The sequence below is a fragment of the Amphiura filiformis genome, chromosome 9 (genome assembly GCF_039555335.1).
Source record: "Amphiura filiformis chromosome 9, Afil_fr2py, whole genome shotgun sequence".
NCBI lineage: Eukaryota > Metazoa > Echinodermata > Ophiuroidea > Amphilepidida > Amphiuridae > Amphiura > Amphiura filiformis.
The window spans coordinates 51,374,348-51,438,065 of record NC_092636.1 but is presented as its reverse complement, the minus strand read 5'-3'; the positions used below and the strand labels follow the sequence as shown (position 1 = coordinate 51,438,065).

Below are 63,718 nucleotides of genomic sequence, written 5' to 3'. Positions count from 1 at the left end.
AATCCTGCCTTCTTTCTGTGTGAAAACGTGGTAGGGTATTTCAATATGAGCCCTTACTTGTCACCAATGCACTATAATTTTTGAGAAAAATGCAAAAATAGGCACAGAATTGGGCAGGGGTGTAGTACCCCCTTAAAAGATCCTCTGCCCCAGTAATCCATAAGCTGTGGAAGGGGGCATGGGGGACACATCCCCTCTTTAATTTTTCAATGGGGGACATCCCCACTAAAAATCCTAAGTAAAGATCAAGCAATATTTGCCCTCCGCATCTTTCATTTTTTAGGGCCAAAATTGTAAGTTTTGGTGCTTCATGCGTAAAAAATCATGTAAAATCAGCCGGTTTTTGGCGATTTTAACCATTGAGCCCCCCGCATAAATCTGAAAGCGCCCCGCAGGAAAAGATCCTGGACACGCCAGCGATGTGCAATGGTCCATCAAATAACAAAATGCACCTTGGGCAAAAATAGTGTGAAATTGAACATTGTTGGCACATTTACACAAAAAATGACTGACTATCATTGAGGACAAAGTTCTGCATTCTAGTATTTAACATACAGTGGAAACTTATTATAACGAAGTTGTCAGGGACAGAAAAATTAGTTCTTTATATCCAAATTTTGTTATATCAGGGTTGTAAAAACAATAAATAACAAAAGAATTTTGTATCTTGGTTCTGGAAAAATACTTCTTTATAACAGGGTTTTTCTTGTATCAGATTTCTTTATAATGAGGTTTTACTGTATATCATAAATATTAAAGATATTGTTAACTTCTGTTTGTTGTATCTCAATTCCAATAGGCTACAGATATAAATATTAGACTCATTTTCTTGATTACATCACAAAGTTTTCCACATTACATGATACTATTACCATTTAATCTAGTTATAGATCACTTCATATAAATAAACTAAAATTTCTAATTATGAGGTATATTTTATCATATTCCTTTGGATTATCTTTAGTGCTTCTTACCCACCGGTAATTTAGCTCACTCCAGAAATATCCCCAGGAAATATCACATGTTTAACAAAATATTCTGGATCAATCTTACATTTGTTACATGCTAATCCTCTAAGGTGGATCTTATTAAGCTATAGCATATTTATAGTGGGAGCAGATGTATGTGCTACTTTGACTTTTAATTTATGTGAGGTCACAAATTATAAACAGCAGCTATGTCGGGAATGTACTATACATAAGTGTGGGTAGGCCTACATGTAAAACACAGTACGATATTGAAAGATTTGTAACAAATCCCTAAGTTAGGATAAATAACTGATACACAATTATGAAGAGTTGAGATGCAAATCTGATAAACACCACTTTCATAAATAAAAATTGATATTTCACCACCAACTGCCAGCTTTAACATTCAATTTTGAAAATATCAAATGTAGCACATATTTTCTAATTATTTTCATTATATTTGGCACTATTTCAAAGTCAGAAAATTAATGATATATCAGGTTTTGCATCTGAACTCTTTAGGGAACAAACCAAAAGATCGATGACGTCCTATAAACGTAACTGGTTTCGTTTAGGGGGGAGGGGGTAAAAATACTCGATTACGTTTGTACAAAAACATCGGTCTGAAAAAATGTGTCATTATTATTATTATGTCAAAATTTTCAACATTTTATTATTACGCTTCTGGCAGGGAGGGAGGGGTCGGCTGAGAAACGAAACCAGTTACGTTTAAAGGACGTCATCGATCTTTTGGTTTGTTCCCTTATATATCATGTATCTTCAAAATCCTTCATTTATAAGTACTACAATCATGTTGCATATTAGCACCAATTGATTGATTTAGTAACCATGAACTTGATGGATATGTGCACACATCAAGATTTCTGCATGTACTGTTGTGTTGTGCATACATTGTATACCTCCTCTCACCATTTAGTCATCCTAACCAGTTTGTTGTAAAAACTGAAAGATATTGATTTTTTCCGGTACATATTTTAAGTCTTGTTTGTCTACATAAAACCTTACATGACTTTGTTGTTATCATAATTAGAACATGATCAGGCTTTACAGTCTTAAAAGTCTACTCATAATTTATTCTTTCCTTCAAGTAGGTCAAGGAAGAAAAATTATCATCCTTGATCAGTGCTCTTACCAACTGAGCTATCAAGGAAGAATTACCAGCTAGCATACCAAGGCCCAGTTCGCAAAACTTGGTTGAAAACTTACGACAGTTGTCATGCATGAATATACTATCAGTCTTGATTTAATATGTACATCGTGTGATATGTCCATTGCGAAGGACACAAGACTGTAATAAGTTTATGACCGAGTTTCGCAAATCATATGGAAAAGTTTTCCTATGAAAGTCTCTTTAAATAAATTATACTTGACTCCAGTGTGTGCACGCTGTGTGTACAGAGGCGTTCGAGGTCAATACACAATGCATACATTACCACACAACACACTAAGCAGGGCTGTACTGAAGAGGGTATGTTTTTTCCTACGGTACGACGGCATTTTGTGACCAATCAGATTCCTTTTAAGAGAGTAGAATCTGGCAAAGTATTTCTAGTAAATACCGTTTGAGCCAAGTCAATCGGACTGACTATTATCAAGTGAGGGTCGTCTATAGCACGCTACTTTAATGACACGGGTGCATGTCAGTGTATTTCACCGTAAATCGAGTGAGATTTTGGGAATACCTTGCGGTGTTTAGTGCTCCTGTACGACGAGGTCTTTCATCAGATTTCCTTAAAAATCGGGGAAAGTAAAGTTTAATATATACATGAGACAATTAAGAGTGAGCCAAAAAATAAAATACTTTCCCTTTATAATAATTGAAGTTAAAAGTGAAAAAAGACAATTTTCGCCCATTGCTTAACTGTGCGACCCCTTTATTTGAGCAAAAGAGACTACTTTTCCATATGAGGCCCAGACTCTCAGGCATTCTTCAAGTCTGTCAGCACAATTTGTGTCAATAAAAATTGTTTGTGCACCTGTCATAAACGGTGTATTTTTTTCAAACACACAAAACAATAAAATAATTGGCTGGTACTATAAGTACTGTTACAGGTTTTATACTGTTTTAGAAATAATATGAATACAAGCCCTGTAAACAAGTGACAACACTAAGATATTGGAGTTGTACAACTATTTGACTATAGTCATAATCGCAACTAGCCGTAGTTGCTACTATAACCCTAATGCTCAAAAACAAAAAAAGGAATAAATTTCTCTTCAAATGTGGCTCAAACTTACACTACAAACTGTTTCACATCTGTGTGAATGTTGAAAAATTGGTCCACATCATATGAATTGATACATTTGTGAGCAGAATTAAATGTTTCACATTTCTGGCTTCTGTATAATATAATTGATTGCACATCCATTCCTTTACTGCACCTTGGTGTTTATTTATACATTTTGGGTTTTGTGAGGCATGAGAGCACATCCAACACATCAAATTGCATTCTGCATACAAACATTTTAGGTCATTTGGGGAAACCCAGCTACATACACTTTAAGTACATAATACTACATATCATTAGATTTATTAAGTTTACTTCGAGGACGTACTGTTACATGTCATAAAAAATATCGATTTTTAATAATTTGCCATAAAATTTGTACTTCAAAAAAAATCAAAATTATTTGGTAACAGAAGGAGATTCCTTGTATTCATAATGCAATTTGGTATGTCTGATGTGCTCTCAGGTCCCACAAAAAATACTGCACGAACGTTGCTATCCGATTCTTTTAGGTTACCTTAAGATTTTGTACAGATTTTAATTTCTAAATAGTCATCATAGTTGCGATTATTTAGTGCTAACTAGACAAACAAAATTGAAGTTGTGCATCCCATAGAAATTATATATGTACTCTTTAGGAGGCTGTCATTTTCTTCGGAAGGTGGATCCCAAATATTTTTATGACCCCCTCCTTTTGCAAACACAGATCCAAAACAAATTATTCAAAAATGTCAGGAAATGTTTTCTAAATGAGCTGCCAATAGTTGTATTTGAAAGGAATGCGCATAAACATTTTGATTGTAACAATAAATTTGGCCAATATTTGGTTTTATTCCTTCATGTAATTTGACATGAAATTGGGTTAGGGTTAGGATTAGGGTTATGAAATAGGGTTATGATTAGGATTAGGGTTAGGATTAGGGTTAGGATTAGCTTACACAAAATAATTACACGACGGTTCGACCCAATATTTTAATAATTTTAGTTTCAAACCATTGCTAAATGACCCCCTATTTTTGTGACAAAAAAATTATGACCGGTCACCCCCATATATTTGGATCCCTCTTCCCTAGTTCGCATCTGACACTGTCAATCACACTTGGTTAACTAGTATTAACTTAAGAATAGGCACCTCCCTAGTTTCGCACAGCTAACTAATCACACCAAGTTTTGATTGACAGGGATATCAGAGATGGACTATTCCTGTTTTATCTACTTTGATCAACACAAAGTACCCAACCTATATTATTTTTGCATGTTCTAATTAAGAAGTTAAATTAAGTAAACATATGGGTAGCATGATACACATGCACGCTAGTCATCAAAACCCTTGGTCAAGCAGCTCATTCGAGCACACACAGTTTTGAGTGGGTCATTATGATGCTCTCAGCTTAGAGCATGTTAGCATGTACCTCTGCCTCACTGCTCAGGCGTGTTTCAGGTGTAGGGGCTGGCAACCCTTACACTTGTTAAGTAACAGTGAACCATTTGAATGTACCATCAGAGCTTTTCTTTTTAATAAGTTATCAGTCTGATTCTATATGTCAATGTCTGTTGGGCTATAATCGTTCACAATTGCACTTTATAAAATAAATTGATTGGTATAATATTATTATATAGTCTCTGGAGCAAATCCACACCACGGATACCACTTTCAATAAATATCACATTTACATCACAGAAGTCAACTATTGCCATATTTGAAGCAATTTCACGTCAAGAAAATACAACATCAATATCTGGTCGAAGGCTCTTCAAAGTGGTTGCGCATTTTTGTAACCATGCACCTTTGATAAACTTAGAAAGCGTATGTTAGTTAAAGTACATACTGTTGTTAACACAGCTTTGCCTGTGATACCGTTGCAGGCTAAAGACAAATTCTGCAAACTGCTGTGATGGGCTAAGTACTTAAGCCCTATGTTAGTCACACTGTCGCACCATCTGAGCTGAAATGATTTCAATCTAGTTAAATTTGTGGCTATGCTATAGAGAATGTCATCATCAACATCATGACAGGAAGACAGCTCAAGAGTTTGTATTCCACTGTGCTGTTGTAAAAATAGAGTAAATCTTTCACTGGTCATACTGCTTATTCCTGACAGACTAACACTGAAAAGACGGTCCATTTGAACGCTACTCTGAAGGAAGTAATCAAAATTCAAACTGGCAATTTCATGGTCGGCAATATCCTGAGGATCGTCACCAGCTGGAACGTACGGAAACCGAAAATCAAAAGTTTCCAATTTACAGCAGTTGTCTGCAACATTGTGTAATATCTCTTCTAGCTGTTGAGTCGAGGCAAACCAACAGTAGGCCAGCACTAACTTATTAAGCTGTCTTAGTTGACTCACTAAAGCTGCAAACTTGCTCCCTGATTGAGACTTAAAAACACAGTGATATAACATCAAATAACGAAGACTTTCACTGTGCGATAAACTACTGCACAAGACATCCGTTATCTGGACGCCGTGAAGGTTCAAATGCAGCAAGTAGTTGAACTGTTTCTCACCAAACTTACCGACAGGTGTACCATTGCCTCCACTTATAGGAAGCCTCAAATCAACGGACGTCAAATTATCCGATAATAAATCTAGGTTCACGTCCGTGTGTCCAGCATGCAGAAACAATGCAATGCCTTCAAGTTGTGTACAATGGGAGTGTAAGAACTGCAAGATGTTATTGGATGCAAAATTTTGCAGTCTGACCTGCTTGGTAAAGAGCCCAGCATATTGTTGAAGGAAATGCAGCACTGCGGCCTGTTTGTCTGCATAGTACATAGGTTTGAGATAATGGCTGATTTGAGTGAAATCTATTGCTCTCCATACGCTGGGATGACGCAGAAGATCCTTCCATTTCTGACACACTCTGAAATGGTAAAAGGAAAAGTCAAAACATATGAAAATTTGCAAAGAAAAAAACCACACCTATCTATTCCTTTATTAAAGGTAGGTGATCTGATTGACAACCTCATCCCCCACTTTGTTATCAAATGAAAGATCCTATTTTTCTCATTAAAGTCTTTTAATCGTACATTAAAATGTACGATTTCCTTCCAATTTTAAATTTGTTATTATATACTTCAAATGATGAAATAATGCTAGTAATAATGATCGGGAAGGATTTCTGTCCATTTTGAGATCAAATAACAAAATAAAGTGAAAGAAACCCAGCTGGTTATTTCGGCTGTTTAACACACAGTTCTATAGGCGGACATCTTACTTCTTACTATAATTCACCAGAATCTGTAATCTGTCCATCTGTCCATCTGTCCATCTGTCTGTTTGTTTGTCTGTCCGCCTCTTTTCTCGGAGACTGGGGTCGTACGTTCCTCAAACTTGGTGGGTGGGTGTATCTTGACCCCAGGCAGAACGAGTTTATATTGGTTAGTGGGTCAAGGTGATCCAGGGGTCGAATTAGTAAAAACTGTTTTTCTCGGAGACTGATGGTCGCACGTTCCTCAAACTTGACGGGTGGGTGCGTCTTGACCCGGGACATAACAAGTTTGTATTGGTTAGTGGGTCAAGGTCACCAGAGGTCATCTAGGGGTCAAATTAGTAAAAACTGTCATATGGGCATGAAACTTGGTGGGTAGGTGCATCTTGACCTAGGACAGAACAAGTTTGTATTGATTAGCGGGTCAAGGTCACCCAGGGGTCATCTGAGGTCAAATTAGTAAAAACTGTTTTCCACCTATTTTCTCGGAGACTAGGGGTCGCACGTTCCTCAAACTTGGTGGATGGGTGCATCTGGACCTCAGACAGAATAAGTTTGTTTCAGTTAGTGCGCCAAGATCACCTGAGGTCATCCAGGGGTCATCTGAGGTCAAATTAGTAAAAACTATCGTATGGGAATGAAACTTGGTGGGTACAGTCAACTTTTATAGTCAAATTTTTGGAAGGTCATTTTGGGGTCATCCGGTCACTCAGGGTCATCTGAGGTCAAATTAGTAAAAAATGTTGTATGCGCATGAAACTTGGTGGGTACAGTCACCTTTTAGAGTCAAATTTTTGGAAGGTCATTTTGGGGTCATCCAAGGTCAAATTACTAAAAACTGTCATATGGGCATGAAACATGGTAGGTACAGTCAACATTTAGAGCCAAATTTTGGAAGGTCATTTCGAGGTCACAAGGGGTCATCTGAGGTCAAATTAGTAAAAACTGTCCTATGGGCATAAAACTTGGTGAGTACAGAGTCACCATCAGCCAGGGGTGTCAGGACGTTTCGCCCCACACCAGTACATACCACTACCAGTTCGCCCCAATACACGTACATACCACGACCAGTTCGCCCCAATACACGTACATACCACGACAAGTTCGCCCCAATTGACTCACTGTGTAAACTGTAAAGTGCCGTGAATGTAGTGCATGCGGCCAATCAATACAGCTTCCAATTGTTTGCATTTAGGGCATATATTCATGTATTATGGTATAATCAATACGACCTCCCATCGCTATTCAGCGTGTCACCTCTCGAGCAGAGGATGATTTAAGCACTTCCCAGCAAGTCTTGCGGTTAGCACAGCTGTGTGAGTGAACATGACACCACTGCCCGCCCACTGCATACACACGTGCATGGTTAAAATTGAATTTGGACTGATATATTTACAATAAATACACATTCAAAATGCCAGTCGATTTCACATTTTATGTTATCTACAGAAGGTGTGAATTATCCTTCATGCATACATCACTTTAGATCTGAAATCGACCAAGTAATAATGACACACGGGCAATTCTAAAACAACATCTTTTGCACAGAGTTCAATGGAATTTGAAAAGTAAAGTGGCAGTTGAAACTCTAGTGATAACACTTTTACAGTGCATGATGGGGATCATCCTCTGCCTCTCGAGTGCATGGATGTATTTTTAGTGTGCTTTTAGTGTAAATATTAGGCCCTAGGCCTATAGGCTCTAATAATAGAATCTTTAAAAATAATATACAATAATATAACAATATTATAATAAATATAATAATAATAATAATTATTGCAGTAAGAATAATTTATAGTACTATTATTATTATTTTCATATGAAAAAAAAAAAAATTACTATATACATTATGATTTACAAAATACAATATTTTAACTCTTGCCGACACCTACAAGCTTGAGTTGGGGGTATTTATGTACAAGTACAGTAATAATGAATTACCGGGTGTATTTGATGATTTCTTTGTACTACGTTCCTGTAGATTCAACTTAATGAAGAACAATAAAACATTTACTGACCATGCCATTCGTACTGCTGGTCCAATATTATGGAATTCATTGCTAAACTCTATAAAACAGCCAATTCAGTGAAACATTTCCGAAATATATATAAACGTGACTTTGATCTCAAAATATGATTAATTCTTGAGCATTGTGTTTCTCATTTGTTTGTTTTTATTTCTTTGATGGTAACATTTCTTTGTTAAAGTGGGTGACTCCCTCTGGCCTTACTGGCCTTCTGGTAATGTAGACCTATATCGTTTTATATTATAGGCCCTATCAGGCTTTGGTGGGGCGGCAGCCCGGGGGGAGGCACTCCAACTTTGGAGGTGACGCCTATGTAGGGCTGTTAATACCCCCTTTTTCAGCATCGCTCTCACCCAAAGACCCCATTACTGAACACATGCTCTGTCACCCAAGACCCCTATTTTTCCATTTGATCTGTCACCCAAAGACCCTTACAAGTTCAATTTGAACAGCAACTTTCATTTTTCACTGATTTTGTTACTTATTTTGAAAAAACAATGAAATTTGAAGCCATTTAGAACGAGAAATTCGATTTTCAAGGTTTTTGTGGTGCTGTTTCGGCTCTCACCCAAAGATTCCATTTAAAAAAAGGTCATGTTCTCACCCAATGACCCCATATTTTTTACTTTTTGCTCTCACCGAATGCCAAAAATCATGCTCTCACCCAATGACCCCATATTTTTTACATTTTGCTCTCACTGAATGCCCCTTAGTGCGAAAGTGCCAGCCCTACACCTATATCCATTTCATATTGAAGTGCCCCAGTGAGCGGCAGAGAGAGGCTTTGCCTAGGGCGGCAAAATCCTAGGAACGCCCTGGAATTTGGAAGTTTTACTGAAGTGGTCTTTTACTGTTACCAAAAATAGGTATGTGTTGTTTGAATTGGCTAAATTAAAAATACCATTGCTGCCCTTGTCATCATGTCAGTTATTATTTTAACAACTTTGGATGAAACTGAGTTTGTCTTATTTTTCAGAAAATTAATTTAGAGGATGTCGCTTTGCATGATCAGGCTGGCCATACACATCACTTGTCTAAATTAATAATTCTATTATTATTGTTATTGTTGTTGTTGTTGTTGTTGTTGTTGTTGTTGTTGTTATGTTTCTTTCTTTCATCTATCATGTGTATGAATATACCTTCCTGCACATTATATTTTCTTTACTGATTTCTAACAAACACCACCGTCAAATACCGAGACAGAAAACTCAAATTTGGATTTATGCGCGCAAAAGTAACATTTTCCATTTCCGATTCTTCGAGGGGGGGTGTTCGTGAAGGTGTGTGTTGTGTATAGAGTGTGAGGTGGGGTGTGTGTGCGGGAGTGGATGTAGAGAAAACAAATAAACAACCCAAGGTCAATGAGAACGATTATAGAATTTCAGGAGAAAGAAAAGCGAAACACGCCAGCAAAAAAGTATCATTTTCCATTTCCGCTTTAATTCTTCGAATATGCCCATGTGTGTTCAATACGGCTCATGAAAGTGTGCGTTAGGCCCATGAAAGTCAATTCCGAGTTTATCGTCCCTTTTTTTCCCAGGTTGGTGAGGTGACTTTTTCATTTTTCATTATTTCATCAGATTTCATTATTGACCTAAAATGCGTGTTGATTTAAAGCCACACTCATAGGCCTACATGTTATTTATAAACATGTTTTTATATGGGTAGGGACTAGAAAAGTTAGAAAAGAGCCTGGTTTTGCTTCCAAGTTATGAATTTATATGTTGTACAAACAAAAATATATGTTTCCAATTGCTAAAACTTTTGAAAACACTGATATTTTGAAAATAATGAATTATTTTGGCATTTTTGACAATTTGACGCGGGTGTTTTTGGTTTCCAAAAAGTGACACGGGCGGGGACGATAACTTCGGAATCGACTTTCACGCTACCTTATGTGCAGTGGCGTAGATTTCTTTTTGACATGGGGGAGGGGGTAGAGTTGGGAAAACAATTCTTGGAAGTCAAGTCAATTAATCCAGCACCTTTTTGGCGACAGAATAAACTTTTTTGGGATTTTGCTATTTTGAAGCTAAACTGATGAAATACCGTAGAAACCCGTCTACAAGGAATAGTAGCGACTGTGATGATAGAAAATTTCACGCTAGCGCCCTCCACAATATTATATCATTATGGAATTTGAGCAAATCATTTACCGACACAAGCAGGTATACAATGTATTATTTTATCTTTATTTCGCATCTCACGAGCATAGCTCACTTGGCAAGGCATAAGACTTTGGTTCTTTAGATTGGAAGATGGTGAGTTCGAGCCTCATCACGGTCACACAAACTTTTATAAACAAAATATTGTTCAAACTTTTCATTTATATTTTCTTGCATTTTCTAAAGACTCCTTTCGTGATAATTTTTTTTTTCATATTTAGTTTAATTTATGCTATTGTTTTTCTTTTATTGTTTCTTTTCTTTGTCTTTTTTTCTTGTTTAATTTTTTTTTTCTTTATTTTTCTTTGATTCATATAATATTGGCAGGATAAGGAGAGGAGGGAACTAAAGACCCATTCAGTGATTTGCTCATCCGGACGATCGTAAAAATCATCAAAATTCACCTTTGTCATTGTCATAGATGTGGTAACATAGCCTGCTAGTGGTTCAGCAGAAAACCGTGTGACACATAATATACATTTGGCTACATTTTATTATACGATAAATAATTTATTAAACATGGTAACAAATATTCTCTAGGTAGGCATAGGCCTATTATAAATTCGGGATATTAAATATCTTCCTGACGAGACAGATCTGCGCATGTGGTCAAAGACGATTCCTAACTAGCCACAGACCGTCCGCTGGAATTAGTTGAAAATGAACCATTCGCTATAATGGCTGTTGGTCGGACCTCTCATCTCTCCACATCGATTGTGACCTATAATCCCCGACATTGCCCTTATGAACTCACATCCTCCTGTTTTATTTCAATACGCTGGCGAAGTTACGTAATAATCGGATTAACTACCATAGCAATAGGTGAAAACAATTTTTGAATATACCGCGCTACACTGATACGTTCAGGCGGTACCTCTTCATTGAACCATATCATGCTGCACCTGTAAGATTAGTATCTTTGAAAAGACCAGTAATTGTATTCAATCTATGATTGCAGACATACACAGTACAGGTGATGAGTGTAACCTGCTTGTAGCGCAGCGCGATATGTTCAAAATTGTTTTCACCTATTGCTATGGTAATTAATCCGATTAATTACGTAACCGCTAGCGATAATGGCTTAATAAATTCTGACCATCACTTGGCTTGTTGGATTCGTCTATACTACAATTCGCTGTCGAAGTGACGTAATAATCGCAATAACTACCATCAAGCAGATTGCACTAATCACCCGCGTATGTCACCAAACATAGATTGAATACCCACTCTTTTCATAAATACTAATCTTACATGGCGAGTGATTAGCACTTCTTTGACAACTATGGTTCAATGCATAGGTGCCACGTGAACGATGAAGTGCAGGGCTACATATTCAAATTGTATTCATCAATTGCTATGGTAGTTAATCCGATTAATTACGTCACATCGACAGCGAATAGCCTATAGTATGGGTTCAAGTGGAACAAAAATAGTGTATGTCCATTGCTAGCTATGGTAATTAATCATGTTAGTGTTTACATCACTACTTCGGTGAAGACAAGAGAAGTGTGCCTTCTCTACCAACGCCTGTGATATAACAGGTGCAAGCGAAACAAAATTGAATGACCAGAATAGTTTCCTTTGTCAGATGAATTGATTGAAGTTTTTGAAGACACTCTATTCTTGATGGGACAATAGATTCAAATATGGAATAATTATTATTCCTCATCTATTTTTTTTTATTTAAAAACTGCAATTGTGGCAACAGAACAATATTTATTTTGATTTCTTCACAAGTCTTTCATTCTGGCGAGGGGTAGAAGATGCATATATTAAGTTCGTCAAAAAGGACCAAGAGTATTAACTAAATTGAACACCCCTGCAGTAAGTTGGAACAGGTTCTTGTATACAACATTAAAATGCTTAGATTAGATTTGCTTCATATATTTTCCAGCACGATGAAAGTGTTCTTGTGCGGGCTTCTTGCGGTCGGAATGCGTCAAAAAAACAACAACAAAAAACAAAAAAAAAACACCTAAAATTAAAAGTAGAAAGGTAGATTTGAAGAAAGATAAAAGAACATGTCAAAAGTTAAAATTAAACGAGAATGAAAAAACGGAACCGGTGCCCGGACCATGCTCTCTTCAGTTCCAAAGTCTGACGCTCTATCAATTGAGCTATACGATCCTGATATACTGAAACAGTCGTTATTATGTCAATACAATTGATTGGTGTTACAACATACTTAGATGGAATGCATAGCCTCCCAGTGCCAGTATATATTTGCTCAAACTCCAAATACAAAAAGCAACCAATTTTATTGAGGGCGTTTCTAAAAAGTTCGAACCATATGATTGCCGACCCAGTAGGCCTATACACTACCTTATTTCACTTCGGTCGTGATCGGACCGTTCATTGCGAAACAAAATATTGCGATGTAGCCTACTGAGAAAGCATCTCCGTTAGGTCATGCTCCACGGCCGTTTGGCCTTTTTTGCACTTACGGACGCGTCCATTCCATCGGCCGTTACGGGGTTTTGAGTAGGCTAACTTAGATACCTGCAGCTAATATGTATTAGCGTGAGGCTATGATATAAATCAATAAATATAGGCCGACATTTGTATTGACATCATCGAGTTAAAAATCCCGCCTTAAAATTGTTGGCATATTGAGAGGATTAGGACACAGCGTAAGATGTGCCTTGGTGTTTAAATCAATCATAATTGGTCCGTGATTGACAGGCAAGTCGCAGAAATTAAGAACAAAATGAATCATGATAACTGTCAATTACAATTATCAAAATCATATGTAAGAATACGTGTAGGCCTACTTTTAAATGTATTTGAAACATAAAAATTACAAAATTATATAATTAAAATAATAGGCTAGAATTTCAATTAAAGATAGGCCCTATATATAATAAGTTATTGTAGAGAGTTGTAACACGCATATCAAGCTGTATGAGGATGAATAATTATCTGAGACTAATTTTTAAAAATTGTTATATCTTTGATTATTTTAGAACATCACAGTTTAGAATGACCAGAAAACTTTTCTGACAGTTGTTACTATAATAATATTTGGCAAAGAATAACCAAATTAATATTTGATCGAAATCGTATTGATACTGGGCTTTAACCAGTTTTGCAAACAAAATCATTGTATTTTTCTTCTTGGCATGGCACTGCCTCCCGATACACCTACGTCGCAAACACAAAACACGGGCCCGTAATTCTCGGGGTCTTAATCAAATTGAGAGCATACTAGTCCTACTTGTCAAGCAATCGATCGTACATCAGTGTGTAAGGCACGCGTCATGGCCCAGGGACTTGTCAAGCAAGGTACGCCTACTTTTGCGTGCTTTGGTACCATTGATTGAACACATTCACACCCGGCGTTTTTCGTGGAAGTGGTAGCAACCTATCACTGTCCGCCCTAACATCAAGCAGCAAAAAAAAGGGGCGGCGAAAGTCAGTGCACAGCAAAACAAAACATTTCAAAGCTGCTGCTGGCGTTTTTCTTCTCTGATTTAATATGTTTATAGGACTGCAAGTTTTGAAAGTTTTGAACATCTCAAACTTAAAACTGACTTTGAGTCGGTAAAATAAAAATACACAAAACTCGTTGTTTTTATTTTATTTTATATGTTCTGTTTTGCCATATATTATATAAATTATTATATTTAGCTATTTGAGCCTCAATGATTTCCTTGACGGAACTGTTATGTTTGATCGTATTGATTCAGTGGCATTGGTAGCTATTGGTCGCATGCACACTACCAGGGCCACTACGGCAACGCTACACAGTGAGTCAATTGGGGCGAACTGGTCGTGGTATGTACGTGTATTGGGGCGAACTGGTCGTGGTATGTATTGTGTATTGGGTGAACCTTTTTGGGGCGAATGTGTTTCGGGGTGAGACGTCTCGCATTCCAGCCAGGTAATCGCGACAGCCGAGAACCGCCAAATACGGGTAACCGCCTAGTAATGTATAATGTCAAACTTTGCCCTGTTGACCTACAAACACAACAAATTTGGCCGATTCCATTTAGGTGCAAGTTGGGACATGTGTACATTACAAATATGCCAAAAAATCTGGTTTGAAAAAAATTATTATTATAAAATCGTATATTATGGCTTTAATATATTGAACTTAGGCATTCCAAATCCAAAATTTCCAAAGATATCATCAAAAACCTGTTGAAATAGTCTCATATGTAGTATACCTAATTTCACTATGTTAATGAGAAAAATGGGAAATTTCATTTGATATCAATTTGTTACACGATTATCAATAATAAAAACACTCAGACTACCAGAATCACATTGTATAAATGTCAGTAATTCCATAAGGAATTTGTCACATTTATAGGAACATTTACATTTCCTTTTTGCGTGGATGCTTGAAATGGACAATATTTTATATTACATGTAAGTTTGGGGTTACCTAAATGGGCGACTCCATTTGAAATCTACACCCCCTGCATGGGCAATTAAGGTCCTGTCTTCCATATAGGGTGTATGGATTTCAACAGGAATAGCCCAATGCAGCTACTGTGTTTTTCCTTGGCAGGACACATCATCTTATCTTACCTTTCAGCTTTGACTTTATCCGGTATAGGTAGATAGGCAAAGATAGCCAACAATGCATCATCAGATAGGATGTCTATGGGACAAAACCGATGACGACGGCTGTGCAGTTGACCCATCAGGTCCGTCAACTGGACTGCTATTTTGTCTTCCCTTTAAACTTGCTATTTGAAAAGATGACCTTCACAAGTTCACATGCAGCTCCTGGGGTTTTTAAAGTCACTCTTGAAAACTCAGTCCAGCTTTCAAGTTAATGTCAATGTCACTTAAAACATGCATAATATCATTTTCCCAGAATTGGCAAAATAGTCAAACACTACCAGTCCTTTGACAAAATGGACAATATTTGTAGCAGTAAATCTTGATTAATCAATCAATCAATCAATCAATTAATCTTGATTGATTCAAAGTAACTACTCAAGTCAACAATATCTCCAATGAGATGTACACTGATGCAAAAATAAATACAAAAGAGTTAAGGTCTGCAAAGTTTGGCATAAATTAATTCAAATTGGATTTGTTGCACCAAATCTCTAAATTTCCTGCCTGAGTGCACTATCATGCAAACAGGCAAATATACAGAGTTGTAGAATCAATGCAGAGGTAGGAGATGTACTGTAGCTGAAGGTTGTGGAAGAGTCTGTTTCCAATTCTCTAGATTTTGATTTGGTCGGTTGGCTGCTGGGTGTACATGTAAGTTTGTTTCAAAAATTCCCAATGATGCAGCTTGCAGATAATTTGCATACTGTATGTAAAAATAACAAAAGAAGAGAGTTATTAGGCTTTGTACACAAAATGCTGAAATAATATTAGTAAAAACCATCAGGAAGGGTTTTAATTTAATTCACCCAATGATTCAAGTTATCGAAACTTTTACCAAAACACATCAATAAGGAATCACAACTTGTTAAGCTCTCAGTGAGTTTCTTCACGACTCCTAGTAATCATCTTTGTTTCATTGTATTTTTCTTTGTTTGTTATATTTGCTGAATAAACTCGTAATAGGTTTTGAAAAAGTACTTTTTTGTAATGTGTGTTGCTATAATCATATCCTATAACAGTCTATATTGTACTTAAATTTCACAACAGTATCATATGTATTGGTAGCACAGATTATTGGCATTTTTATTAAATTACTCATTAAAATGTGACGCAAAAGCACAGCACACTAGAAAGCAACATTTCAGTGGTACCTGATAGTGGATGTACAGTTAATCGCCTTCCATATCATACAAGTGACCACATCAAGTAATCTGGGGTTTGTCCCAATGATATGTGACCTGTTACCACAAAATGAGTGTAACATCGCAAGTTGGTAGTTTCAAGGCATCCTGGCTACTAAGTTGATGTTCTTTGTTTGCCGTGCACCTGTACAAGCCAGTAGCATATCCTTTGTAAATGGGCCATTGTGTCCCCCATTCACAAAGGACATACAGACATATTATTGGCTTGAACATGTGCATGTGAAACAAAGAACACATATGCAGCAGCCAGGATGTCTCAAAACTACCAACTTGTAACTTAACACTCATTTCCTGGTAGCAGCCCACATATATAAAAATAAGCTCAATAATATGCCTCGCTCAAGTCACCCTTAAAAAATTACCTTTTTAAACAAGCAAAATATGTCCTGTTCTGTCAACAATGCCCTACATAAGCAATTATTTAAAAGTGCAGGGATTTACAATGCATAAACCTCAGCACACTTTGTACATCACAGCATATGAATAATCTGCATTATCGGTCACATACACTTACTAAAGTGAGTTGCATCCTAAAAGTGATCCAGATACTCCTGGTAATCCAGCCTGGCCACAGACACCACTAGCTGTGGACGTTCCTTCCTCAGTACTTTTGCACAGACTTTGTGCTCAGTAGGAGACAAACTGAGATGTATAAGACACGGAAGTGATCGGGCAACAAAGAGGATTGCTTCCAGCGCTATGTTCATTTCAGCTATCTCTAGCACTTGTAAACTTGGATGATGAGCCAACTGTCTATATCCGTGCTTAGAAATATCTCTGCAGCCACTCAATTTTAACTCCTTTAGATGCTGTAAGTTAGTCGCAATTGAAACTACACTCTCATCGTTTATGGTTTTACAGAAACGCAGATGCAAGATTTCTAAATTTTGATTTCGCTGGGTGAATTCACTGAACACTCTAGGAGTGATACCTTGCATTCCAGATAGATGCAGTCGTACCAGAGATCCATCCGGGCTGATAAATTTCAAAAACTCATCAAATTTCCTATGGGGAGAAGGCAGAAGACAGTGAAAACCACAGTATCTAAGACTGGTCAGATTTATAGCTATACATCTTAATACAACTTCAAGAACTTCCTCAGTGTAAAATCTGCAAAAGGCAAGATCTAATTGGGTCAGGTTATTCAGTTGTGTTGTCAAAATTTCAAAGTCTTCCGTCATAGAAGGTCTGAGAACACAACTTTGTAATCTCAAAGTGGAAAGTTTGGTGGATAGACTCAACTGTTTGCTCAATGCACAAGATATTGTTGCACCATCCAGGCTCAAGTGATGGAGAAACAAGAAAGGTTCCACCACAAAATCTCGCATGTGCGATGAAATTCTTGCCTGCATGTGCTTTTCACGAAATGAGATTAGACGTAGATTGATGACGCGCAAGTTACGTGGTAACAAAGACAATTTGATGTTGGGATGTTTCGCGACAAGCTTAGTCAGTTTTATGTGCACCAAATTTGGACAAGACTCTCTCAAATGAATCAATATGTCATTATTAACAAGTTCTCCCAAGTTGATGGATGTAGTGGAGTGACCAGCGTATGTTTCTAGAAATTCAAGAGCAATAGTTTCATGTTTCTGAAGTACTTGCTGAAGCTCTGCTGCGTTGGACCACAACGTCTTGTGTGCTAGTCTTTTATATGCTGTGACATCAATACGTTTCCAGATACTTGGATGCTTAAGCAGATCCCGCCATCTCTTGCAGACTCTGCGTATAAAGAAATAAGCAACATTGCATCATCATAATACTAAATACCATAATATATTGTTAAAAGAGCACTTCCTGATCCATAGCTTCAGCTTCCCCCCACACTTGCTCTAAAAAGTTGAGATTTTTATGCAACCCAAAAAAACCTAGGACTACATATTTGTGTGTGTCAACTTTCTTAAAGATGCGGTCGTTTGATAAAGACATCGTCCAATTTGATTTTTGGTCTGTCAACAGACTGAAATTACAACAGTGGCCTATATGGGGTACAGCAATACATGCAATTATGTGCAACTAGCAAATTCAATGTCCAAATCAACTGAAATTTTGGAATAATAATGTAAGCGCTAGACAATAAGCTTTAAAATGACACCAAAATTATGTAAATAACATCAATACCTTTCAAGATATGGATAATTTTGTAAAAATGATACCTTGATTACCTTGATATTTTTTCTAAATTGCTATTCTGAGTAATGGGCCAATTAGTTTCCTGCCTTACACAGGATTGAATAGGGATTACCGTAGTTCAACTGTTATTCATTGATTAAATAAACTTCTTTTTAATAAGTACTTTCAAGGATTTGAAAGTCCACATAGTTAGCCCCACAGTCAAATACCATGAAATTAAGAATCCCAAATTTCATTTTTTTATGGGACTGTCATCTTTAAAGGCCTATAACTCAAAAACATGTCTGGTGACTTGTTCCGGGTTTTGTTGGAGCTAGCTGGTCACATTTGTGATTTAAAAGAGATATCTTGCTGGTTTCTTCATCAATACATTAATTCATTCTTAACTCTACAGTAACCTTACCTTGTAGATAATATTTTATCTTTCAAGTTGAGATATGAAAATATCTTAAGTAGGTCATCATCAGTCAGGTCATTGATAGATGTAGGTCGATAATAACTGCCAGTTTGTCCCATGGATTACTGCAAAGTAATCCTATAATGTAGAATTCTGCAGGAAAGAAACAGTGCAGACTTTATTTTAAGAAGTGTAATGTGACGGAAACATGGAACTGTTCAATTCAACTTGGCAAGCTTGAGTCAGCTAGGGCTTGCACTTGACTTTTTTATCAACTGTTCCACTGTTTCAGCCTTGACCAGTTTGCCATGTCTGTCAGCATTTTAAAGACCCATTCAGTGATCCCAACGAAAAGTGTAACAAAATTTAAATTGTTTATAAATTGCTTAAAAGTGAAGGCTAAGTCATTCAAATTGTCATTTGGGAAATGAAAAATTTGGCAAAAAACAAAGAAAACAGCAGTATTGATGAAGTTGAAGCCCCATTCAAATACATGTAGCAAATTTATATACTGTCAGTATATAAATTACAGATTCATGTAAAATGCCTTATTTTGTCTTAAATACATGGCTTTCGGCTGAACCACCAGCAGGCTATGTTAGCATATCTATGACAATGACAAAGGTAACAAATTCTGAATTTTGATGATTTTTACGATCATCCGGATGACCAAATCACTGAATGGGCCTGTAACTTTACATTTCGTTTTTTGTTGTTGTTTTTTTTTCTTCAAATTTTTAACCAAATTTCAGTAAGTAATGAGTGAATGTGCTCAGTCATCTACTAGCTGAAATTAGAAGTATTTGTGTTGCAAGTCAAACTTGCAAATTGTGTTTTTGCAATACATACCTCCATTATTATTTGGCTCACCGGTTTTATCATTAGTTAATGCAATATTGTAAGATTTGCCGAGGAGGATATCATCAATTTTTTTCTTCAAAATTCTGAATTTCATACGGTTGTGAAGTAGTTTATTTTGATTAATTAAAGTACCCTGCAAAAACAATTTGCATTTGGTACTGTACAGTGTGTTTCTGAAAGATTGTATCAGAACTAGTTTGACGTTTTTTTACTTAATTGCAAGGATAAAATTCCAAATTGAAACTCAGAAACACTGTATTTGTGACAAAAACAAAATCGCACTTCACAGAGTCTGAAATCAGGTTCCTCTAGAAAACAACCCAAACACACATACCCTGGCTTAAACACCAAAACTTACCTTAAAATGTTCCAGATACTCCTGGTAGTCTAACCTGGCTATAGAAATTAACAGTTTGGGAAGTTCCTTTCTCAGTACTTTAGTGCAGACTCTGTACACATTAGTAGATAAAATAACATGTCGTATACATGGAAGTGAGCGTATTACATACAGAATAGCTTCAAGAGCAACGATCATTTCAGCTATATCCAGAACTTGTAAGCTTGACAGGTTGGCTATCTGTCGGAAGCCATTCTTGGTGATGTCTTTACAGCCACTCAATTTCAACTCTTTGAGATACAGCAAATTAGTCACTACAGAGCGCAGAGTTTCGTCATTCACAACATTACAGAAACGTAAGTGTAAAATTTCAATGTTTTGATTACGTTTCATGAACTTATTTAGCACTCCTGGAGTGATACCTTGAAGGCCTGATAAATGCAGTCTTTTCAAGGATCCAGTTGGGCTTACAAAGTTGAGAAATTCGTCCAAATCGACATGTATGGAAGGCTGAAAACAATGTAATCCACAACTCTCAAGATGACAGAAGTTAGCGGCGATACTACGTAATACAACATCAAACACAGATTTGGTATAAAATCGACAAAAGGCCAGATCTATCACTTTGACATTACGCAATCTTGTAGTGAGAGTCTCAAAGTCTTTCCTGACAGAAGTTGGAAAGACGCAGCTCTGCAATTTCAAAGAATCAAGTTCCTTTGATTCAATCAACTGTTTACACAAATCACTAGATATGGTAGCACCATCAAGACAAAGCTTTTGAAGATATGGAAACGGTTCTGCAGCAAACGGGGTGATACGGGATGAATTTCTAACCCAGAATAACTTCTTGGATATGTTTCTATCCCGTACTTCACGAAAACACACCAGACGAAGGCAGATCACCTTCAAGTTACAAGGTAGTAAAGTCAACTTAATATTAGGATGTTTGGAGATGAGTTTTGTTAACTTGATACAACTCAAATTGGGGCAAGACTCTCTAAGATAAAAGAGGATCTCATTATTCACGAGTTCACCAAGGTTGATATATCTTGTCGAGTAGCCTGCGTACGTTTGAAGAAAGTTGAGAGCAGCCGCTTCACGCTCTTTGAGGCGCTGTTGATTCTCTAATGACTCTCCAGTCCACAAGTACTTATCGGCGAGTCTCTTGTATAATACTGTTATGTCTATGCATTTCCAAATACTCGGGTCTTTAAGAAGCTGGGCCCATCTCCTGCACACTCTGTAAGGAAGTAAACAACACAAAGACTTTAAGGTCCGATTTCTTGAATCTTGGCTGGTGGTCAGGCTTCCTAAGCCAACAGGCTAGCCCTACCAAGTGGATCCATTTTATTGATCCATCTTTCTTGGTGATGTACCATGAGAAATTGTAAGCACTGGTATACAAGACTAGTAATTGGGTTTAAGCGTGATGGCTTAGGAAGCCTGACCACTAGCCATGATTTCAAAATCCGTCCCTAAAATACCATAATCTTTTTCCTATACTACAAACCATAATATGATATTTAAAATCAGTCCATGATTATGTTGGTGTTTTTAATATTATTATTAAACTCCTCAACAAAAGTTTGGACAGTTTTTTCAAGCATCTATATCTCAGATTATTTGTGACATGTCCATATTGTGTTACATATCAATGGATAGCTACTTTATTCCCCTTTACTATGACACCATATTTGAAACAATCACCTTTTTCATGCCTGAGTGTAATGAGGTCTCAAACCGAATTAGCCAAGTTGACCATTATTCTGTGCAGCAAGCTGCAATTCCATATCTTTACAATCTGTGACTAGTGTTGTTTGAGCACAAAATAATGGTCAATTTGACACATTCTGTTTGAGACCCCACTACATTCACAAGACGTGTTCTCAGCCGTAAAAAAAGGTGATTGTTTCAAATGTGGTGTCATTGTAAAGAGGAGTAAAGTAGCTATCCATTGATATGCAACAAGATGTGAACATGTCACAAATAATTTGAGATATAGATGCTTGAAAAAACTTTCTAAACCTTTATTGAGTTATTTTTTATGTATCACTCTCCAAGTTCCACATCGCATGTTTCTTAATTTCATGGCTATGAACTTCTACCACTTTAACAAAGTATCAAAATCATTTAAATGACTTCAAAACTAAAAATATCAGATGTGATTAAGATATACCGTAAAAGTGGTGATTTTCACACATTTTGCGTCTTGCCAATTTTGAACTACTTTGCTTGTGCTTCAATTCGCAATGGATCAGGAGTTTAATCTTCTTGTACCTGCTTGTTTCATGTCATTTACTTTTTAATGAAACTATATTCATTTTACTTACCTTCTGAACAGGACCTTTTCTCTTAGGTTGAGATAAGAGAAAATTTTCAGTAGGTCATCATCAGTTAGAACATCTATTCGGCTACATTCGTAACGGCTCTCAATCAAGCCCATGGATTCGCTATGTGTAACTATTCATTAGATAAATATACATTATGTCCATCCTAGTAGCAAAAACTAACCACCAAATAGGGCTTTATCTCTTTCAGATCCTCCAAACAGTCACTAAGATCTGATGTTAGAATGAGATGCTCAATAGCAGGTAGCGTCGCCACAAGACTTACAATAATCTGCTTCTTTACAACCTTGGATACATTCAGCTTTTTTAACTTTGAATGATGGGCCAAAGTCTTCAATCCATCACTGGTAAGTCTGTAACATCCAGATAGATCAAGGTCTTGTAGATTTGGCAAATGTACAGCGATAGCCTCAACAAATTGATCTGTTACCGCAAAACAATCAATTAGATGGATTGTCTCTAGATAAGGATGACAAAGCAGAAAGTTGCTAAATGTATGTGGTTTTATATGATGAATTCTTGTTAGATACAGACAACGAAGAGAGTCATTTAGTCCCAGAAAGCTATCATAATCACACTGTAGCGCTGGAATAAGATCACCAAATGATGTTATGTATGGACAACATATTCCAAATGTTTTCAAATTCTGTACATTAATTGCAATACTTCTCAGTACAGATTCAAGATCATTAGTGGAAGAAAAGCAACAATCAATCAAGTTTATTCTTGTTAATTCTTTCAATTCCTTAGTCAGAAGATCGACATGTTCTGGTCCTGTGAAAACACATTCACACAATGTTATGCTGTTAAGGCGCTTAGACAAACACAACTGAGACGTCAACCTATGCGTGATACGGACATCATGCAATGACAGGCATTCCAAGTACGGAAACGGTGCATACACAAAATTGTCAATCTGGTATCCTCTATCAAGGTAAATAAATCTCAGACGGCATCCTCGTATTTCAGATGTTTTATGCCACAATCTGAGGGAGATGTTTCTTAGCCTTCTTGATAACAGCGCTAGATTAACAACAACCTTCTGATGCTTGATACTTAGAGAAATGGACTCCAAATTTGTACAATTATCCGCAAGAAACTGTAGAATGTCATCACTTACAATACTTCCCAAGCTGACCGATTTGGTGTAGTGTCCAGTGTATGATTTGAGTATTTGCAGGCCTTTGCCGAGATGTCTAGGGTACTCTAGCCGTGTTAGTCCAATGTCTTTCCACAGACTAGGCTGTTCAACTAGGTTATGAAGTGATTTGCACACTCTGTATTGAAAAAGAAATAATACATTACAAAGAGTTGCTATATGTGATATAAGTTCTGGTGTACCAGAACATAATTCAACACAGTGGCCTATATAAATGGAGCAGTGTAATACACATACAGTGAGCCAAAAAATTAAGGTACCAGTTATGTTCACCCCTTGTATATCCTAAACAATGTCATAATTGGAACCAGCAGCCAATAGCTGCATCATTTAGCTCGAATTTAAGACCTCATTTGTTGAAATTGTTCAAGAAATAAAGATATGACGATCCAAAAACCCAAGGAAGATGCCAGTTTAAAAGTTGTATTTGCTCCATTGTGTGCCCTATTGATTTGCACACAATGCATTCACGAACAAGAGAACCAGTGCTTCCATTGATTAACACGTTAAAACTAGTGTTGTGCTTTCATTGATTAGAACACAAAAGTGCAACTTTTGATTTCGTTTCTTTTTTAGGTTTTATACCACCATTATATTTCTTTAATTTTCAACCATTTTCAACATATGAGGTCTTAAATCAGAGCTAAAGAGTACAGGTATTAGCTGCTTGTTTAATTTTGACACATTCTTCTTTATTTAGGATATAAGTGGTGAACACAACTGGTACCTTAATTTTTTGGCTTACTGTATAATCATGAATAACTCATAAATGCAAAATCAGAATTAAACTGAAATTTTGGAAATAACATTTTTGCTGAAAAATGTCATAAAAAGAGGATGGTAGGTTCACAAAATACTCCTTTAATCAACAATTTTTTGCACATACTATATAGACAGGTCTTCTGGTTATAAACTACATACAACTATTTGTTGATACTGTTGACATATATATTGTGGCCTATATCCTGTAATTTCTACTCTCAAGGCTCGTTTTCCATCATGTATGAAATTTACACATATTTGTTGCTCCAGTAAGTAAATGAATCAAATGAAATCATACCTTGAAACAAGAACTTTTTCATAAGTAGTCAAGTAGGAGCAGATTTTCAGCAAAACATCAATAGGTAGTAGATCAAATGGTATAATTGCATGGCTATATGTGTGATCCATATGAGTCAGGAGTGTTCATTTGCAGTCCTGGAAAGAAACCAAAAAAGCAATTAACAAATCTATATTCAGTAATGTTTAGGTTAAGATGTCATAATCAAAAAGAGACATACATGTACATAATTTTTTATATATGTTCCAATAACAGAGTTCTTCTCTCAGTTAAAAAATGGAAGGAACAGTCTTACTGTTTGATGTAAATCTGCTACATGTACAGTGAAACAAATGAGTTCCAAACATATCTGCCACTTCTGCGTTGAACTTTTAAAATCAATAAGGTTTTATTGAACATAATTTGAAAGTTGATGTCAAATTCTCATCTAACACAAATTTGTAGCAAAATACATTATGGAATTTCTGTTAACAAAGTTTTATTCCAAAGTTCCCTAGTTTATTACCCTGGATTAAAACATTAAAAACTCAAGTAGCAGTCAATAATAAGCACCCCTTCAAAAGACTTTTGAAGAACTCAGGCCAATAAATACATAGATGTCAAATACTTGCACTATTCTGCATATCAAGAATGATAGCCAGCAGACTAGAATCTGCAGCCCATTCAGGATTTGAACCTAGGACCTTGGGGTTACTATAATATTTTGCAGTAAACCTTTGACGAGCATGTACATGTACTACCATGATGTTGCAAAGACAGAGCTTACAACGTGTACGGAGCAAAGTTCATTCATAAGTTTACACTCAGCAACAGCAGATCACCTCAGTAGCCAGTAGCCAATCAGAGACAAGTGCATTTACGCTTGAAATAAGCTGTCGTCAAAGGTTTACTGCAAAATATTATAGTATGATGTTCTACCAATTAAACAGAGGCATACTTTGTTTCACCTCCAGTTCGGTAATAACCTCAGTGCATTTATATGTTGCACTGCAAGCATGTCATAAAACCGCCCTTGTATGTGCTCTGCATGCGCATATACATGCTCTTGTGGTATTAAATTCCCACATGTGATTTGATACTGTGACCAGCGAAATATGCACCTGATTCAATACCAAACTTGAAGTGAAACTCATAAAAATAAATGTAACCCTAATCTACTACTACATGTACTCCACACCACAACAAATTGGTCACTGTTATTTATTGGCAATATTCAATTACACACAAAAAAAAGCAATACCTTAGAGCAAACATGCACTACACAGTGAGCAGAATCTTGGTCAACTATCCAGTTACTACCACACAGAATAAAGCGATTATATTGTGGTTACTTTGCAATTTGTCCAAGATTCAGCTTTCTGCATGCACTACACGCTAAGTTTTAAAATAAGACAAATAAGCAAATATAATACCAATTCAACATCTAGGCTCTGACATTGCAAGAAGAATTTATACATCAGGGTTAGATATTTGACATTCTTAGTCAGTGGGAGTGGTCTAGTTCGTAGACACATTTTTGATTGGACACTCGCAAGATTTCGGATGCCGTTTATCAGGCCGTAGACGACCCCACGTCATCATGCGTCTTGATAATGCTTTACACGCTTGTAGAGGTGCGCGTATGTATCGCGCTGCATGCGTAGAGTGCGGAATACGCGACGCGCTAGCAGTACGCGCAACAGAATACGTGAAAGTTGTAAACAAGTTTCGTTCATTTTATAATTAGGGGAGTTTTTATGACAGTAACTTATTTTTTGCTTTAAAAAATTGTTTACAGTTATTAAAATAATATTTAACTGACTAAGAATGAGAATAAGCGATAGGAATTTTTATTTTGCCTATCCTCTACCTATGATAGATTTACAGGCAGGTCCAATATTTTTATCGTAGTGGATACCGCTGCGCCGCATCCACTACTCAAAATATTGGACCTGCCTGTCGCTCTATCACACGGTAGAGGATAGGCAAAATAAAAATTCCTATCGCTTATTCTCTAATAAACACACCTGCATATAAATCAGAGCTGATTCCTTTTTGTTCAAATCAAATACTCTTGCCATTTTCTTCAAGAAGATGCCCTCAAATCCCAAAAGACCCCTTTTCTGACCTAAAAAGTCCCATTTGCGAGCGTAGCGAGTGAAATAATTGGGTTTTTTATGCATTTTTGGTCAAAAAAGGTCCAAATTTTGGCAAAAAAGTCCACTTTTTCAAAATCTGCCCCCCCATCCAAAAAGGTCCAAATTTTGGTTACGGGCCTGTGTAGGTCATGCAAACTACAGATATACAAAGGAGACTACAGAGAAAAACTTTTAAAAAACATTGACTTATAAAAAATCAGTGACTCAAATTTTATTATAAATAACCTACCAGCAATACAATAAGACATCAGTATACTACAGCGTACATTAGTCATACATCTAGAGCATGCAACCAACAGAGTTTACAAAGGAGACTAGAGAGTGACATAATTTAAAAATTAATTACAAGGTATCTGTACTATGTACATGCATCCTATGAAGGTAATCGTTGTAATGTCTCATGTCCACCATCTTGTAGGTATATATTTGGGTGCTTTCAGCATTTGATCCTTTATGCACAAATGCGCATAGTGTCCAACACGCACACAGATTTGTATCCACAAGATGGTGAAAGGAGTCCTAAATAATCTTTATAGTTACAGTGCCAGCAAAACAATAATTGTTTTAAGTTTTAACAGCATAGTTTTCATACATCTAGAACATACAAATAATCTAGGAGGTATCACTAAATTATGAAGGAGACTTGTATAAAATATCCATCTAAAAGAATACATGCACTAAATTAATTTATGTACATGCTGGCTTCCTGTACCTAGATATTTTGCCAACAACACCTCAGACCAAAAACTTACAATGCAAGTGCAGGCTGATCAATATCGGTTTAAATTTATCCTAATCCTGTACTCCAAAATCCTTCTCTGATCATGATACATGCCACTTTGTCATTGATTTTGGTGAAATTCATCTGTCCAAGTTGTAGCAATTAGACAAGTTCTAGATCTTATATCCGTCTGTTAATGGTGCAGTGATAATTTTACAAATTTGGAGGGTTATGATTTACTTTCATTGGGATGAGGTTGGCACACTTATTGACAATTCTCTGGGAATGTATTAATTATTTCATGAGGTTGTTTGGTCTTCTTCAGGCCACTGGAAGGGGTAAGAGACCAAAATACAGGGAACCAGCATATAACTCTACATTGTAGCTATCCATGTATGGCACAACATATTTTACTTGCTAGGTGATACCAGCTAAAATACAATGCAGCCCAACTTAGATTGACAGCTGTACGCTGGCGAAGTGATGTAATAATCGGATTAACTACCATAGCAATATTTTGATAGGTCAAAACAATTTTTGAATATACTGCGCTGCACTAGCAAGTTCACACGGTACCACTGCATTGAACTATATCATGCTAATCACTCGTACCTGTACCGGTATATATTGTATTCAATCTATGATTGCAGACATACGCAGGAGATGAGTGCAACCGGCTTGTAGTGCAGCGCGATATATTCAAAATTGTTTTCACCTATTGCTATGGTAGTTAATCCGATTTATTACATCACTTCGCCAGCGTATAGGCAAGCTTGGGTACGCACAGATATTTGCATCAAGCCCATCACGGTCTTTGGTCGCACGGTCGTGTTGTCCCACAAAAAGCATATTTACATGTAAATACAGACATTTACAATGTATGTAAATACACAATTATACAGGTCTACAACTACTTACTGACACATGCAGACAGAGAGATCTAGACTTTGCATAACATGTTACCATATAAAAGTTACACTCACTGACTTATGAAAAGAGCTTGGTATAAAAGTCACCTGTCACAATGCTGGTAGGAGTTTTGCCATGAAGCCAAATACAGCAACTTACAAGAGTTTCCAGTCAGATCCAATTGGCTCAATTTAGTTCAGTTCAAATATATATGTTGCCACAAGAAATCTCAATATCCAATCACAAAACAGCGACAATGACATCAGTGTACAATGCAGATATATAAATCAATATTTACACAAACTGTATAGATAAACTTGTAGCGTAGGGCAAATGTCTTCAAGATTCTATCTTTATAACAGTATGCACATCTCAGATTCAGAATATGGATACCTCAAAAACGTAAGCATCAACAAATAGTTCTCTAGGTAGATGCATTCTCACGCTATGTGGACAAGTTGAATCTTCAAATCTGGCTTCTGCTTCTGGAGGTAGTCAACGCAAGCTTTGTATCCCTTGATACGAGACATTGTAAGATGAGTTATCGCAGGGAAGGTTGAGAGTGTTTCTGTGATAGTAGATATGGAGAAATTGGGGGTGTCTGCTATGTTGAGAGTTTTCACTCTTGGATGGTATGACAACATCTTGAGGCCGTTATCGGATATGAAGCGACATCGTAGCTCTAATGTTTCCAGGTTGTTCAATTCTGTTGCTATTGTACAGACAATGTCGTCAGTGACATCTGGACAGGAAGCGAGGCATAACTCTACGAGGTTGGGCAGTCTTCTTGCAAAAATTGAAAATGCACTTGCTGAGAAACCAAATATGCTTGTTAGGCGTAGCCGGAGTAGTTTCTGATGTTGGCTGATTGTCTTCAAGAAGTCATCAAGGTCAAATTGAGCAAAGTGAAGTTCACCTAATATATATGGTGAGGAGAAATGGAAACTTTTGAGATTGATAAATGTATTTGCCACAATATTCAAGATTTCCTCTAGAATGTCAATGGATGGAAATCTACACGAAATCAACTGAAGGTCTTCAAGTAAAGTCAAACGCTTGAGCATCACCTGAAAATTGTTTTCGGTCAAGCAGGCACAATGGTGCAAACGTAGATGCCGTAAATTTTTGCTGTGTCTTAGCCGTCTAAACAACCCTTCTGTTATCTTAGCCCCTTGTAAGAACATATACTGAAGCCTTTGAAATGGTTTCTCGGCAAAGCAGCTAAGAGCAGTTCCTTCTCCGCTGCTCCCAGTAATGGGTAATCGTAAATCAATGCTGATCAGATTGCTGGAGAGAAGAGAGAAATCAAGCTTGGGATGATGGAGGCGAAGCGTCAAGACAATGACTTCCAAATTTGGACACCTGTCCTGGATACACTGCAAGATGTCATTGTTAGATAAATCCAACAGGTGGATCTCCTTTGTGGCAAGACCACCGTAAGTTTCCAAGAATGTGAGGCTAAGTGACTGCTTTTGTGGGAAGAAGCGATGTCGGAAGCAGGGTAAAAGTTGGCCGAGGTCAATGAATTTCCATAAGCATCCTGTTTTCATGAGGTAATTCCATCTGAGACAAACCCTTTAATAGGAAACAAATAGCAAAATGTATTTTGTTTGGTAGTAAACATGTGGTGTTTATTCTTATAAAAAAATGCACAACAACAATGTAGCTCACTGAAAAAAATTTGTGTCAAATCACAGTAAACTGTACTGTATGACAAGAGGTTTGTAAAGCTCTTGGTATTATGGAATATGAGGTGAGAAAATTGCACTAAAATTCAACCCTTATTATTGCATGAGTTGATAAGAAAATTATACAGAATACACTCAGAATAATGCATTAATAAGATGGCAGATGCAAACTCACAGCTCCAGTATTCCGGAAGCGCAACTTTCTGGGGTGAGGCCGAACCTGCTGTTCAACCTGGTCATAAAACGTTGGAAATAAGAGGGTCAGAATGGCCTATAGTTTCCAGTATATCTGATCAAGTTTCCTGGATCTTCCAGGGTATTCACCCTTTTTACCTGTTCTATATATATTACCTCTAAAAAAGATACATAAAAAAAGGGAATATTGTTCTAAACCAGTCATTGTTATAATGAAGTGTTGATTTCCTTTTTGTGTAGTGTTGCTCAGGTTCCAATGAGGAGTCAAATACGCCGAAAGGAATCCAGAACCCCATTATTAGTATTATTCTCGCCCTCCCAGCATGAACATTAAAATGTCTTGCTTATCCATTAGGCCAAAAAAAAAAAATTGTTGTGTTGCCCTCAACCGTCCGGTCCTAAATCCTGAAAAATCAGGGTCGCAATTTTTTTTTTTTTTTTTTTTTTTTTTTTTGAATGATGATTTTTACAGATTTGTTCAAAAAATCAATGTTTTTCACTTGAAATTAATATTATATTGAAAGACTAGTCTTTAATTGATGTCTAACAGGTATCCAGAAGTCAAAATTGACAAATGTCCCCTAATTGAAGAAGCATTATTTAATATTTGAGGGGATTTTTTAAAATCTGAAGGTTAAAAAAAAAAGAAGAAATCCGACCGCCCGACCCAACTTTCCCATTTTTCCACTTGAGGGCAACACAACAATTTTTTTTTTTGGCCTTATTATAACATTAGGGCCCAATATTATCTACATACATTTTTGCTTAAAAACCCAGGCTACAAGATTCCTATTTTATTGCATTTTTGGCTGATTTGTTTCTCAGCCAAATTTGTTTACTTTTCATCTCCAATGTTGAGAATGAAAAATAAGCCCCCGCCCACAAATGTACTATTTTCTGCCATACCCTTCTCAAGGGTACAATGTGCTACACCAAATGTCATGCCCAATATTTTATTTTATTTTGTTTTAAAAAAAACTGTATTATTATAAGAAAGAAGAACTTATGTCACCACCTACCTTGCAGCTCTGCCCTTTTCCAAAATATTTAAAAATGAAAAAACTGCTAGCAATGCATCATCTGTTAAGATCTCAATATCTCCTCTACTCCTGACTTGCCCCATGGGCCTTAGAAGGGTAGTAGTCCCAACATCAGTTAAGAGGTTGTCAGGAACAGCCACACATACACAGCTATATGTACAACAAAAATATCAATTGGTTAATGTCTTCATTAAATTCACAAATTCTTCTGTAGAATTAGAGAAATTATTAAATGTGACTGCTCAATTTTAACGGGAAGTTTGACAACTTTTATTCTATTTGTTTTATTTTGAAGAAAAAAGGCAACATACATACAGATATATTGTGCCTCTTATAAACCTGGTTTTGTTTAAGGTGGTGAATGATTTTGAAGGTGAAAAGCAAGTAATTTTAATAAGTTGTTTGGGCCTTCAATTCAACACAGAATGAGTAACATACGATAGTATCTGTGTCTGAAACATTTTGATGACAGTATAAATTGAAGGCCTACCAAACAAAAAAAACACCTTGGGTTATAAATTGCTCTGGCCATTTATAGATATATGTAGGCCTATGTTGGTGGGGTTCTGATTGCCTAATTGAATCACGTCATCATTACATCGGCACTTCATTCGCTAGCCCAACACATCATGGCCCTATGGTTCCTTCCTCACCATAGGGCCATGACCTCCGTACCATTGCAAAAAAGCGGGGCACCTGTGGAGGCAGCCGCACTGAACTTATGTCGCAGTTTCACCCTGCATTCATAAAAGTACTCACATGTTCAGTTTTGTGATATTATCCTTTAAAAAATAACACTATGAAGACTTCCTGCATCTCTTTTCGTCATCAATCGGTATTTCACAGCAAAGAAAAATGCAATTTCCTCGCCACTGTCATGACCGTGTTTATCTCTATGAGATTAAATTTTTGTTATGGAGATGATCGATACGGTCACAAATTTGGTCATTTTTACACCTTCAAATGTACCCAAATTTTTCACACATGCTCCAAATATGTTTTGTTTAAGTCTTATCTTCACGTGAGGAACGTTATTAAAAGAAGTGATATTTTTTTATAAAAATTTGGATACTGCAAACCCTGGACCAGATATGCCCAGCAGCCTCAGACCTTCGTATAGAGAAGGACAGTGGAAATCATAGTGATGGAGGTGTGAGTACCTCGGGCTATTCATTCGCTAGTCAAACTGCGTAGCATTGTGTGACCTAGTTCTTTTTACATGATAATCAGACAGAGCAGACGGGTTGGACACCACTGAAGTAATTTCCTGACTAGTAATAATTAGTATAGTCATTAGTCAGGGCCCAAACCGGGGCCCAAATACAATACAAATTTTACATAGAAAATTAAAAGAAATGATAGACAAAATGTTGTCTATAGACTATACTTCATTTGACCCAAATATATAATTTATTTTTGTGATGAGAGAATCGCACATGGAATTTAAAAGGGATTTTACAGCAGTTCCATACATAGAAAAGCTGCTCTATCATGAGACTATGCCGTTTTGTTTTGTACAAGTTTGTAGTTGACGCATTAACATGTTAACAATGTTATGTTGCCTGAACATTTTTGACAAAAGTCAATCTTTGACAAGGTGGAACTATGACAAAATGGTTTTCAGTTTTGGCTTAAGGGGGTACTACACCCCTGGCCAATTTTGTGCCTATTTTTGCATTTTTCTCAAAAATTATAGCGCATTGGTGACAATTAAGATATGCATGTTGTAGGGGCAAGGACTACAAATAAATTGCTCTGAAAATTCAGCAACTCAGGCAAGTAGTTATTGATTTATTGATCAAATACTGGTTTTCCCTAATTTTTGACTGCAACTCCACAACTGCTGTCTGTGCCGAAATAAAATTTCCAGTGCAGTAGTTGTAGTCCTTGCCCCTAATATACCGTAACCACTCGGGTATAAGCCCACCCCCCTACATGTAGATAGCAGATTTCACTTCAAAAATTGGGGTGGGCTTATAACCGGGGAGGGGCTAGTACTTGAATTTTAGAAATAAGAAAAATCATCCCCATTTGTATATGCCCAAATGTACCAATAATTTCTATCATCTAGATGTCAATTTCTTAAAATTCTAAGTGTGGAATATTTTATCAACTGATATTTTTTTATATTTGTTCTTGAATGTGAGAGAAAAGCATTGATTTGATTTAAGAACATGGCCAAATTTTAGTACTGGGCTTATAGCCGGGTGCACCCTTGTTCCCAAAATGTTTTGAAAAATAGGGGGTGGGCTTATACCTGAAGGTGGGCTTATACCCGGGTGGTTACGGTACAATCATGTATCTTACTTGTCACCAATGCGCTATAATTTTTGAGAAAAATGCAAAAATAGGCACAAAATCAGACAGGGGTGTAGTACCCCCATTTATGGGCTTCAATTTGATATAAAAACATGTAAAATGATGTGGTTCATGGTTTGCTGACAAATTTGAATTCGCCTTTTACCTATTAAAGCTGGGTTTTCTTTTGTACCTACTGAATAGCTCTGAATCATAGTGAATGCACTGCAGTACAATTGATGCATGGACATTTTGAAAATTAAACAAAAGCTCAAAAATATCATGTCAGTAGAGTGTCAGTGTCAATGTCAATGAATTACAAATGTATTGAATTAACATTGATCTTCAATGATCTTGATTCATCATCATCATGCAATCAGTGGCAGTCCAGCCCAGACACAGGCCAATTCTACCTAAAAGCTAGCAGCATTATTTCTATAGATCTGCTGCGCATTCAAATTGCATTGTATTGCATCGTAATTTCATTTGTGTCCATGCTAATACAACATTGAACTCACATGTTTTCAAGCAAATTCGCTGATAATAGGTGATCAAAAGTGATCGGAATGTTACAAAAGTACAGATCGCATTCAGCTTAATTCATATGAGATGATCTTTGGAAAAATACAGCATAATTTGTCATGGTGCTTGCGGAATGCTAGCCCGAGGTACTCACACCTCCGTCACTACGATTTCCACTGTCCTTCTCCGTACGAAGGTCTGAGACATGAGCATATCTGGTCCAGGGTACACATAAAATACCACTTTTTCTCATAAATACCACTTCCTACCATTCCTCACGTGAAGATGAGACTTAAACAAAACATATTTGGTGCATGTTCGTAAAATTTTGAGCACATTTGAGGATGTAAAAGACCAGACTTGTGACTGTTATCGCCGCCGTGTTTTGAACTCTTCCTATAAATAGATGCTGTCAGTGTGACGTCATCACCGCTGACGTGTTTTCTCGGTGCCCCGCTTTTTACGTCGTAGGGCATTCATGGCCCTAGTGAGGAAGGAACAGGGCCATGATGTTTCGGGCTAGCGGAATGCCATGCTGCATGCAGTAAAATACTACTTTTACTAAAACGTTGCGGCAATTCATGATTGACAACTAAAAATCGGCATGTCGTTGTATCCTCCGCTGTCAGTTTCTTATCCACTCACTAAGTCCTCCCAAAAGCTTTGTGTTGATTACGTATTATAAATGTATTATGGCAAATTCATGAAATTGCAATAAGTACAATGAAATAATGAGTAGGGCGGGTTACGCCAACTTACGGTTGTACGTAACAATATTGTTCTAAAAAAACGGTTTCTCTACCTATGGCGCCTAGATGAAATACAGCAAAATAATGTAAGATAGTAAATGTAAACCTGTATTTTAGCTAGAGTATCTCGAGCTATAGTGCAGCCATTGCATGCCATTGGTACGGCTTGCATTTGCCTAGTATTAAAATTATATTTGACAGTCATGTTATTTTTACGGCGTACCTGGTAATGACTTCACTGAGTTGCAAGCAATGCGAACTGCTGTCACTCTAGGGACATTGAAGAGGTTCCACAGGCGAAGAGAAAGTGAAAATGACATGAAAATTAGCATGGTTTCAGCTGCTACTTCTTGGCATCTCGCTGCATTCTCTTTCTTTGGAAAAACAACACAGGCGACCCATAACCCGGAAGTTGATTTTTGTGTGATAGCAGCGCCACCACAAAAGTCCTTATACGGGCGCACATCGCTAAAATAAAACCACTGGAAATGAATATTTTAGCTAGACTTCTCAAAAGTTCACTTGCCCATTGCATGCATAGGGCCTACACTGTTAAAATAAAAAATGTAAAAAAAACAGCGTTTATCGCTGGCAGCTGGGATTCAAAATATGTCCCGCTGTTAAATCACGATGGGGTGTAAAAAAAAAAAAATACCGAATAACTGTTAATTTACAGTAAAACCCTGTGAAAAATAAAACTACTGAAAAACTGTATTTTTACAGGCGGCTAATAAAACCGTAAAAAACAGCGTTTTTCGCTGGCAGCTGGGATTCACAATACGTCTCGCTGTTAAATCACGATGGGGTGTAAATTATATAAAAATACTGAATAACTGTTAATTTACAGTAAAACTGTGAAAAATAAAACTACTGAACAACGGTATTTTTTTACAGGCGGCTAATAAAACTGTAAGAAAAAACCCGTCCCGAACCGTTAAATAACAGTTGGCAATAAAATACAATAACCACAGGGTTACTGTTAATTTACAGTAAAACCTTGTTAAAAAAACAAAGCAGTAAGAAAACGGTTTTTGGGACTGTTAAATAACGGTGTTTGGGACTGTTAAATAACGGTACGAGGTGTTTTTGAGACTGTTAAATAACGGTGTTTGGGGCTGTTAAATAACGGTACGAGGTGTTTTTGGGACTGTTAAATAACGGTGTTTAGGACTGTTAAATACTTGTCACTTACCTTAGGGTACCTACTGGGAATCGAACCGGGGACCTCTATGTCATTAGTCTGATGCTCTACCGACTGAGCTAACGGGGTTTCTATATTTGATTAAGTATTTTAAATTAATATAAGCAATATTTTTATAACTAAACCTGCTAAAGTGCATCTTTTGAGGGATATTGATCAAATTTACTGTAAATATTGATAACATTATTTTGCAATAAATATTAATTCTATTTATTACATTTATTAGGGTGGTGCAATAATTATGTGTACCCCGGGGGTGAATTATAGGGGGGGGCAAAGATTTTTGGCAGGCCAAAAGGGGGGGCAAGCATTTTTGGCAGGTCGAAAGGGGGGTCAAGCGTTTTTGGCAGGTCGAAAGGGGGGGCAAGCAATTTTTGGCACAGATATTTTGGGCACCGTTTCTATATTACGCCCTACAACGGCGTAGGAAAACGTTACGAACACGTTCAAATATGCAAAATTTCCTGCTCGCTGCGCTCGCATTATATGTTAAGACAATTTAAGGTTAGTAAATTCGGGTTCCCCAAAATCTTGCATGTGTAAGGGGGGGGGCAAAGATTTTTGGCACGTCAAAGGGGGGGCAAAGGTTTTTGGCACGTTGAAAGGGGGGGGCAAAGGTTTTTGGCACGGCCAAAGGGGGGGGCAAGCGATTTTTGGCAGACCATTTTGAGAATTCACCCCCAGGGTACACATAATTATTACCACCCCTTAGGGTTATATTATTATTATTATTTTTAGGGCTACTAAGCATTGTCATTGTTATTTTTAATATTATTATTATTATTATTATTATTATTATTATTATTATTATTAGTGTTATTATTATTATTATTATTATTATTATTATTATTATTATTATTATTATTATTATTATTATTATTATTATTATTAATTAGTGTTATTATTATTGTTACCATTTAATAGGCCTATTAGTATTGTTTTTATTATTTATTATTATTATTATTTTTTAATTTATAATAATTATTATTACTATTATTAGTTTATCTACTGGGCTATTATAGTCTTTATTTGATGTCACATTTAAATACGCCTAGTAAATAGAAAATATAAACTTGACCATTCCTATGACTTAGACAACATACCGTAACTGTTAAAAATGCATGTAATTTTACTAAGTGAAATCGTAACTTTATAGTAAGTTTGGTGTCAAACAACAGCCGACAGGGTTAATTAAACAAACCGAACGGTTTTTTTTTATATATGCGGTATAATTACAATTTAAATGTAAAATAAAGTAAAATAAAATTCTGTCGGTAAAAATACCATCGTATTTGAGAATAGATCGTGATTTTACGTTGACCGTAGTATATCTCTCGTAATAATAAGTGCTTCTGTTTGTAATTTTACGAAGATTTTCATGTTAAGTTGGACCAACCTTAATATGGCGGTCGGAATGCCGACATCAGGCCAACATTGGTAAACAGTATATATTCTTCGTAAAATTACCGCCCAAAATAGTATAAATAGTATCTTCTTTATCGTAACATGAAAATTTCTGTAAAATTACAAACAGAAGCACTTATTATTACGAGAGATATACTACGGTCAACGTAGAATCACGATCTATTCTCAAATACGATGGTATTTTTACCGACATATTTTTTTTAACATTTAAATTGTAATTATACCGCATATATCACTGCAAAAAAAAAACACGTTCGGCTTGTTTAATTAATCCTGTCGGCTGTTGTTTGACACCAAACTTACTATAAAGTTACGATTTCAGTAATAGTAAAATTACATGCATTTTTACCGGGCATTTTTAACAGTTACGGTATTCTTCGTAAAATTACCGCCCAAAAATAGTATAGTATCTTCTTTATCCTAACATGAAAATCTCTGTAAAATTACAAATAGAAGCACTTATTATTACGAGAGATATACTACGGTCAACGTAAAATCACGATCTATTCTCAAATACGATGGTATTTTTACCGACATATTTTTTTTACTTTGTTTTACATTTAAATTATAATTATACCGCATATATCACTGCAAAACTAAACGTTCGGTTTGTTTAATTAATCCTGTCGGCTGTTGTTTGACACCAAACGTACTGTAAAGTTACGATTTCACTCAGTAAAATTACATGCATTTTTAACAGTTACGGTATTCTTCGTAAAATTATCGCCCAAAAATAGTATAAATAGTATCTTCTTTATCGTAACATGAAAATTTCTGTAAAATTACAAACAGAAGCACTTATTATTACGAGAGATACACTACGGTCAACGTAAAATCACGATCTATTCTCAAATACGATGGTAATTTTACCGACATATTTTTTTTACATTTAAATTGTAATTATACCGCATATATCACTGCAAAAAAAAACACGTTCGGCTTGTTTAATTAATCCTGTCGGCTGTTGTTTGACACCAAACTTACTATAAATTTACAATTTCAGTAATAGTAAAATTACAGGCATTTTTACCGGGCATTTTTAACAGATTCGGTATTCTTCGTAAAATTACCGCCCAAAAATAGTATAGTATTTTCTTTATCCTAACATGAAAATCTCTGTAAAATTACAAATAGAAGCACTTATTATTACGAGAGATATACTACGGTCAACGTAAAATCACGATCTATTCTCAAATACGATGGTATTTTTACCGACATATTTTTTTTACTTTGTTTTACATTTAAATTATAATTATACCGCATATATCACTGCCCGAAAAACGTTCGGTTTGTTTAATTAATCCTGTCGGCTGTTTTCAAGTTGACACCAAACTTACTGTAAAGTTACGATTTCACTTAGTAATATTACATGCGTTTTTAACAGTTACGGTATTCTTCGTAAAATTACCGCCCAAAAATAGTATAAATAGTATCTTCTTTATCCTAACATGAAAATCTCTGTAAAATTACAAATAGAAGCACTTATTATTACGAGAGATATACTACGGTCAACGTAGAATCACGATCTATTCTCAAATACGATGGTATTTTTACCGACATATTTTTTTTTACATTTAAATTGTAATTATACCGCATATATCACTGCAAAAAAACGTTCGGTTTGTTTAATTAATCCTGTCGGCTGTTTTTTGACACCAAACTTACTGTAAAGTTACGATTTCACTTAGTAATACTACATGCATTTTTAACAGTGTACTCTTGCTATAAAACTCTGATTTATATTAATTTGTGTACAATTGATAGATTTTCACATCTTATCTTTTCAGTCACCGTACTCCCTCTGTTTGTTAGCTTCCCAAGTGAGAGAATTTTTTAATCGGGCCTTCGCGATTAACGGTAGATTCCAAAATCAAAGTTGTTTAGTAGACCCCGGGAGTAGGCCTATTGAAGTGAGCCAGTATAATTATGCCAAGATAAATATGTTGCATTCTATAACATGGGCATATAATAGGTGTACTAAACTTCTATTGTCAATAATTATATAAACTTTTTATGACCATTTACTATTGAATACTTTAATTCTAATAAACACCAGTAGGCCTATAATTTTGAGTTCAACGGAATGCGTTCATCATGATTAAAAACATATTTTTATTTATCAAAAATCGACTCTGACATAGTCTAATAAAAGGCGGATACACAACGCTATTAATATGCCTAAAATAGCTAAATTGGTCTATATTTTTGTGAGCTCATTCCCAAAATAAGACAACACTTTGGTCAAACCGACACCAAATGATAAACATTTTCACTCTCCACGGCCACAAAACCTTTTAAGGGTCAACAATGGGTCCACTTTTAAATCCTCAGCCAAAATCTGCAGTAGATATATTATGCTTCATCAATACCGATATTAGCAATAGATAGCTACTGTATCAATGCTAATATCATCAGTAGATAGCTGCTTCATCAATACCATTACCAGTAGATAGCTACTTCATCAATGCCAGTATTATGGCTACTTCATCAATACCAATATCAGCAGTAGATAACTGCTTCATCAATACCAATATCAGCAGTAGACATCTACTTCACCAATGCCAATATCAACACTATATGGCTATTTCATTAATATCAGCAGTAGATAGAGCTACTTAATCATTACCGGTACCAATATTAGCAATAGATAGATACTTCGTCAATGCCAACAATCAGTAGATATATAGCTGCTTCATCAATAGACCCTACCAATATTAGCAGGGGTCAGTATATAGCCACTTCATCACTAACAATATCAGCAGTAGATAGCTACTTCATCAATACCAATATCAGTAGTAGATAGCTGCATCATCAATGCAAACATTACCAGTAGGTAGCTGCTTCATCACTACCAATATCAGCAGTAGCGGCTTCATCAACACCAATATCAGCAATAGATTGCTACTTCATCAATGCCAATCAGCGGTATAGATAGCTACTTCATCAATACTGTTATCTTCAGGAGACAACTACTTCATTAATACCAGTATCAGCAGTAGATAACCAATATCACCAGAAGAATGAGAAGATAGCTACCGGTACTTCATCAACGCCAGTATCAGCAATAGATAGCTACTTCATCAATACCAATATCAGCAGTAGATAGCTGCTTCAGTATAGGCTATACCAATATCAGCAGTAGATAGCTACTTCATCAATGCCAATATCAGCAGTAGATAGTTACTTCATCAATAACAATATTAGCAATAGACAGCTACTTCATCAATACCAATATCAGCAGTAGATAGCTATATACTTCACTGATCAATGCCAATACCAGCAGTAGACAGTATGCGGCTAATTCATTAACACCAATATCCGCAGTGGATAGCTACTTCATCAATACCAATATTAGCAATTGATAACTACTTCATCAATACCAATATATATTTCAGGTATATTTCAGGTATATTTTATTAAATGTCATAGCAGTATTAAAACACTGAATTGCGACACAATTTACAATTTATAAACATCAAAATTTACACATTAATTAATACAACATAAAAATATATATCTATGTACAATTTCAAAGTAATATATTACTACATCAAAAAACATATTTAAAAGAAAAAGGAATTATAAAAACACAATTTAAATCAAATTCATAAAAAGTCAAAGAGGTAAGAGTAGTGCACTGGTAGGGAGCTCAATTATTGCAAAAAAAACTTTCATATTGATTGAATTTTATAATGATACATGAATATTGCACACTGTTTTGGTGAAATGTTTTCACTGAGAATATACAAGCTATTAAACTGCACTTTAATAAACGTTAAAGGACACAGATGAAAATAATGCAAACAGCTAGCACAACAAAAATAAGTAATTTAGGAAGTATAGGAGGGTAGTTCATTTAAAAGACTGGTAAGATAGGGCAGTGGGCTGTTCTTGAATCGGTCAGTTTTGAATCGGTATGGTTTGAATTTTGCTTGTTTCCGGAGTTGCATACTTGATCTGAACTTAGAGCAGGGGAACCACCTTGAGAATCTTTCAGAGCTGCTAGCTTTGATAGCAAATTCCTTGCAGATATGAATTCTGCGGTCCACAAGAGATTGAAGGTTTAGGACTTCCAATGCATCAGAGTAGGTTGTATAATCTGATGAAAGGATGCAACGGCATACACGCTTCTGAATCTTCTCAAGGTGGTTCACCTGCTGCTGAGTGAGGCCAGCACTCCAGAGTGGTGCAGCATACTCTAGACATGGGCGGACATAACCTTTGTAAACGGTAAGGAGATCTTCTTTGTCAAGCCCGGCTCCTTTCAGTTTTCTGAGCATGAACAACTTTCTGTTGGCCTTAGTGTACATTGTATTTACCTGACCCTCCCACTTCAAATCCTTATCAATGATAACTCCAAGTAGTTTGACCTTATCAACAACCACAAGATTCTGACTAGAAATACGGACTTCCACGTTGGGAGCAGGTTTTCTACCAAAATGGACTTGCATGACCTGACATTTTGTAGGATTGAGCATCATCTGATTATCAACAGTCCATTGGTGCAACGAGTCCAGGCTTTTCTGGATCTTACTAGGTTTCCCATGGCCCCTGCTTTCACCTATGGTCAGGTCGTCGACATATTTCCATACGTGGATGTCCGATTTCTTGTCATTCTCTTGGGCACTGTTGATAATACTTAAAAATATTATTGGGGCCAAGATTGTACCTTGTGGAACCCCTCCCAATAAAGTTTCCCATTCAGACAGACTATTTTTATACTTAACTCTTTGTTGCCTACCAGAAATGAAGTCGGCCACCCACTGCACAATAGATGGTGACACACCCATGCTCAGGAGGTTTGAAACAGCAATGCTGTGGTCGATGACATCGAAGGCTTTTGAGAAATCTGTTAGTACCAACGTACTGATTGTACCAGATTTCTCAGCCTCCGAGACCAACTGGTGGTAAACATCTATCAAGCAGTGGGTAGTCGACATACCTTTCTGGTTGCCATATTGCCTCTCATCGACCTGGGATTGAATAGAATCAACAACAAATTTGGAAACCTTTCCTTCAGCTATTTTGGCCAAGTTTGATGTAAGTGACACTGGTCTTAATTTGTCAATTGAAGGGGGTGTCGTCTTCGGAAGCGGGATGACATTTGCTTCATCAGTGGATAGCTATTTCATCAATACCAATATCAGCAGTAGATAGCTGCAATACCAATATCAGTAGTGAACAGCTACTTCATCAATAACAATATTAGCAATAGACAGCTACTTCATCAATGCCAATATCGGTAGTAGATGGCTACTTCATCAATGCCAATATCAGCAGTAGATAGTTTTCGTCAATACCAATATTAGCAATAGATAGCTACTTCATCAATGCAGTATATGGCTACTTCATCAATCCCAATATCAGCACTAGATAGCTACTTCATCAATACTACTATCTTCAGAAGACAACTAATTCATCAATGCCAGTATCAGCAATAGATAGCCAATATCACCTGTATATAGCTACTTCATCAATCGCAATATCAACAATATACTTCATCAATACCAATATCAGCAGTAGATAGCTACTTCATCAATCCCAATATCAACAGTAGATAGTTACTTTATCAATACCAATATCAGCAGTATATAGTAACATCATCATTGCCAAGATCAGCTGTAGAAAGCTGCTGTATCAAAGCCATAGGCCTATATACGTATTACATTATTTGGTCACTTCATCAATGTCAATATCAGCAATAGATAGCTATACATCATCAATGCAAATATCAGCAGTTGATAGCTGTTTCATCAGTACCAATATCAGCAGTAGATAGTTACTTCATCAATATCAATATTAGCAGTAGATAGCTGCAATGCCAATATCAGTAGTAGACAGCTACTTCATCAATAACAATATAAGCAACAGGCAGCTATACCAATAACAGCAGTAGATAGCTATTTCGTCAATACCAATATTAGCAATAGATAGCTGCTTCATCAATGCCAATATCAGCACTAGATAGCTACTTCATCAATACTAGTATCTTCAGGAGACAACTACTTCATCAATGCCAGTATCAGCAGTAGATAACCAATATCACCTGTATATAGCAACTTCATCAATGGCAATATCAAAGATATATAGCTACTTCATCAATAACAATATCAGCAGTAGATAGCTATTTCGTCAATACCAATATCAGCAATAGAAGTTCTTCATCAATGGCAATATCAGCGGTAGATAGCTAATATCACCTGTATATAGCTACTTCATCAATCGCAATATCAACAATATATAGCTATACTTCATCAATACCAATATCAGCAGTAGATAGCTACTTCAGTATACCAATTTCACCAGTAGATAGCTACTTCATCAACGCCAATATCAACAGTAGATAGTTACTTTATTAATACCAATATCAGCAGGAGATAGTAACATCATCACTACCAAGATCAGTAGTAGAAAGCTGCTCATTATGCAGTTACTGTCCGTTTTTCCTATTCAGTGCACACACAGCGCTCCAATTGATGATTGACCTCTAGCTCACTCACTGTACTGTAGGTATAGACAATAGACTAGTTAGTGAGCTGGTGGGAAAACCCTTCACCCAATATTAGCCAATAGATTGCTACTTCATCAATACTAGTATCTTCAGGAGACAACTACTTCATCAATGCCAATATCCCATGTATATAGCTACTTCATTAATGCCAATATTAGCAATAGATAGATACTTCAGTATTCCAATTTCAGCAGTAGATCATCTACTTCATCAATGCCAATATCAACAGTAGATAGTTACTTCGTCAATACAAATATTAGCAGTAGTCAACTGCAATGCCAATATCAGTAGTAGACAGATACTTCATCAATAACAATATAAGCAATAGACAGCTACTTCATCAATGCCAATATCAGCAGTAGATAGCTATTTCGTCAATACCAACATTAGCAATAGATAAATACTTCTTCAATACCAAAATCAGCAGTAGACAGCTACTTCATCAATAACAATATCAGCAGTAAACAGCTACTTCATCAATACCAATATCAGCAGTAGACTGCTACTTTATCAATACCAATATCAACAGTAGACAGTTACTTAATCAATACTAATATCAGCAGTAGATAGCTACTTCTTCAATACCAATATCAGCAGTAGACAGCTACTTCATCAATAAAAATATCAGCAGTAGACAGCTACTTCATCAATACCAATGTCAGCAGTAGACTGCTACTTTATCAATACCAATATCAACAATAGACAGTTACTTAACCAATACCAATATCAGCAGTAGATAGCTGCAGCATCAATGCAAATATTACTAGTAGATAGCTGCTTCGTCCACTACCCATTAGCAGTAGATAGATGCTTCAACAATACCAATACCAGCAGTAGACAGCTACTTCATCAATGCCAATATTAACAGAGGATATCTGCTTCATCAATACCAATATCAGCAGTAGATAGCAACTTCATCAAAGCCAATATCCGCAGTAGGTAGCTATTTCGTCAATACCAATATCAGCAGTAGATAGCTACTTCAAAAATGTCAATATCAGCAGTAGATAGCAACTTCATCAATGCCAATATCAGCAGTATACAGCTAATTCATCAAAGCCAATATCAGCAGTAGGTAGCTATTTCGTTACCAATATCATCAGTAGACAGTTACTTCATCAATGCCAATATCAGCAGTTGATAGCTGTTTCATCAATACCAATATCAGCAGTAGATAGCTGCAATGCCAATATCAGTAGTAGACAGGCAATAACTATATAAACAATAGACAGTTACTTCATCAATGCCAATATCAGCAGTAGATAGCTACTAGTATTTCGTCAATACCAATATTAGCAATAGATAGCTACTTCATCAATACCAATATCAGCAGTAGATAGCTACTTCATCATTGCAAATAGCAGTAGTAGACAGCTACTTCGTCAATACTAATATCAGCAGTAAACAGCTACTTCTTCAATACCAATATCAGCAGTAGACAGCTACTTCATCAATACCAATATTAGCAGTAGACAGCTGCTTCATCAATACCAATATCAGCACTAGACAGCTACTTTATCAATACCAATATCAGCAGTAGACAGTTACTTCATCAATCCCAACATTAGCAATAGATAGCCACTTCATCAATGCCAGCATCAGCACTAGATACTGGCAGCATCAATGCAAATAGTACCAGTAGAATACCCATATCAGCAGTAGATAGATGCTTCACCAATGCCAATATCAGCAGTAGACAGCTACTTCATCAATGCCAATATCAGCAGTAGATAGCCAATTTTATCAATGCCAATATCAGCTGTAGGTAGCTATTTCGTCAATACCAATATCAGCAGTAGACAGCTACTTCATCAATACCAATATCAGCAGTAGATAGCTACTTCATCAAGGAAAATATCCGCAGTATACAGCTACTTCATCAATGCCAATATCAACAGTATACAGCTACTTCATCAATACCAATATCAGCAGTATACAGCTACTTCTTCATTGCAAATAGCAGTAGTAGACAACTAATTTGTCAATACTAATATCAGCAATAGACAGCTGCTTCTTCAATACCAATATCAGCAGTAGACAGCTACTTCATCAATACCAATATCAGCAGTAGATAGCTACTTCATCAAGGAAAATATCCGCAGTATACAGCTACTTCATCAATGCCAATATCAACAGTATACAGCTACTTCATCAATACCAATATCAGCAGTATACAGCTACTTCTTCATTGCAAATAGCAGTAGTAGACAGCTAATTTGTCAATACTAATATCAGCAGTAGACAGCTGCTTCTTCAATACCAATATCAGCAGTAGAGAGCTACTTTATCAATACCAATATCAGCAATAGATAGCTACTTCATCAATGCCAACATCAGCAATAGATAGCCACTTCATCAATGCCAGCATCAGCACTAGATACCGGCAGCATCAATACAAATAGTACCAGTGCTTCATCAATACCCATATCAGCAGTAGATAGATGCTTTACCAATACCAATATCAGCAGTAGACAGCTACTTCATCAATGCCAATATCAGCAGTAGATAGCTACTTCATCAATGCCAATATCAGCAGTTTACAAGCCACTTCATCAATGCCAATATCAGCAGTTGATAGCTGTTTAATCAATACCAATATCAGCAGTAGGTAGCTGCTTTATCAATACCGTTATCAGAAGTAGACAGCTACTTCATCAATAACTCAATAACAATATTAGCAATAGACAGCTACTTCATCAATGCCCATAGGGAGCGCAGTATATTGCGCTTTTTGCAGGTTTACATGGTCCAATAACTATCAGATGACTGACATGTGGTAACAAAAGAAACGGTCAGTGCAATTTGCCCTTTGATTGGCCATTCAATACATTCCTGTGATATACCATAGCCTTTTCAAAAGTGTGCAGACAGATCACTGTGTGGGTATCATAAGAGGCGTGTCCAAAAATAAGTTCACACCCCTTCAAATATGAAGATATACTGCAGCCACTATGCAACATCAGCAGTAGATATCAATGCCAATATCAGCAGTAGATGATAGCTACTTCATCAATGCAAATATCAATAGTAGACAGCTACTTCGTCAATACTAATATCAGCAGTAGATAGCTACTTCATCAATGCCAATATCAACAGTAGATAGTTATTTCATCAATACCAATATTAGCAGTAGATAGCTGCAATACCAATACCAGTACTAAACAGCTACTTCCTCAATAACAATATAAGCAATAGACAGCTACTTCACCAATGCCAATATCAGCAGTAGACAGCTACTTCATCAATGCCGATATCAGCAGTTGATAGCTGTTTCATCAATACCAATATCAGCAGTAGGTAGCTGCTTTATCAATACCGTAAGAAATAAGTAGACAGCTAGTCAGCTACTTCATTAATGACTCGATAACAATAGTAGCAATAGACAGCTACTCCATCAATGTCAATATCAGCGGTAGATAACAATGCCAATATCAGCAGTAGATAGCTACTTCATCAATGCAAGTATCAGTAGTAGACAGCTACTTTGTCAATGCTAATATCAGCAGTAGACAGCTACTTCATCAATACCAATATCAGCAGTAGATAGCTACTTCATCAATACCAATATCAGCAATAGATAGCTACCTCATCAATGCCAATATCAGCACAGTTGATAGCTGTTTCATCAATACCAATATCAGCAGTATGTAGCTGCCTTATCAATACCGTTATCAGAAGTAGACAGTTACTTCATAAATACCAATATCAGCAGTAAATAGCTACTTCATCAATGCCAATATCAGCAGTATGCAGCGACTCCATCAATACCAATATCAGCAGTAGACAGTTACTTCATCAATACCAAAATCAGCAATAGACAGCTACTTCATCAATACCAATATCAGCAGTAGACAGCTACTTCATCAATACCAATATCAGCAGTAGACCGCTACTTCATCAATACCAATATCAGCAGTAGACAGCTACTTCATCAATACCAATATTAGCAGTAGATAGCTATTTCGTCAATCCAATATTAGCAATTGATATCTACTTCATCAATGCCAATATCATCAGCAGATAATTGCTTCACCAATACCAATATTAGCAGTAGATAGCTACTTCATGAATGCAGTATATAGCTACTTCATCAATACCAATATCAGCAGTAGATTATTAGCAATAGATTGTTACTTCATCAATACTAGTATCTTCAGGAGAACACTACTTCATCAATGCCAGTATAGCCAATATCACATGTATATAGCTACTTCATTTATGCCAATATCAGCAATAGATTCATCATTACCAATATCAGCAGTAGATAGCTACTTCATCAATGCAAATATCAGCAGTAGATAGTTACTTCATCAATACAAATATTAGCAGTTTTAGCTGCAATGCCAATATCAGTAGTAGACAGCTACTTCATCAATGCCAATATTAGCAATAGATAGCTACTTCTGCAATACCAATATCAGCAGTAGACAGTTACTTAATCAATACCAATATGAGCAATAGATAGCCACCCCAGCAAACACAAAAACGTTTTAAAAACGTTTTTAATAAGTTATATTTTGGCTTTTGGTTTACATAAAAACGTTTTAATAACATTAAAATGTCGGGTTATATAAAGGTCATGACAACGTTTTAAAACGTTTTGTATGAAAACACACTGCATCAATATTTTTAAAATGTTTTCAAAAATGTTATTGTAAACTATTTTTGCAAACATTTTTTGCCAAATATTTTGTGAACACTTTAATAACATTATGTTAAAATATTTGCATCCAGCAAACACAGAAATGTTCTTAAAATGTTTTTTTCACAACGTTTTAATAACATTTAAATGTCGGGTTATATAAAGGTCATGAAAACGTTTTTAAAACGTTATTTTAAATGTTTTGGGCAAACATTTTTCGCAAAATATTTTTTCAACCCCAAAATAACATTCTGTTTAGAATGTTTTGTATCAAGTTTTCAAAAATGTTTTTGGAATGTTATTAAAACGTTTTATACCCTTTATATAACCCGACATTTAAACGTTTTCTGTAAAACATTTTTTGTTTGCTGAGCAGTATATTATCAAAAAATGATTTTGAATGTTATGAAAACGTTTTAAACCCTTAATATACCCTTTATATAACCCGACATTTAAACGTTTTCTGACAACCTTTTATAACCTTTTGCGAATGATGTCGAAAACGTTTTGTGTTTGCTGGGACTTCATCAATGCCAATATCAGCAGTAGATAGCTACAGCATCAATGCAAATATTACCAGTAGATAGCTGCTTCATCAATACCCATATCAGCAGTAGATAGATGCTTCAACAATACCAATATCAGCAGTAGACAGCTACTTCATCAATGCCAATATTAACAGAGGATATCAACTTCATCAATGCCAATATCAGCAGTATACAGCTAATTCATCAAAGCCAATATCAGCAGTAGGTAGCTATTTCGTCAATACCAATATCAGCAGTAGACAGCTACTTCATCAATGCCAATATCAGCAGTAGATAGCAACTTCATCAATGCCAATATCAGCAGTAGACAGTTACTTCATCAATGCCGATATCAGCAGTTGATAGCTGTTTCATCAATACCAATATCAGCAGTTAGATAGTTACTTCATCAATACCGATATTAGCAGTAGATAGTTGCAATGCCAATGTCAGTAGTAGACAGTCATCAATAACTATATATATATAACCAATAGACAGCCACTTCATCAATGCCTATATCAGCAGTAGATAGCTATTTCTTCAATACCAATATTAGCAATAGTTAGCTACTTCATCAATGCCAATATCAGCAGTTACAGCCAATTCATCAATGCCAATATCCGCCGTAGGTAGCTATTTCGTCAATACCAATATCAGCAGTAGACAGCTACTTCATCAATGCCAATATCAGCAGTTGATAGCTGTTTCATCAATACCAATATCAGCAGTAGGTAGCTGCTTTATCAATACCGTTATCAGAAGTAGACAGCTACTTCATCAATACCTTAATAACAATATTAGCAATATATAGCCACTTCATCAATGCCAATATCAGCAGTAGATAGCTGCAGCATCAATGCAAATATTGCCAGTAGATAGCTGCCTCGTCAATACCCATATCAGCAGTAGATAGATGCTTCAACAATACCAATATCAGCAGTAGACAGCTACTTCATCAATGCCAATTCTTGATTCTTGATTCTTGATTCATTATCATCCTTAAAAGCAAATCTTGCTGTCCCGGATGTTGAATGGTGCAGTGCGGTCCAAGTCCAACTTATATACAAAAACGGTGAACAACAAAGGCTGATGAAAAACATAGGGTGCTGCTAAAAACTTGATGTGGGATTTACCACCCGTTAATGGAAGCAGGAGGCTGCAGTCTTCGGATGGCTGGTAAAGTAGCTGTACTTCATCAATACCAATATCAGCACCAATATCAGCACCAATATCAGCACCAATATCAGCAGTAGGTAGCTTTTTCAGTAATAATAACAATATTAGCAATATATAGCCACTTCATCAATGCCAATATCAGCAGTAGATAGCTACAGCATCAATGCAAATATTACCAGTAGATAGCTGCTTCATCAATACCCATATCAGCAGTAGATAGATGCTTCAACAATACCAATATCAGCAGTAGACAGCTACTTCATCGATGCCAATATTAACAGAGGATATCAACTTCATCAATGCCAATATCAGCAGTATACAGCTAATTCATCAAAGCCAATATCAGCAGTAGGTAGCTATTTCGTCAATACCAATATCAGCAGTAGACAGCTACTTCATCAATGCCAATATTAACAGAGGATATCAACTTCATCAATGCCAATATCAGCAGTATACTGCTAATTCATCAAAGCCAATATCAGCAGTAGGTAGCTATTTCGTCAATACCAATATCAGCAGTAGACAGCTACTTCATCAATGCCAATATCAGCAGTAGATAGCAACTTCATCAATGCCAATATCAGCAGTAGACAGTTACTTCATCAATGCCAATATCAGCAGTTGATAGCTGTTTCATCAATACCAATATCAGCAGTTAGATAGTTACTTCATCAATACCGATATTAGCAGTAGATAGTTGCAATGCCAATGTCAGTAGTAGACAGTCATCAATAACTATATATATATATACCAATAGACAGCCACTTCATCAATGCCTATATCAGCAGTAGATAGCTATTTCTTCAATACCAATATTAGCAATAGTTAGCTACTTCATCAATGCCAATATCAGCAGTTACAGCCAATTCATCAATGCCAATATCGGCAGTAGGTAGCTATTTCGTCAATACCAATATCAGCAGTAGACAGCTACTTCATCAATGCCAATATCAGCAGTTGATAGCTGTTTCATCAATACCAATATCAGCAGTAGGTAGCTGCTTTATCAATACCGTTATCAGAAGTAGACAGCTACTTCATCAATACCTTAATAACAATATTAGCAATATATAGCCACTTCATCAATGCCAATATCAGCAGTAGATAGCTGCAGCATCAATGCAAATATTGCCAGTAGATAGCTGCTTCGTCAATACCCATATCAGCAGTAGATAGATGCTTCAACAATACCAATATCAGCAGTAGACAGCTACTTCATCAATGCCAATATCAGCAGTAGGTAGCTTTTTCAGTAATAATAACAATATTAGCAATATATAGCCACTTCATCAATGCCAATATCAGCAGTAGATAGCTGCAGCATCAATGCAAATATTGCCAGTAGATAGCTGCTTCGTCAATACCCATATCAGCAGTAGATAGATGCTTCAACAATACCAATATCAGCAGTATACAGCTAATTCATCAAAGCCAATATAGGTAGCTATTTCGTCAATACCAATATTAGCAATAGATAGCTACTTCATCAATGCCAATATCAGTAGTTCACAGCCAATTCATCAATGTCAATATCAGCAGTAGATAGTTACTTCATCAATGTCAATGTTAGCAGTACATAGTTGCAATGCCAATATCAGTAGTAGACAGCTACTTCATCAATAACTATATAACCAATAGACAGCCACTTCATCAATGCCAATATCAGCAATAGATAGCTATTTCGTCAATACCAATATCAGCAGTAGGTAGCTGCTTTATCAATATCGTTATCAGAAGTAGACAGCTACTTCATCAATACCTCAATAACAATATTAGCAATAGACAGCTACTTCATCAATGCCAATATCAGCAGTAGATATCAATGCCAATATCAGCAGTAGATAGCTACTTCATCAATGCAAATATCAGTAGTAGGCAGCTACTTCGGCAATACTAATATCAGCAGTAGACAGCTATTTCATCAATACTAATATCAGCAGTAGATAGCTACTGCATCAATGCTAATATCAACAGTAGATAGTTATTTCATCAATACTAATATCAGCAGTAGATATTTGCAATACCAATACCAGTAGTAGACAGCTACTACCTCAATAACAATATAAGCAACAGACAGCTACTTCATCAATACCAATATCAACAGTAGACAGCTACTTCATCAATGCCAATATCAGCAGTATACAGCTACTTCATCAATGCAAATATCAGTAGTAGACAGCTACTTCATCAATAACAATATAAGCAATAGACAGCTACTTCATCAATGTCAATATCAGCAGTATACAGCTACTTCATCAATGCAAATATCAGTAGTAGACAGCTACTTCATCAATAACAATATCAGCAGTAGACAGCTACTTCATCAATGCAAATATCAGTAGTAGACAGCTACTTCGTCAATACTAGTATCAGCAATAGATATAGATACTTCTTCAATACCAATATCAGCAGTAGATAGCTACTTCATCAATACCAATATCAGCAGTAGACAGCTGCTTCATCAATGCCAATATCAGCAGTAGATAGCTGTTTCATAACTTTCATCAATACCAATATCAGCAGTATGTAGCTGCTTCATCAATACCGTTATCAGAAGTAGACAGCTACTTCATAATGCCAATATCAGAAGTAAATAGCTACTTCATCAATGCCAATATCAGAAGTAGATAGCTACTTAATCAATGCCAATATCAGCAGTATATAGCTGTTTCATCACTACAAATATCAGCAGTAGATAGCATCTTCATCAATACCGATATCAGAAGTAGACAGCTACTTTATCAATGCCAATTTCAGCAGTAGATAGCTTCTTCATCAATACCAATATCGGCAGTAGATAGCTACTTCACCAATACCAATATCAGCAGTAGATAGATCCTTCATCAATCCCAATATCAGCAGTAGACAGCTACTTTATCAATGCCAATATGATCAACAGTATGATAGATAATTTTTCAACACTAGCAGCAACTTCATCAACAGTAATTTCGCATTCAATAGCTAATTTATCTGCAATGATATCCACAGTAGATAGCTACTTCAGCAGCACGTACCACCAGAAGATGCATCAACAATAATATCAGCAGTATCCATCAAACACAAAAATGTTTTTCAAACGTTTTATCAACGTGTTTTAAATGCGTTTTTTTGGTCAAAACATTTAAAAAAACATTTAAATGTTGGTTTATAATTTTATAAAGGTAATAATAACATTTTTAAAACGTTTTATTGTCACTGATTATGAAAAACACTACATTATTTTTTAAATGTTGTCGAAATGTTATTGCAAAAAACAAAAAAAAATTCTTTGCAAATATTTTTGCAAACTATTTTGCTATCACTATGGCATTATTTTAAAATGCTTTGCATAAAGTTCTTAGACAATGTTTTCTGAATAGAATGTTATTAAAATGTTTTATATCATTTTTATATAACTCGACATTTATACTTTTTCTGTCAAGCCTTTTTTGTTTGCTGGGTAGCAGAGTTAGAGCGACTCGAGTAATTTCATGGTCGACTCGGGCCATTTCTTGCAATATCTAGAGTCGAGTCGAGCCAAATGACTCGAGTCGCTGTATATAAAAAATAATATAAATGGGAAAACTTTGAAAATCTGAGTCAGTCATTTCATTTTTGAAATATAGCTACTTTGTCTTGAGGCATTTTCTTCAAATTGGGATATGCTTCGCGCATTTTTTAAACAGATTGAGTAGGGTAAAGAACACTAATCAATATGCCTTTTGTTTGACAGCAATTATTCACGTTAGCCTAGACCAATTTGCCGAATTAAAATTATATGAGATCGTGGCAACACGGGTAACATTCTTTATTACGCTGACAATCTATTTGATTATATCGATTTAGGATATCAGGGGTCGCGGTCTTTATTCCTTGTTGGGTTGTGTTTGTTCCAGAGGGTGAAAAGATCGTAAACTAATGTAAATGATGACATTCCAGGGATTTCTTCTTCCTTGTGGTTATTAAAATTTAGGGGGACGAGAACGATAGATACGGGGGGGGGTATATGAATACTTCATGAATATTTTGAAAAGGGGGATAGTCCATACAATCACCCCCCCATGTTGTTAACACCTGAATGTGGGTTTCTAACCAAATTACTCATAGGGCATATTTGGCCATTTTAGCCTATACCGTACTAAGTTTTAGCTATGGCAACATATTCTGTTCTGCCAAGAAGTGCTGGGATTTACTATATTGCAAGAATTTTTTTAAACCCCATCCCAAAAGGAAATCTACGCCATGCCATCGCGCCACTGGTCCTAATGCATCTAGGCCTATGGATTTTTTTTATCGCTACGCCATGCCATCCCGTCGCCATCCAAATCACAGTCCCCCCAGTGGTATAATTTGTATGGTTGCCAAATGATGACGTTGGGCATTGTCATGATAATAACATCATGAATGACAATGGTCGACGAGGTTTTCTTGACAATGAAATTCATTGTTGACCATGACATGCGCACTGAGTTGATGCAGTTCAGTGTATGCAAAGCTGCTTGAACATTTCCCGCCCGAATTCAATCGTTGAGTTGTCAGCATTGTGAACAGACTGTCACTGTTGTTTTCACCGCAGCAAACATGACTGATGATGAATGCTGTATATAAACGGTATGTATAATTGATTACACTTACTGCATTAAATGCTTTTGAGAGATCTCAAATTGATCATAAATTATAATCTGAAAAGTTGATTAACAATATTTATTTTGGTCCGACTGTGGTCCAATTTAAATGTTATATTATTATATATTATTTCCATTTTGCCTTTCTTCTAGCTTGCCAATAGTTGGGGGGCTCCTGCACAGATATATGCCGTATCAGTATTATAGTGATTTTAATAATTAACACATTGATTTCAGCAAAATCAAGTGGTGCCACCAATAGAGGTTTATAATAATCTCGGACATGAAATTTTATGGCTATCATTGGTTACTATTTCTCACATTTCCATTGTTCTCATCAGTTTGTAATTGTATGTGTATGGATGTTATGATGTGCAGTGGCGTGTGCAAGGGGGGGGGGGGGGTACATGCCCTTACTTTTGTTGGTCATTTGGGGGAAATCAGTCATTCCGCTCGTTTACACTCCTAATCAGACTCCATTCGGGGGGAACGAACAACCTGCCCCCCCCCTTCCAATGTGCTGCGCACGCCACTGATGATGTGCAATTTCAATTATTGTTATTCTCTTAAGTATATATTAATTTTAATCAGTCGTGCATAAGATTAATATGAAATAAAATGAAATGAAATGGTAAGTCTGAAATACAACATTTTTATTGATGCTACTTTCAACACAAAAGGACGAAAATTGGAGAAAAAAATTGAAAATGTTACAGGCGTGTATTTTCATAAAATTAATTTCCACGGGCTTTCAGACATAGCAATAAACATTTTGTAAGCTTTAGGAGTTAACCCATAAACACCTGCTTGCTTCCTTTGCATCAAACTTTTACACACTTTTTAACTTGAGAGATCACCAAACCTCATGTATTCAAAGGGGCATGGGAAGAGAATTTTGGATACCTCAAGAGGGCTGTCAGTGTCAAAGACGTTTATTGAACTGATTAATTGGATAATTGATTTGGTTTGTTGATGGTTTTGATCAGTGGCTGATATCATCTATTAAGAATAACTATAAAGAAAAGCAACACCCTTCCAGATATGCACACTTTGATATAAATTTTAATATATAATGCCAAGTTTAAATGTTCATCTACTTTTTTAGATTTCACTTCTGTTACATGGAAATGACAATTTGGTGCTACCTGTAATATTTGAAGGAGTACATGCAGTACAACATGCAACGAAGAGGCTAAAGAGACACTTGAATGGCAGAAAACGTGAAGACAGGAATGAGATGTATGCACCCTGTGAATATTGGCAGTGTTCGACTTTGATTTACAAGATTTACAAGATTTTTGATCACAAAATCCAAAATCCTCAGGTACGTGTTTACTGTTGGTGACCCCTCTAATCTGTTCAATGCCAGTTTCTACCAATAGAGGAACCACTTTGTGGTGGTTACATAGGGTTCCGCGCAACCATTTTGTTCAAAGGTGACGGCTTTTAATTAGTCGTTAGTCTCCTATTTCTGATACACATGTATAAAAGGGTATTTTGTGAACCACAACCTCATCCTCCCACTTTTTTCAAAAACATTTGAGATTTTTATACCACTGGGAACCTCTGGCTACATAATGTTTATGTACGGTACCAAACATTTCTTGCAGATTAATTCGTTTAGCAAAAATATCGTCAAATTTGAATTTTGTTCTGGTATACCAGAACGAAATTACAACAGTGGCTATGGGGCAGTGTAATACACATAACTCGCAAACGCAAAATCAGAATCAACTGAAATTTTGGGAGTAAGCTTTTTTCGTGTATATCTGCTGAAAAATCCCAAAATACTCCTTTAACATACGACTTTCAATTCTGAAAAGTGATGCAAACTGTGATATTTAGGTTGAATGTCTTTTTTGTGACTTGCACATTTTTATTAAAAAATGTCGAATGTTATTGCAGTCATATTTCGTGATCCTAGCATCCTCTTTTTATGACATTTTTCAGTATATATCCACGAAAAAAGCATATTCCCAAAATTTCAGTTGATTCCGATTTTGCGTTTGCGAGTTATGCATGATTATATATGTGTATTACACTGCTCCATAGACAATACGTTGTAATTTCGTTCTGGTGCACCAGAACGAAATTCAAATTTCGCGACATCTTTGCTAAACGAATTAATTTGCAAGAAATATTTTGTACATAAACATTATGTAGCCAGAGTATTCCAGTGATATAAAAATCTCAAATTTTTTTTGAGAAAAGTGGGGGGATGAGGCTGTGGACACGAAATGCCCTTTTAATATGGAATACTTGTTCGTAAAATTCCAAGACTGGTCTAGTAGAGGTCTGCATAAACGGTACGGGCTAAATATTAATTGGGGTGTGTCGGCGGATGGTGTAAAATAATTGTTTGATAGAAAACGTTCTTTCCATATGTTTTAAACTTTACATTATGGTGCTCAAAATGTAGCGAATTTGCAGACTCTGTCCAAACCAGTCTTGGAATTTTGCGAAAAATATTCCATATTAAATGTCAAGTCTGTATTATATCAGTGAACAAACATATTCCATTTGCATGCCATATTGAATTGAGATTTGAATTAAAAAGCGTTTTTAATTATTGTTTACTACTACAATACTACTAATCTTGCTCAAGTTTAACCAATCACTTCCACATCATGCTAAATTTTGATAAAACACAGGAAATTTTGTATGATATTGGATCAAATTCTGATCAATCTGCTAAAATAGTCAAAATAGCTTTAAATTGAATAAAATTATACTAAATTTTAACCAATCACTGCCAATCTTGACAAATTTTGACTGATCACACTACAAATCCTGCAGTTTGATATATCACTGGAAATTGAAATTGAAGCTCCTGTTTTGTCATAAAAAAGTGGTTAGGGTTTTAAGGTACCAAAATTTGGCAATTTGTACTGCAAACCGCAGTGTACCAAAATAAAAGGCATTTGATGCTTTGTCATCATAGTAATTCTATTTCATCAAATACTTTGATGTATGATCATGAAAATTAATTGTCTGTATCTTCTTTCTTACAGTTATTTTCATGATGCATAGGCCTACATACCTGAGCAACATAGACAGAAGAAGGCAAATTGATGCATACAGAGGTAAGTACTATTTCTTAATTCCCACAGAGTGAGTTTGAAATAAATCAACAATTTCAAGGGCCATTCAGGCTCCTATAGTCTAAAATTGTATTCACCCTCATCATTTTATGGGTTCAAAATCAATTTCAAAATTGATGTATGTTTTATGTTATGTTATAATGGTTCACATTTTGTGATACTCAAATATCAATAACAAGTGCCAAAAAGCAGGCAAGATATTATGTAAAAGTCCGCTTCGAGTGAATTTGCCAGCTTTGAGAAAATCACACAGGTCCCATAGGGTAGCATATTAGCGAGACATTTTTATTATAAAAGTAGAAATATTCGTGCATGTAATATTTCGCACTTTGCTAGTTCTTATATGGCCTCTCTAGACTAATAAGATTTGCAAATCGGGTTCCCAAAAATTTGACAAGTGCTAAGCTTAAGGCCCAGCAGGGGCGTAGCTGGAGTGGGGAGGCAAACTGCCCCCCATTGAAATTTTAAGGGATAAAATGGGGATGGCAAAAAGTAAAAGAGTAAAGTGTCCTTAAAATCGCTAAAAATGGGACAACAATTGACAAATGGGGGACAAACATTTTGCTTTGCCCCCTCACACTAAAATCCTGACTACGCCCAGGATTCCTTAGACAGGCAGAAAGGGGAAAGCAATTGTTTGGAAAGTAGCAAACTATCATTATACCTAAGGCCTAAAAAATCTTTAAACCTATATATCATATTTTGGGATGAATTTTTAAATATTATATATGGCAAAATACATTAAAAAAGTAAACAGACCAACCGATACTGGAAATACAAACTTTGCAGGCCTTATAAAGAGTATGTAAGGGTTAGACAGCATAATCAGTTTTGCATATCTTGTGATTATTTAGATCTGCATCAAAATGATTGTACGGGGGCACTTCAATATGAAATGGATATAGGTGTAGGGCTGACACTTTCACAGTAAGGGGCATTCGATGAGAGCAAAATGTAAAAAATATGGGGTCATTGGGTGAGAACATTACCTTTTATTTAAATGGAACCTTTGAAAAAAAAAAAAAAACAGTACCACAGAAACCTTGAACATTGAATTTCTATTTCTAGAACATTGAAATTTCTTTCTTTTTTCAAAATAAGTAACAAAATCAGTGATTATAAATAAAAGTTACTGTTCAAATTGAAAATAAAATGTCTTCAGGTGACAGAGCATGTGTTTGTAAACAAATATGGGGTCTTTGGGTGACAGTGACGCTGAAAAAGGGGGTCTTAACAGCCCTAAATATGCGTCACCTAGACTAGACTACCACATCAAAATAGCTAATTTGTTCATGCTAAAACTACATTAAGTTGTGGTAATTTCATGAGAATCAATGTAGCATTCGGATAGCGATGTTTTAACATATTTTTGTGGGACCTTATCAAATTGCATATTATATACGATTTATAAAGGTTACTTCAAGGACTGTTAAATATCAAATTTAATAATTTGCCATAAAATTTGTATTATATCGGGAATTTCAAAAAATCAAAAATTATTTAATATAAGGACATTCCTCAAATGCTATTCAATATGTCTGATGCGCTTTTGTGCCCCACAAAAATACTGTGCAAACATTGCTATCTGATGCCTTAAAAACAATCAAAACTGATATGGGAATACCATAAAGTTTTTCTTTAGTTCATCTAGCCAAACATAATGTGTACATTTATTTAGCATCATCTGAACATGACCCAATCTAACATGTTGGCAACCTACACTGTAACGGCTATCTATAGTCCATATGCCTTCCTCGAGGCAGTCAAGTAATTTTGTGATTTTCTCAGAAACTGCTCATTTTTGTGGGAATCTATTATGCTTGTTGGATTCCTTGTATAATTTCCTTTCTGAAAATGCATAAACGATATCACGATAAGTTATATATATATAAGTTTTATATACTTTGTTTGATTGAAAATTAGGGAAGGTCGGTCGGCAATTAAAAAAAAAAATTTACACACATTTTAAGCTGAAAATCGCCAATTTTTTCTTTTTTTTTCTTTTAATCTTTTTTTTTTTTTTATTTCATTTTTTGCAAAAAAGAAAGTCTAAGGTCGGGCCTATTTTTAGGGTCGGTCGGGTTAAACCAATCAAACAATTTTTTAGGCCTATAAGTATCATTATTATGTTTACAATGAAAAACAGTCTAAATTACTGACTCGAGGAAGTATATGGACTATATAAAGCACAATGTAATTGCTCTTTTCAGAGAGCTGGAGTACTACACAAAAACACCACCCTGTATTATCATACTCATTTCAGAGCATATAACAGTATATGTGCCTCCCCCCCGAAAAAAAAATGAAAATCTTAGGGGACTAATTGAACTTGGATTAATCTATTCTTATGTAAAAATTTGAAATATGATCATGCTCAAGATGCATCCAATAATTTATTTACTAGAAGTGATTTGATATTTTGTAACTTTTCTTTTATGTGTACATTACAGCATGGAAGTAGAAGACAGAAGATTGATACTTGCAGTTGAAAATATCATACATGGAATGGATGGTAATGGTAAATGATAATAACTATAACAGGTGGTGACCAAGAACAGTGGTTGTAAAATGGCAGATTAATGATGAAGGGTTCCAATCACATATGTAAATATTATAAGCAGCACAGATGGTGAGTAACTGGGTGTTTTACAGTCAAAATCGAGAAAGTGAAAAAACATGCTTTTTGAATAAGCTTAAATTATATGCATCAATGTTCCATGGGTCTTGTCTGTCTTTGCTAATTGAATAGTATTGTGTGTGTCTTGGTGTCTTGGTGTGTCTTAATGTCTTGGTGTTAATGTCCTGTGTCTATCTTAGCTGAAAGAGTCTGTTGCGCTCGTGAACGTACTATGTTAGATTTGTTTGATTGTATCTTTCATTCCATTTTATTCCCTGGATTCTATTCCATTTCATTGCATTCTATTGTTCATTCAATTGTACTGTACAATTGCCACTTTGCCTTGGTAGAGTGTTATCGACTTCTGGAACTCTCCGGAAATCACACCCTCTCCTACTGGTCTAGCCCCCCAGTTAGAGAGATTTTATGAATTCCTGTCCGACCAGTTGTACTGTACAATTGATCAATTGTACAGTATAATTGCTATTGTGTACCTCCTAGACAGTACTGTCGGCGACCGGTGTCCCATTTCCCCGCTCCTACTGGCCTAGCCTCCAGTTAGTGAGCTTTTGTGTTTGTACTGTCTCTCTGTATTTGTCTTTCTGTCTTGTCCTGTTTGTGCACTTGGGGTCTTTATGTCTGTTTTATGTTATGTGTGTATCTTGTTTCGTTAATGTTGTGTATGTTCACAAAGTGCATGGGCTGGGGAGGGGGCAGGGGGGAGAGGGAGCGCATGGTTGATTTTATTTATATGTACTAACATTTCTCTTGTGCATTTTCTTTGTATTTCAGATAGCTTGTGGATCTGGAGATTGGAGTTACGACGAAAAGGAGGCAATAAAGTGTCAGTATTTTGTTTTCTGTAAGTTTTTGTATGTATAAATAGATGTCGTAAGATAGATGCTTGTTTGGCAACCTAAAAAGTATAATATAAATATGGTAAGATAGATAGCCTGTTGGCGACCTAAAGTGTATAAAATAGATATGGTGAGGGGCTGGTCCTTTACCTGAGTGAGGATGTGAGCTTCCTCTACCTCCCTAGCTCAATAGCCTGTTGGCGACCTAAACTGTATAAAATAGATATGCTTGTTAGCGACCTAAAATGTATAACATAGATATGGTGAGCATTTTACTTGAATTCCCGAGTATGCAGCCCACTCGAATGTCGACTTCCTAAGCCTTTTCAGCTTGTGTAATATGTAGATACATACTTGCTGTTCATCATGATTGTAAGAAATACTGTGAGTGAGTAGATCTATATATTGATCGGGAGTTCATGGTCTGGTATCTAGTTAGGCTAGGGTTAGAGATAGGGTTAGGGTCAGGGGATAGGGTTAGATTAGAGGTGGGGCTATGGTTAGAGGTAGAGGAGGGTTAGAACTAGTATTAGGCCAGGGTTAGGGTTAGGTTTAGAGGTACCGGCTTGAAATTTTGCATCCGTACATAGTACCTACTCATGAGTAGCATTTAGTGCAAACATGATGAGCAGTATGGTTGGTGTTTTCATATTGTGCCTGCTGGATGGTCTTTTGTTTGTCTTCAGAAAGTGAGTCTAGTGCTTGGCAATTGAAGCACTGTGTTCCTGTTTTCATTGCCTAGGTATATATATATGCTTGTTGGCAACCTAAAATGTATAACATAGATATGGTGAGATAGATATATGCTTGTTGGCAGCCTAAAATGTATAAAATAGATATGAGATAGATAGCATGATTGTATTGACATTTTTCTAGTATGCTTTGTATTTCAGAACGACATGCTTTTGTTTCATTTTATTTACTTTTACTGACACTTTTGTTTTTCTTTGTAAGTGATTTTATTCTTTCAGATCGTAATGGTTTTGCTAACCACTGAACAGCCTCCTTTCCGACTGCCTACGTGACATAAATGGCATTAAGCAAGTACCCAACAATGATGAACTGTACAGATGGGCAAATCCCACACACTGTACATGGAATGGATGGTAATGGTAAATGATAATAACTACAGGTGGTGACCAATCACATATGTAAATATTATAAGCAGCACAGATGGTGAGTAATTGGGTGTTTTGCAATCAAAATCGAGAAAGTGAAAAAACATGCTTCTTAAATAAGCATTATATGCATCAATGTTCCACAGGTCTTGTCTATCTTTGTTACAGCAGGATTTCGTGATCCTAGCATCCTCTTTTTATGACATTTTTCAGTAGCTATCCACGTAAAAAGCTTACTTAGTATTCCCAAAATTTCAGTTGATTCCGATATTGCGCTTGCAAGCTGTGAATGATTATGTGTATCACACTGCTCCAAAGACAATGTGTAGTAATTTCATTCTGGTATACCAGAACGTAATTCAAATTTTGCGAAATGAATTAATCTGCAAGAAATATTTTGTATACAAACATTATGTAGCTAGAGGTATCCTGTGGTATAAACATCTCAACTTTTTTTGAGAAAAGTGGGGGGATGAGGCTGTGGATCACGAAATGCCCTTGTAATTGAATAGTGCTGTGTGTGTCTTGGTGTTAATGTCCTGTACGTGGCTATCTTGGCTGAAAGAGTTCGTTGCGCTTGTGAACTTACTATGTTTGATCGTATCTTCCATTCTATTCTATTCCATTCTAAGTTCCATTTTATTGCAATTGTCCATTCAATTGTACTGTAAAATTGCCACTGGATGCCTTAATTGGGGGTGTTATCGGTTTCGACTTCTTGAACTCTCCAGAAATCACACCTTCTCCTACTGGAGAATGAATTTGATCAATTCCTGTCCGACCAGTTGTACTGTACAATTGCTATTGTGTACCTCGTAGACAGTACTGTCGGCGACCGGTGTCCTGTTACCCTCTCCTACTGGTCTACCCCCAGTTAGAGAGATTTTATGAATTCCTGTCCGACCAGTTGTACTGTACAATTGACCAATTGTACAGTATAATTGCTATTGTGTACCTCCTAGACAGTACTGTCGGCGACCGGTGT

The 63,718-nt window shown here is 36.1% G+C and overlaps 3 protein-coding genes across 4 annotated transcripts; all 3 read right to left on the bottom strand.

The window, feature by feature from the left end:
* Positions 1–3,984: 3,984 nt before the first annotated feature.
* LOC140161126 (F-box/LRR-repeat protein 12-like) lies at positions 3,985–35,322 on the bottom strand. 2 transcript variants are annotated; one of them, XM_072184537.1, is made up of 10 exons: positions 35,178–35,322; positions 31,365–31,535; positions 28,537–30,037; positions 24,695–24,831; positions 22,458–23,752; positions 20,146–21,367; positions 18,933–19,079; positions 16,911–18,118; positions 15,156–15,897; positions 3,985–6,082 (listed from the first exon to the last, which is right to left on the bottom strand). In XM_072184537.1, exons 5-7 carry the CDS (start codon positions 22,568–22,570, stop codon positions 19,065–19,067), a joined length of 1,350 nt encoding a protein of 449 aa, XP_072040638.1. In that variant the 5' UTR covers positions 22,571–23,752; positions 24,695–24,831; positions 28,537–30,037; positions 31,365–31,535; positions 35,178–35,322; the 3' UTR covers positions 3,985–6,082; positions 15,156–15,897; positions 16,911–18,118; positions 18,933–19,064. The 2 variants fall into 2 exon arrangements, with proteins under 2 accessions (XP_072040638.1, XP_072040637.1); XM_072184536.1 differs by lacking the exon at positions 28,537–30,037.
* On the bottom strand, positions 4,972–15,271 carry LOC140160133 (uncharacterized). The gene is made up of 2 exons (XM_072183411.1): positions 15,156–15,271; positions 4,972–6,082 (listed from the first exon to the last, which is right to left on the bottom strand). Exons 1-2 carry the CDS (start codon positions 15,269–15,271, stop codon positions 4,972–4,974), a joined length of 1,227 nt encoding a protein of 408 aa, XP_072039512.1.
* On the bottom strand, positions 16,927–19,045 carry LOC140160132 (uncharacterized). Its single transcript, XM_072183410.1, has 2 exons — positions 18,933–19,045; positions 16,927–18,118 (listed from the first exon to the last, which is right to left on the bottom strand). Exons 1-2 carry the CDS (start codon positions 19,043–19,045, stop codon positions 16,927–16,929), a joined length of 1,305 nt encoding a protein of 434 aa, XP_072039511.1.
* Positions 35,323–63,718: the final 28,396 nt, after the last annotated feature.

Excerpts from the sequence above, each read along its gene's own strand:
- LOC140160133 (XM_072183411.1), bottom strand. The coding sequence starts at position 15,271 with ATGGGTCAACTGCACAGCCGTCGTCATCGGTTTTGTCCCATAGACATC. Across the intron at positions 6,083-15,155 it reads GATAAAGTCAAAGCTGAAAG|AGTGTGTCAGAAATGGAAGG; the intron begins GTAAGATAAGAT and ends TTACCATTTCAG.
- LOC140160132 (XM_072183410.1), bottom strand. The coding sequence starts at position 19,045 with ATGGGACAAACTGGCAGTTATTATCGACCTACATCTATCAATGACCTG. Across the intron at positions 18,119-18,932 it reads GATAAAATATTATCTACAAG|AGTCTGCAAGAGATGGCGGG; the intron begins GTAAGGTTACTG and ends CTTTATACGCAG.
- LOC140161126 (XM_072184537.1), bottom strand. The coding sequence starts at position 22,570 with ATGGGCTTGATTGAGAGCCGTTACGAATGTAGCCGAATAGATGTTCTA. Across the intron at positions 21,368-22,457 it reads GAAAAGGTCCTGTTCAGAAG|AGTGTGCAGGAGATGGGCCC; the intron begins GTAAGTAAAATG and ends ACTTCCTTACAG.